Consider the following 60,350-nt stretch of genomic DNA (forward strand, 5'->3'; position numbering starts at 1 on the left):
TGCACGGCGTGGCCAAACAAACAAACAAAATGCCCAGCAGAAATGCCTGCACTACCTTGTGCTCCCACCACCAGGTGTGAGTCCCACTGCCCCACACCCGAGACACACTTTCCTTGTCAGACCCTTTAAGTGTCCTTGTTCTGGCGGGTGTGTCTTGTGGGGGGTTTGATCTGCATCTCCCCAGTAAGTTGGGCATCTTTTCATGTGCTTATCGGCCATTCAGATGTCTTCTTTTATAAACTGTCTGTTTCGATCTTTGGCCTGTCTTTTACTTTTTTTTTTTTTTAAATTATTTATTTATTTATTTATTTTTGGCTGTGTTGGGTCTTCGTTTCTGTGCGAGGGCTTTCTCTAGTTGCGGCAAGCGGGGGCCACTCTTCATCGCGGTGCGCGGGCCTCTCACTATCGCGGCCTCTCTTGTTGCGGAGCACAGGCTCCAGACGCGCAGGCTTAGTAATTGTGGCTCACGGGCCTAGTTGCTCGGCGGCATGTGGGATCTTCCCAGACCAGGGCTTGAATCCGTGTCCCCTGCATTGGCAGGCAGATTCTCAACCACTGCGCCACCAGGGAAGCCCTGGCCTGTCTTTTAAAAACAGCTTTCCTGAGAAAGAATTCCCACACCATGCAACTTACCCACTTAAAGCATACAATTCAATGTTGTTCCTTTAACCTGAATTATCGAACACCAAATGGCTTTGGAATTTAGCTTTTGCTTCTGACCTGATAGTGTTTCTTTTTTTTTATAAATTTATTTATTTATTTATTTATTTGGCTGCGTTGGGTCTTCGTTGCTGCGCACGGGCTTTCTCTAGTTGTGGCAAGCGGGGGCTATTCTTCGTTGTGGTGCACGGGCTTCTCATTGCGGTGGCTTCTCTTGTTGTGGAGCATGGGCTCTAGGTGCGCAGGCTCAGTAGTTGTGGCGCACAAGTTTAGTTGCTCCGCGGCGTGTGGGATCTTCCCGGACCAGGGATCAAACCTGTGTGCCCTGCATTGGCAGGCAGATTCTTAGCCACTGTACCACCAGGGAGGTCCCCTGATAGTGTTTCTTAACGAAGGCAACCTAAAATTACAAGGGAAAACAGAGCTTACACACAAAACACGTACTGCGTGACCATCATTTTAACAACAAAAGTAACGTGTTTCATACGCCTCCTGTGCCATCAAAGTTAAAACAGGAAGCGAACTGTCCATTCCCACCCACACTGCAGCCGCTGTGTCTTTTGGCCTCAAACTGCAGTTCCTGCAAGTGGGCACAGAGGAACCTACCATCCACATCTCAAAATTCATTTAACTGTGCAATTGGGGGGCCCCACCTAATCCTCAGTTGGAAGTGATTAATCTTGTTAAGTCCATCTAGTGAATTTTTAAATTCCAGATTTTGTATTTTTCATTTCTAAAATTTCCTATTTGGTTCTTTTAAAAATATTTTCATTTTTTTCCTACCTCTGCATTCATGAGAACCCATTTTTCCATGACCTCGTTGTCTGGTAATTCTAATACTGTCTTACCATGGCCTCAGCAGATTCTTTTCCCTGGAGAATGGGTCACAGTCTCCCAGCTCTCCCTGTGCCGAGCGGTTTTTGATTTTATCATGAACATTGTGACTGTTTTCGCTGTGTAGACACTGCATTCTGTTATATTCCTACAAAGACTGTTGCTGCTTCTGTTTGGGCAGGCAGTGAACTTGGTCATACTTGAACTGTGACCTCTGCCACTCTCGAAGAGTGCAGAGCTCAGTCTCGGCCAGTTTGTCATTTGAGCTGTCTGCCTTGCACACACATGATTCAGGGGTCAGCAAGAGGCCTGGGTAGAGTTGGTACACAGAATTTGGGGTCCCCTCCTCTGGCTCTCTCCTTTTCAGAGTTCTCCACATGCTCTCTGCTGTCTGGTTATTCTGGGCTCCTTCCTTTGGCTCTTTCGGCCAGAAAGATGGTGGGATTTCTGCTGGTGTCTGAGCACCCCACACCACAAAGCCACACCCACAAAGGGAAATCCACGCTGGCATCTTCCCTCAAGTATCAATTCCCATCCAAAATCTGGCTTCTTTCCTTCACTCCCCAGAGCCCTCAGGGAACTGTTTTTTTAATATTTTGTCCAGAATTTTTCAGTTGTTATCTATGGAAAGGACTTTTTTTTTTTTTTTTAAAGGCACTTACTCTTTCTGTGAGTTGGTTCTTGTACCTGGCAGCCTTCCTGAATTCTGTACTAATTAGCATTTGGCTCGACTGTACATAATAGAAAACCCAGCCCATGGAGAGAGGTCAGAGACCGGATAGATTCCACACAGGGAACTCCTATTCACAAAAGTATAGGAGGGTAGGGGGGCGGGGTGGGGGAGATCAAGGGAGCCACCAGGGACTCTGGCTCCAGGGGCGCACACAAAGGCTGTGGTGCCAGGATCCGCTTGCGGACACTGGCGTCTGGCCAGCACAAAGGTGGCCTCCACCTCCCATCCGTGAGACGGCCAGTGCCTGGGCAGGTGAGCTCCCGCAGCCCCCCACCTGACCACTGCACCACCACGCCGACCTGAGCCTGGAACTCACTCCCGGGAGTCAGGGAGTCACATCCTGGCCAGGCGGCCACCACCCAGAACCTGCTGACTGGGGTGGAGACCCTCAGGGCACCAGCCGTGGGTGGGGGGGGATGGGGACCATGCCCTTGCCTTGCCCTGCAATTGTGGCCTCTCTGCGGCACTGAACCTCTGTTGTACCACCTGAGAAATGGGAGAGTAAGACCCCACGAGGTGAGGCCTTGGCTCCGCACACATGCCTGGTACCTGACAGTCAGCCCGCCCGGAGCTCCCATGACCGCCCAGGGAGGGAGAGGCAGAGGTGGCTCCCCCCACCCCCTGCAGCCCCTCCCCAGGTCTCCACCCACGCATTCCTATGGCCTGAGTACTGCCGCTCCCAGCCGAGCCTTGTTTGTCTCCCTTGACAGACCCCAGAGGCTCCCACCTCTTGCCCTCCTGCTTCCCAGTTGAGGAAACCGAGTCAGAAGATGCGCAGAACTGGCTGGTAATCCTGGAACATCAGAGTCACCATGGGCAGGGCCCCCCTGGACCCTGGGGAGGTGACTGGGGTCTGCCGGCACCCAGCCTAGGCTCCAGGCTCATGAGGGGCTGACCTTGGCCTCATCTGTGTGGGGTGGGGTCATGATGGAGGGCATGCTGGGGGAGGTGAGGGAGGGGACACCTCCTTCAGTACCTCCAGCCAAGCAGGCTCTGGGTGGGAGCAGGGATTAGGCGGAGGCTGGTACTGGGACCCAAACAAGCAGGCTGGGGGAGGTAGGGCAGCCCCCACCCCTGCCCACCATGGATGCCTCCACCCTAGTCCTCACTGCACTTGGGGAACAGCGAGGACAACCTCCCCTGGCCTCAGAGGGCTGTGTCCTCGGTCAGCTCTACCCTTGCCCCAGCTGCTCCTGACATGCTGTGTGACCCCAGGCTAGCCACACAGCATGTCTGTCCTTGGGGAAGACTAAATGACCCTGCATCAAAGACACTACACCTGTGATCCGTGCCCCTTCCCGCTCTCACCAGACAGGCCTGAGGCTGGCAGGGAATGTGGTCTGACTTCATTTGCCACCACTTGAGGGCCAGACCTTGGGGACCGAGGTTGGGCTGGGGTGGGTGAGACAGGTGGGGCAGGAGAGAGCTTCAGCCAGTGTCCTGCAGCTGCACACCTGCTGGAGGCTGTGAGCTCATGGTTCTTAGGCTCAGGGTCGGAGCTGGCCATTCCTCTGTCACTGACACAGCTGCCTCTACCTCACACGCCACTCTGATGAGCTTGTGGTCCACTCAGACCCCAGACCCCACATGCTAGCAGGCAGGCCCACCCCCAGGTCCTGGGCAGGGCCCGAATCACCTGCTCCAGCATGTGCCAGCATCTCTGCAGGGCCCAGCATGCAGTAGGCACTCAGGGAGTGTGCAGGTGGTTAATGAGTGACAGATGACCAGGTGGACATTGGTCTTGAAGGACTCAGGGTCGGAGATGGGACCATTCCAGGTACCAGAAAGGGAAGCATCCGAGCAGCCTTGTATAGGGAGACAAAGCGTGGTGAGGGGACTGTTTCCTTGTCACACAAATATGCGTGCCCTGGACTGCCTGAAACAGACGTGACTCTGGCAGGTCACACTTGGGCCACTCTGGAAGCTGCAGCCCTAAGACAGCTGAGGTGCCTCTGTGGCCCCAACCTGGCCTATCTGGGGGTAGGAGGTGTGAAGGTTGCAGATTCTAGGGCCCACGGTGGGCTGCAGGGGTTCTGAGGGAGCCCCTACCTGGGGTGCAAGGGGTCCCCCCTGGTTACACGGGGCTGGGGTGGGGGCTGAGGGGAGACAGCAGGCAGAGGCACAGCTCCTGCCTGGCCTCACCCACCCCAGGGGCAGGGGCCCCACTCAACCGCCTCTTTTCTGTTCTGGGGGCCTGGTAGGGGAGGGGAGCTCCCCAGGACTCTCCCCGCAGGCTGGGCTCTTTGCCCTGCCGAAAGGGGTTGCTGAAGCATAAGCGTGCCCCCCCCCACCCCCGCCAATTTCTGAGCCAGGGGTGGGGCCAACACAGGCCTGGGTGGAGGTTTGGGGGAGGGAATGGTTCCATTCCACCAGCCCTAGGTGGCCTCCGGCTCCGGGTCTCCCTGGGAGGGGCAGGTGTGGAAGGCAGTTTGGTCTCCTGCAGGCCCCTACCTACTCCGGGACAATATTCTGTGGGGAGTGGCTCCCCACCCACCTACCACCCACACTGGTCCACAGGCCCCAAACCCCACTTCAGAGAGCACACGGGGGTCTCCCCAGAATGCCCACCCACTGCCCCACCCTAAGGGCTGGCAGGTGGGAAGGGGTGTCACCCTTTGTTGTTGTTTTTTTTTGGCCATGCCACACGGCACATGGGATCTCAGTTCCCTGACCAGGGATTGAATCCGGGTCACGGTAGTGAGAGCCCGCAGTCCTAACCGCTAGGCTACCAGGGAACTCCCTCTGGTACTGCCCAGGCCTCTGCTTTGGGAGCAACCTCAGAAGGGAAAGCAGTGGGCTGGTGGGCCCTGCCGGCCTTGTCCACCTGGCAGGGCCCTGGGTTTGCACAAAGCCCAGCACCTGCGGCTGTGGGTGGGAGGGGAGGATGGCCACGCTGCAGGGTGAGGGGTCGCTCAGCCTGACCCCCAGCCCTGAACTGCTCAGCTCCCCTGTTTTGAGTGGGGGAAACCGAGGCCAGCCAGAGCCAGAGGCGGCCCTGCCTCCTCGCACGAAACTCTCCTGCCCTGTCCTGCCCGGCCCTGCCCTGCAGGGAGAGAGGACAGGCGCCAGCTGCTGGCTGCCCGCTGGGGCCCTCACAGCTGGGGACCAGGCTGACTCAGACCTGACACCCCTGGCTGAAGGGGCCAGTTTCCCGGAGGGGGTGGGGCAGGCGTGCTGGTTGGTTCTGAGAGAAGGGCCGGCGGCAGCACAGACACTGCTGTGGAGGCCTGTGAAGGTTCGACCCGGGAGCCCTCCGGGGCCTGAGGCCCCTGCAGCCCCCCAAGGCCCCGCACTGGCCCGGGGCAGTGTCATGGGTAGGGGGACATGGTGGGGGCAGGGAAGCAGGGGGGACATCAGAGTGGCTGTCCTCCACAGACTATGGCCTTGCAGACTGCTCAACCCCGCCTGGGGTCCTGTGGGACTCCCACCCACGGCAGCCTCTTGCTCCTTCTCAGCTTCGGTGAGTCATGAGGGCGGGTTGCCGCAAAACGCTGGTGTGCAGAGAGCACAGAGGGCAGCCGAGGGTCCTCAGGGGTTCGGGGCCTTAGGAAAGGCTCTACCTGCTCTACACGTCCTCTCCGGCTGTGGGCAGTGCCCCCCAGCCCCTTCCCGGGCAGGTGTCCCGAGTCCTGGGCAGGTGCCCCTGATTCCAGAGAAGTGTCCTGAACCTCCGCGGGTGCCTTGAGTCCCAGGCAGGCTGTTAGCCTTGTCTCTGCCCCCAGAGGTGACTGTGTCTGGCACCCCCGCTGCACCACAGTGCCCTGTGGGGTTGGAGGCAGAGGCAGGGTGGTGATGGGGGCACAGGCCAAACTGAGGGTGCCCATGGGACAGGTTTCTGCCTGCCCTGAGCAGAGGGGCCCCAGGAGGAGGATGTGGGAGGCCTGTGCTCCCTGGTTCGGTGTCGTGGGCTGTGACATCATAGGGTGAGGGGCCTAACCCTCTGCTTCCACACCCATGGAGTGTGCACGGGGCTGGGAGGGGCTGGCTTTGCCTCCTTCCTCCCCTGGGTGGAGCCCCTGCCATCCCCTCGAGCCTGGTGTCCCTTCCCCTGCAGGGTGGGTGCTACCTTCCAGGGCCCAGGCTGCAGACACGGAACTGGTAAGGCCCCTCTGGGGAATCAGGGGAGGGTTTTCTGGCCCTGGGTGGGGATCCTTGGAAGCCAGGACACTCGCGGCTCAGTCCCAGCCCTGCTCTGTTCTCAGGGTGTCATGACCCCATGGCTGCAACGGGACCTGTCCTGGCAGCGGCCTGAGGTGACCGTCATCCTTCCGAGGGCCCAGCAGGGCACAGAGAGTGAGCACGGTGCCCGGCTGCGTTGGGAGACTGTGAGGTCTCACCTGTCCACACCTGCAGTCCTTCCTAGCCACTTAGCTCATTCAATCATGACAATGCAGGAGAGTGAACAAAATTGCTCCATTTTGCTGATGGGTAAACTGAGGCCTGGAGAGTCATGTGGTGCCCAGGGTCCCAGCGCAGGTGCGGAAGGAAGAGGAGGTTGACAGGAGATGTCCAGCCCCCAACCCACTGCCTGCCTCTGCAGAGAAGGCCTGCCCCCCGGGGCGGAAGGCCCAAGTGGTGGATGAAAACCTTGTCTTCTACGAGGAGTGGCAGCTGGAGGCTTGTGTGGACGGAGCCCTGCTGGCCGCTCAGATGGACCAGGTGAACCTGGTGCCCTTCACCTACCAGCAGCTGCACATTTTCAAGCGCAAATTGGATGAGGTAGTTCAGGACTCCTGCCTGCCTGCTGTAGCGCAGTCTTCCCAGCTGCCCGGGGAGTGGCGGCGGCCCTCATAGTCCCTTCCCCCGGAAGGTCTACCCACAGGGGTACCCTGAGTCCCTGATCCAGCACCTGAGGTACTTCTTCCTTTGGGTGACCCCCGAGGACATCCACAAGTGGAATGTGACTTCCCTGGAGACCGTGAAATCTCTGCTCAAAGTTAGCAAAGGGCATGGGATGGATGCTCAGGTGACTGGCTGCGGAGGTGGGGAGGGGCAGGCACAGGGTGTGAGGTTGTGCAGGCCTGTGGGGCACAGAGTGTGAGGTGGTACAGGCCTGGGGGTTGCACAGGGTGTGAGGTTGTGTAGGCCCCAGGGGATATGTCTCTCCCTGCTCCAAGCCACTGAGTGGCCTCCTCCCACAGGTGGCCGCCCTCATTGCCCGCTATGTAGGGGGAGGGGGCCAGCTGGACAAGGCCACACTGGACACCCTGGCCACCTTCCCTGCTACCTACCTGTGCCTCCTCAGCCCTGAGCAGCTGGGCTTCATGCAGCTCAACGTTGTTTGGTGAGTCCTGGGGTCTGTCAGGTGTGGTGGGTGTGCTGTGCTCCGAGCTCACTGCCCGGCCCTATGCTGCCTCCTCAGGGCGACCAGGCCCCAGGACCTGGACACATGCAGCCCATGGCAGATGGCTGTCCTCTGCCCCAAGGCCCGCATCACCTTCCAGAACATGAGCGGGTCTGAATACTTCACAAGGATCAAGCCCTACCTGGGTGAGCCCGGGAGGACATGGGGGGCGTGATCCCTGAGGCTCCCCCTCTCATTGGGCAGCCCGCTGGTGGTGTGACCGGTGTTCAATGTGCCCTCCATCCCTCCAAGTGTGTGTAGGCTGAGACCCTGTGAGTTCTGGGCACCCCCAGCCTATCTTCCAACCCAGAGGGTCAGGTGGTCACCAGGCAAACCAGGGGCCCAGGAATTTCTTAGGAAAAGGGACTCTTGGTAAAGGAAGTGGCTTCTGGTAGCCTGTTGTCAGAGGGTGAGACTGGGGGTTGCTGCAAGGTCTCACACTTGGGGGCCCCTCTCCCCGTGGGCAGGTGGGGCCCCCACGGAGGACCTGCGGGCTCTCAGTCAGCAGAACATAAACATGGACGTGGCCACATTCAAGAAGCTGCGGAGAAAGGCTGTGCTGGTAGGGCCACGGAGAAGGGCAGGGCCTCTGGTGGGGCGGGGTCTCAGGAGAGGCAGCCAAACCCCCCTCCAAAGTCTGGAAGTGCCAAGGCAGGGTCTGTGGGTGGGGCAGCATGGGATGGTTTGGACAGTAGAGGACAGCAGCCTTCTGGGGAAAGGCAGGCAGACCCTGAGCCCTGTCTGGGGGCTTTGGCAGCCGCTGACAATTGCTGAGGTGCAGAAACTTCTGGGTGCAAACCTGGTAGGCCTGAAGGCTGAGGAGGGGAACAGCCCGCTGCGGGACTGGATCTCCCGGCAGTCGCAGGAGGACCTGGACATTCTGGGGCTGGGGCTCCACGGCAGCACCCCCAACGGCTACCTGGTCCTGGACTTCAACGTCCGAGGTGGGCTGGGGTGGCCAGCCGGGTGGTGTCGGGCAGAGTGAGGGGCAGGGTCTGAGTCACCTCTTCTCTGCGCAGAGGCCTCCTCGGGAGGCCCTCACCTCCTCAGACTAGGACCTGGACCTGTGCTCACTGTGACCCCAAGTCTGCTCCTGGCCTTGATCCTGAACTGAGCCCACTGCTGTGCTCTGGGAACTGGGCCCTGCCATGGAAACACCACCTGGCTGGGAGTAGGCCTGGGTTGTCTCTGTCCGACCCCGAGGGCACCAGAGCTCAATAAAAGAAGCCCTATCCCCCCTTGAAGAGGTGCCCTGTGGTGTTTTGAGAACTGGGTGGGAGGGCCCTGATGGCTGTGGCCCAGTTGACAGGGTTCCCTGGGTTTCAACCCCTCTTCTTTGCACTTGGAAAGGGGAGGGACTCCAGGCAGGGGGGCCCTCAGGGCCTTCCTGATGCTGTTTCCATTGTTGGGTCTCCCCCCAGGCCAAGCCAACACTCAGGGTGGCTTCTGGTGACACTGCTGCCCCAGGAGATGGCAGGCTGGAGTCCTGATCCTAGCTAAGAGGGTCTCTGTCCCCCCTCGGGCCCAGAGCAAAGGGACACAGGCAGGAAGATCACCTCGTCCTTTACTCAAATCAATTGGCGAAGTCAGTCCGCGGAAACCCCTCCCCAGCCCCAGTTCTTCATCTGGAAGAAGCCAGATGGCAGGGGCAGCATCTCCCTCACTGGCTGTGGCAGTGACCCTGGGCCCAGGTCCTGGGAGCTGGGTGTGGGCAGGCACTGGCCCTGCAGGCCCCTAGGATGTGGGACATGGCCAGGTCCCCTGGGCATGGGGCATGCATCTCGGTCTAGGCAGGCATCCAGCTCCACCTACCAGCCCCGGTTTTCCTGCAAGTGGTGCTGGGGCAGCGCTGTCTTTGGAGGCCACGGGGCAGGTGCCCTGTGAGTGGTTCCAGCTGGGCCCCGGGGTGCTCCAATACAGCAGCCACAGGAGGCCAGACGGCAGGGCCACAGAAAGTGGCAGATACCCCAGGTGGGCTGGTGGGCTGCCTGTAGGTGGAACATGGAAGGAGCACCCTTCAGTCCAGCTGGGAGCCCCCAGGCTGTCCTGCATCCCCCAGGCCTGGGCGGCCCCTGCGCCGGGCTCAGGGCTCACACCATCTCTGTGGGTGGGGAAGAGCAGTGAGGACCCCCATGTACAGTTGCTCTTCTGGGCCCCGACAGGGACCTCAAAGCTTCCCCACTCTCCACTTTCTGCTGCTCAGCAGATTTTGGAGGAAGTGTCCTTCACTAACTCAGCAGGCAATGCAGGGTGAAGCCGGTGTCACCCAGATGTCACCCGAGGAGGCAGATGGAAAGAGTAGGCCATTGCTGAATGAGATTGGGTGCAAGACAAGAAGCTAGTAGCAGTCGGGGGAGGTGGGGCACACAGGGCAGAGGGGGGATGGCCCGCTGGAGTGGGGAGGGTGGGTGCAGGCATACCTGAGCTGGGGTCAGTGCTCCAAGGCCAGTGTGAGGTGGGGACTAGATGGGGTGTCCAGGGTGTGGTGTTGGGGGTCCCAGTGGTCGAGTGGGTGAGGCCGGTGGGACCGGTTGGGTCCGTGTCCAGGCCCAGCTCGCCCAGGGCTGACTGATTGAGGCTGCGGAGCCAGGAGCTGATGGTGGGGTGGCTGTGAGCCTTCTGCAGGTCCCCCACGTTCTGGCCCAGCAGCGTCGTCACGTTGCCCACGCTCAGGCTCTGCGAGGGGAGCGAGGGGTCGTGGGCGGGGTCAATGCTTGGCCGGAGCGCAGGGGTGAGACCCGGCAGAACGCACCTGGAGAAGGGACCTGGGGCCCACACTGCCTGCACACCTCCGACTTTGGGGTGGGTGTTGGGGCCTGCAGACCGTAACCTAGGCATCCTCGGCTAGGCCAGCCCTGCCCCACCCCATGACGGGTAGCCCCCGGGCCCACCTGCAGCACTCGGGGGTTCAGATTGGTGAAAGTGTCAATGTCCACGGAGACGTTAGCCTGGGCCAGGTGCCGCAGCTCCTCCACGGGGGCACCGCCTAGGGGCGGGGCAGCGGCGAGGGGCGGGGCTTCCGGGGCGGGGCTTCCGGGAGGCGTGCCCTACGCAGGGCGAGGTCTCACCGAGGTGGGGGGGTGCGTGAAGCTGTAGTAGGCGTGTGGGGTTCTGGCGCTGCCGAAGGCTTCTCGGGCCTTGTCGTAGAACATATTCTTGCGGCTCTGAGGGCAGGAGGAGATGTCCAGGGCTCCGGCCAGACTGGGTGGGGGGTGAGGCTGATGGGCAGGCCAGAGGCCCCTCCTCCTCTGGACGCTGGGCCTGGCTTCCTCTTTCTGAACCACAGCTTTCCTCTTGCTCTCCGTGCTAGGTTCAGTAGTGTCTCCTCCAAGTTAACGTCCACTCAGAACCTAAGAATGTGAGCTTATCTGGAAATAGGGTCTTTCCTAATTGTAGCTGTAATCAAATTAAGATGTGGTCATACTGATTTAGGGTAGGCCTTAAATCTAATGACTGGTGTCATAAGAAGAAGGAAACTTGGACACAGACATAGTGGGAAGCCAGCTGTGACAGAGGCAGAGATGGGGGTGATGCAGCCCCGACGCTAGAAGAGGCAGGAAGGAGCCTCCCCTACAGGTTTCAGAGGGAGCCCAGCCCTGCTGACACCTTAATTTCAGACTTCTGGCCTCCAGACTGTGAGAGGACACATTTCTGTTGTTTTTAGCCACTCTGTTTGTAATCCTTTGTTACGGAGGCCATAGGAAAGAAGCTAATCACCTACGATGGCCTGGCCTGGGCCCCCACCGGATCCTTCCTTGGCCAAGGAGTGGAGGTGGCTCCGAGGCGTGGGGGGTGGGTTGCTGGGTGGGCTCACCAAAACTCCAAGGGCCGGATGGCCTGGATCTGGCGGGGGCTCATCCAACAGAGGTGGGAGCCCCCGATGGCCAGAAGCAGGGCACTGGTGATGGTGCCGTTGTGGTCCAGGAACTTCTGCAGGATGGCCTGCGGGCAGGGTTGGGGTCTGCAAGGCCAGGGTCAGTGGGGTTCCCCGCCCACCCCTACCCCCGCCCTCACCTCTGTCTGGTTCTCCAGGGCCCCGTCTGGGGCCAGCAGGGCCACGACCGTGTCCTTGGACGTGATGTGCCACTGGCCAATCTCCGCGCGGGAGTAGAGGTAGGCCAGCGAGGGGATGAGCCGCAGCTGCTCCTCGGGGACGCCGCCTGGGTAGACCTGCAGTGGGAGGCAGGTGGTGGTCAGGCCACACGGCCGGCCCGCCACCCGCCTCCCACTGCCAGTCGCTGGCGCACCTGAGCCAGCTTGGCCTTGACGACTTGCTGGCATTGGGCGGGCAGTGGGTGCTGCAGCAGGGGGTCCAGTTTGGCCCTGAGCACAAGGCTGCCCAGGCAGGACTCGAGCTGCACGCAGTCGTAGCGCACCAGGAAGAGGTCGTCGTGCAGCGTGGCCGCAGTGATGTCGCCACGGATGAAGGGTCTCTCTGTGGCAAGGTGGAGTGCGGGTGTTGAGGACCCAGCTGGTCAGCACTGCTGCTGACTTTGGGCCCCACCTCACTCCTAACCTTGACCCTTCCCAAGCTTGACTCCTAGCCAAAAACTTGGCCTGGACCAGACTGACTCAACCCTGACCTTGGTCTCAACTCCCAGTCCAGCCCCACCAGACTCTGACCACTCCCTACAACCTGGACAGAGACCCTGGGCCAAGCTCAGGAGGTCCAGGCAGAGGATGCCATGCCTCTGGTGACCCCACTCTGGGATGAGGAGCCCGAGCAGGGGGAGATGCGAAATCCCCAGGCCATGGTGGCCACGCTGACCTGTGTCCCACTTGGGCCGTGAGGGTACCAACTTGGCCTTGACCTCGAGGAAGCCAGTGCCGAAGCGCCTGGTATCACGCTGGCTGAGCTGCCCTGCCCAGCACGTGGCCACTATGCTGCCAAAGAAGTCCAGGCCCACGGCCTGGCGGGCGGGCCTGGAGAGTCCACACCCTGGGGAGGGCCACCAGGGCTACCTGTTCCCTCCTTCCTCCCCACAGACAGAAACTCTGTGATGAGGAGCGACTGGGGACAGCACTTGGGCATCAGAGTGGCTGCCGGCCGACCATCAGGCCTGGGCAGGCTGGTGGAAGGTTGGCTGGATCCCCACCTGCCTCGGGGCGCTGCCCTACCTCCTGCACCTGCATCCACAGGCTGGGGCTGATGTAGGTGGCTAGGGGTCCCAGAGCCTGCAGCCCCTCCAGGTTCCAGGAGCCAGGGGGCCTGGTGAGCGAAGGGGGCTCTGTGTCGGGCCCTGAGCAGCACCCAGACCCATCAGACCACCTGCCCTCCCTGAGTGCCGTTCCCAGGGCCTGTCCAGCAGACACTCTCCCACCCCAGGTCTCTGGGCACCCCAAACCCATACCCCATAGGCTGCAGGGTCAGAATGGGGTGGGAGCTGGGTCAGAGGTTAGAGGTCAGTGGGGCTGTGGACATTGATCCCCAGGCTGCCTCCTCTATCAGCTGGAGGAGGGGAGGCCTGGGCAGAAGGCATGGGCCCCCACTCACCCGAGCCTGGTCCTGCCGCTGGCCAGCAGCCTGTTGAGGGCGGCCTGCTGGGTGGCCATCAGCTGGGGACAGCGCTGCAGGTTCTGCAGCACATGGGGGTCTGCAGCCATGATGCTGGACGCATCCATGTCACACACCAGGACCCCGAGGAGCAGCAGGTCGGAGGTGCTGAGGCTCGGGCGGGGCCCTCCCTGCAGGACAGCAGGGTAGCATGAGCCTGGTCCCACTGCCCATCACCCGTCCTGTCCTGGCCTGGCTGGCCCACGGTGCCTACCAGGCAGGCCAGGGCCCTGTGCCGCAGGGTGGCCCTCTGGTCGGGCAGGTTGGCCAGCATCCCTGTGTTGCCCTGGGCGGCGCGGCGGACTAAGGCCTGGCAGTCGGCTTCCCTCACCTGTGTCAGGCTGTGGGAAGGTTGGGGGGCTGTCAGGAGGGGGGCCAACTGGGGGGCCTCTGAGTGACTGAGGTGTCCCTGGGGAGCACGCTCAGGCCATGCGGCTGGGCGCTGGGCGGGGAGGGGCACTCGCTCGTAGAAGAGCAGCAGGTTGGTGGGGTGGAGCTCAAAGTCGCCCTGCAGGCCTTGCTGTGTGGCCAGGTTGGCCAGGTTGGCCAGGCAGCTGAGCTGGGGAGGGCAGGCAGCGTGTCACTTCCTTGCCCGGCCGGGGTCTCGCCCAGCCCCTTTCCCTCTGCCCGTCTTAGGGTCCCCCACCTACCTCTCAGCCCCCGTCCCCACGTCCACCCGTCCCCTCCTTCTGCCTGCTGGCTCTCTGTCCCTGGACTTCATGTTTTCCTCTTCCTGCCTCAACCTCCACACGAGAACTGGCCTCAGAACGGGTCAAACCCAGCGTGAGAGCCCCCTCCCCTCTGGCATCAGGCCCTTGCCCACCCCAGCCCCCACTGCACCACATTGGCTCACTGAGGGTCTGCTTATCCAATGCACCCCTGCCTGGACGTCTTGTCCCACTTACTTGGCCTACTTTCGGGTTGTTTCAGATTTATTACTAATTTTATATTAATTTTATAATAAGACAAAATAATAGCTTTCCTTCCTTCCTTCCTTTTATTAAACTCAGGGACTGGTGACGCTTGGGTCAGCTGTGGGTCCAGGTGGGCTCAGCTGGCCCCTCTCACAGCCCAGGTGGAGGAGATGCCAGCAGGCTGGAAGACCCCTCGCCCTCGGGGAGCCCGGAGGACCTGCCACAGGTGCCAGATGGAGGCCAGGTAGGCAAGCCCTCACCAAACCAAGAACAAGAGGCAGGGGTCTGTGGGTGATTGGTGAGAAGTCCTGGAAACAGTCCAAAGTGGGCCACACTGGAACATCACCCAGGGGAGGGAGAAGCCCACCTCAGAGGCCGGCTTCCTGTCCGTCGGGTGACCTGAGAGGCGCATCTTGTGTCGGTTTAGAGACAATCAGTGCAGCTCTCCAGCACAGGGCTCTTGTGCTCAGGAGAGCTACTCCGTGTCCTGGCACCACATTCCTGGCCCTTGCTGCCTGGGTCCTCTGCCAGGGATGCCTCCCTTCCTGCCCGTCCCCGGGGCCCTTCTCCAGGGAGTCTGCCCTTGCCCTCGACACCCAGGCAGTCTCGGCAGGGGCCGCCGCTGACCTGCCAGGCTCCGAGGAGGACATGCTGCGTCTCCATCTTCCTGATCAGAGCGGCAAGCTGGTCCCGGGACAGCTGACTGGCCGGCTGGCACCAGAAGCCTTGCAGGAGGGAGGTGTTGGCACTGGGCAGAAAGGAGACAGACAGTGAGGGGCAGAGGGAGTAGGGGCCCCAGACTGCAGCATTTGGGGTGGAGGTCAGACTCCTCAACACAGGGTGGGGGTGAGAGACACAGGAGGTGTGGACAGCAAGGCTCTGGCTGCCAGCATATGCACACCACACATTTACCCCGAGGGCGCCCTGTTGGTGCTGGGCTCTGAGCTATGAGCCGGGCTTAAAAGTGGCCCCTCTCCAGACTCAGGGTCTGGTTGAGGCCCAGTTCCAGAGCTTGGGGCTCTGAGGTCCCAGCGATGGCTGAGGTTTTGAAGGGCACCTGTTGGGTGACTGCAGCCAGGCCTTCCTTGTGATGTGAATCTAGTAAGATCTGTGCACAGGAAAGGGTCAGGCCTCATGAGACCTTAGCCTGGGCCCAGCTGGTCCAGCTTGGCCTCCAGCCCTGCCTGATCAGTCAACTGATTGATCAATTGATTGATGGCAGATCAGTGGCCTCCAACCCCCACCAGGACAGAGTCTCAGTTTGGGACCTGAGAGGGCAGCAAAGCTTGGGGTGGAAAGAAGAAAGCTGAGAGGCCTCAGGACAAGAAGTGATTGTTGGGAGTTCCCTGGAAGTCCAGTGGTTAAGACTCCGTGCTTCCAATGCAAGGGGTGTGGGTTTGATCCCTGGTCGGGAAACTAAGATCCCACATGCCGCATGATGCGGCACCCCCAGAAAAAAAAAAAAGTGATTGTCTGCCGGGCCGAGGAGGGGGGACCCGGGCCCCAGCCAGCCACGATGGCCTGGGGTCCTGTCCCAGCCATGTGGGTGTGACTCTGATGAAGGACACCAGCTGCCCTGAGCCATCTCCAGTGAGTGACCTGGGCAGGCAGGGCCAGGCCCCCCATATCGGAGCCGGGAATCAGAGTCTTGCCCCGGCCATGCCTGGGCCGTCAAATGCAGACCCTGGGGATGGTCCCTCCTCACCCCCACCCAGGCCTGCCAAGGAATCTGCTGCGGAAACTTCATTGTGACTCTGAACCTGCACTCACCTGGCCCACAGGTTGGCCCTGCTGACATCCAGCCCTCCCTGGGTGGCACCCTCGGCCTGGGGATGAGAGCAGTGGGCAGTGAGTGACACCAGGAAGGCGAGGCCCGGGCTCACCAGGGCACCTGGAACAGAACAGGCCATAAGCATCTGTGTGGGAGCGTCCAGTGTGGGTCTCCCCAGGGCTCCCTGTGTCCCGGGTGGGCCTGTGACAGCCCCAATACAGAGTCCTTGGGAGCTCCACGGTGCTGGTCACCTGTGTGCCAGCCTGGGTCTGAGCGTGCTGTGTGATCAGGTGAACATGTGTGGCAGTGTGTCTACCTGTATACACAACTGTCTGATGCTGTATGCCTGTGCCCCTAATGGTATGTACAGGGGTGGTGGTGTATATATAAGTGTAGTGGGGTGTACATGTGTGGGATGGCATGCATGACTACACAGTAGAGCTGTGTGCCTGCTGGTGTGGCAGTGTATACACTCATGTGACGACGTGTTCGCATGTGTAGCTGGTGGCCTGTGACTGTGTGTCTGGAAGCATGTGCACACCTATGTGATGGTCTGTATGCATGCCTACCAGTGTCCACATGTGTGTACCTTCTCCCTCCACCCCCTGTGGCTCTGTCTTCACAGTCTGAGCCCTGAAACCCCTGAGCAGAGGGACAGGGGTCAGCTACCACCTTCTCCTGCTCCTCGGTTGCTCAGTCCCTTCTAGCCATGGCCCCCCTTGTCCCTGCCTTGTCCCCAACAGGACCCCCACCCACAGTGCCCCATCTGTGCCACCCCCCTTCCCTTCCCAGACCCCCAGTAGAGGCTCAGGAGGAAAGAGGGTGATCCTGCCACCCCGAGGAGCCGGCCATGGGAGCTGCCCCCCAAGAGGGGGAGGGAGAGTCATCTCACCTGCTCTGGGGCCCATGGCTGTGCGGTGCCCACTGGTCATCCTGGCAGGAAGGCACCGGGGTCACAGGCAGCGGGTTCGGGTCAAGCTGGAGAGGAGACAGGAGGTGGTGAGGCCGGGGCAGGGTACACAGGGGAGGTCACCACCCAGGGTCACACAGGACAGGTGCCATGCAGGGCAGGTGACCCCAAACCTTGGGCTGCAGCCGTGTCTCTTCGTCTTTCAGGAGGGCACAACCCACAAGCAATGTGTCTCTGGAACAAAAGGGAGCGGCAGAGGGGGAGCCAGGCCAAATCCCGGCTTTCTTATCGCAGGTCAGGGCTCAGGGGATCTGCAGCTGGGCTGCCGTGTCTCCAGTGGACAGCTCTCTCAACAGCTCGGGGGTGGGGGTGGGCGGCGGTCCCAGTGAGCCCCTGCAGCAGCTGGGGTGAGAGGCCTGCTGGCCCCCAACCTGCCCTGGTGCAGCCCTAGCTTCACCCCCACACCAGGCGGCCCAGGCAGCCCCCTTCCCTTCTCAGGGCCTCGGATGCCCAGTGAGACCTGGCCCTGGGCACAACCCATGCTGCAGCCTGCCAGCAGCCCTGGCCATGGTGGAGACCGAAACTGAGGCCTGGGGAGGGGGTTGCGCCAGGGAGCCTGGTCCACACTGCTGGCTCCTGGACCACGGCCTTGCACGGGCTGCTGGCTTGGGGCACCTGTGGGCCTCTGGACTCTGCATGGCCCAGGAGGAAGATGGGGGGTAACCGCCCCAAGTGGGGGCCAAGACGGAGGCTCAGAGGGGCTCAGCTACCTGCCCAGGGCCGCACAGAGGCCAGACTCACAGCTGGGGCCCTGTGCGTCCAGTTGGTCGTGGCTCACGTCCCACCCCCGCCCCTCACCTGAGCACCAAGAACTCTGTCTGTCCTAGAAGGAGGCTGCTCCAGGTGACGTGGTGCCAGGAGCTCCAGACACCAGTGGTCCCACCCTGGTCTGTGTCAGCCCCTGCAACTGAGCTTCGGGGCGCAGGGGTGGTGCAGGGTGGGGGCACCACGGTCTCCACTCACCTCCATGCCTCGCTCAGCACCCTGCCCTGCCGGCCACCCACTCCTGCAGTGACACCTGCCAGGCAGACGCGTAGGGGAGGGGCTGGGGCTATACCAGGTGATGCTGCCTTGTCAGCCCCTGGGGGCCCCAAGAGCAGCGGGCACCTGCTCCCCAGCCTCACAGGAGCGGGAGGCTTAGCTCACAGTTGGCAGCTGCCCAGCAAACACACCTCCCCTGGGGGGGCCTGGCTCAGCCATGACCTTGCCCTGAGGGTCGCACCTGCGTTTGTACACGTGCACACCTGCACTTGCCATGTGTGCTGGCATCCGTGTGTGAGCACACATGCACGTCCGTGTGCACCCGGGAGCACACACATCTATGTGCACACGTGCATGTGGTTCATGTGTCCCCTGCAGGGATCTTAGGCACACGTGGCCCCACTGTGGGGCCTGGGTTGAGTGACGTGTGGCGTGTTTCTGTACTGTGGATACTGGAGCAGAGCCGGCCATGTATGTCCACACGTGTGTGCACTGTGGGGCGGGGAGGGTGTGCAGGCAGCCTCAATGGGAGAGCTGTGCCTGCCACACATGTGGGCTGGTGCCCAGCACCCTGGGGCCCAGGACGGGGATGGCTCCACAGGGCAGGTCTCCAAGGCAGAGCAGGAGGTGTGGCTGCGGGAGGGTTGGGAATGAAGGTGCCCACAGACACTTCTTCCCCAGCTGAGGTGGGGTGGGCTGGGTGCCCCAGGCTGGCCCTTGGCCCCAGCTTTCACCACATCTGCCCTTGCTTGGCAGGGCCAAGAGGACTCTGGGGCCTTGAGCCCCCATGACATGGGTTCAGCCACTGAACAACTACCACCTGCATCAAGGACCACACGTGCCCATCGAGCCAGCCCCGCAGACAAGCAGAGGTGCTGACCCTGGGGGACCGATAGCTGGAGGGACCAGCCGAGGATCGCTCCCCGGCCCCGCAGACAAGCAGAGGTGCTGACCCTGGGGGACCGATAGCTGGAGGGACCAGCCGAGGATCGCTCCCCGGCCCCTGGATAGGCCCCCATGGGAGTCCAGCCGCAGCATCTAGAGCTGGAGGGCACCCAGAACTTGTGGTGACAGCCCCTCTGCCCTGAAAACTGTCCAGTGACTCCCCGTCCAGCTGGCCCAGGATGGGCTTCCAAGGGCCCCTTGGCCACCAGGAGGGCCAGCTCAGCTCCATCTGGCAGGGTGTGTGGCAGTGAGGCCAGTGACCCCCAGGGTCTGGAGGGCGGGCGGGGTCCAGGGGGCGGGTCCCATTGGAGGGGGGCAGGCTCACCCTGGGCTCTAGCACTGACCCCCTGAGGCTGGCTGGTCAGCTCTGGAGCGCTCGGTTTTGGCTGAGGGCTTGCTGGAGCTCTGGATGCTGAGGGGTCTGTGGGGGTGGGATGTCACTTGGTGGTGGGGTCTCCACCCACCCCAGGGTCCAGGCCTGGCTGGAGGACACTCCCCATAGGCCAGTGAGTGCAGGAGGCCAGATGCTGGCTGCCCCATTTGGGTTTGGCCTCTAGGGAAGCCCCAGGCCCCGGGTGGACAAATGACCACAGCAACAGAGCAAGTGCTGGGCTGTAGAGAGTCACACCCGTCCCCACCTCTGTCCCGTACTGCTCGTGGAATCCGGCCCCCGCCAGCAGCACAGCACAATGCTCGCTGTACACACGAGGAGACTGAGGCCCATGCTGGCTGACGGCTTGTCCCTGTCCACACAGAGTGAGCAGGGGCAGGATTGGGCCCTGCGGCTGGGTTGGGCACTTGGGTGTGCTCCTGACCTGCCGACATTGTGCCCCCTGGAGCGTCACCACTCATGGGCTGCCCCACAGTAGGCTGTGGGGGGCAGATGGACTGGGGGGACCCCATGTCCTGGGGCCAACAGGAGAGGCGGCATACCTGTAGGGAGCAAGGTCGGGATCTGTGGCCCTGGGGGTTCTCAGAGGGGCTGACAGGGCTCTTCAGGGGGAGGAGCCAGGCTGTGGGGAGAGGGGAAATATACGTGGAACATCCCCGGGGCAGCTCCTACCCATGGGCCTCCGTCGCCCTTTCATCCTGCCTTCCCTCCTTCCGTGGCTGCCTGTCTGTCTGTCCAGTCTACCTGTCTTCCTGTCTGTCTTGTCGCTTGCTCTGCAGGCTCAGCCCATGGGCCCTGAGCCAGGCTGTCATGCCCAGGTCAGTGCTCTGCGGCGGGTCACGCCTGCTCTCCGCTCTACCCCAGGCCCCTCCTCAGCCAACTGGTCCTACCCTGCAGACCGTCAGTCAGGGTCGTCCCAAGGCCCCAACCTGGCTCACCTCCTCAGGCCATTTGGCAGTAAGCAGGGGCTGGAGCCCCAGGGCCACGTGGTGGCGGTGGCTGTGTGCTCCCGTCCCTGTGGCCGGGGTCGGGGGTGGGGGCCCTGGAGGCTGGGTCCTGGCCCAGCCGAGACCTCTGGCTACAGAAGGGTGGGGATGGGGGTGACCCTTGGCCCCCTGGCCTCACCAGCAGCTTCCTGGGACCTGAGTGGGGGGGACAGCAGTGATGCCAGCCAGCCGAAGAAAAACAATTCTCTCTGTCCTGGCATGAGAAGTGCCCTCTCAAGTTCAGGACCTGTGCCCCAGGGAGGGCCCCAACATGTGGCCAGTCGCTGGGGCACAGGGAGGAAGACCTGGCCACCCTTTGGGGTGTTGTGGGGTAGCCCTGCCTGAGCTGGGTGGGGAGGGGCCCCTGGGGGCACCTGGAAGGAAGGGCTGTCAGGATGGTCCTGGCTTGGCCACAGCCCCTGTAGGTCCAGACCCTCTGGCAGGTGCCAGCAGTTGGGAAGCAACTGGGTGTGTCCATGGGAAATGGAACTTCCAAAGGTCACCGCAGTCTCAAGAGGACAGGGCTATGAGGGGCCGGGGTCAGCAGTGACCCCGTGTGGCAACAGCAGGCATGACGGCGGCTGAGCACCGCCCAGAGGCGTAGGGGGTGGGGCCATGAGGAGGGGGCGTGGGGAGAGGCGGGAAGCCTGCACAAGGTGGGCTCACGGCCCTGAGTCCTTTGGGGACCATTCCTTCATTCTCTACACACACTCACTGAGCAAGGTCTGTGGGCCGGGCCGCGCTGCGCTGGGGGTGAGGGGCTGATGCTCCGCAGGGACCTAAGGAGGAGACAGTGGTGAAATGCTGAGAAGGGGGCGAAACAGGTAAGAGTCGATGGCAGAGGAGGGCATTAGGGTGGAGGGGGGCTAGATGGTGGCGGAGAGAGGAGGGCAGAGGGTGAAGGTAGTGGGAAGGAGGTGGAGCGGAGGGTGGTGGGGGGAGAGGTGGGGCAGTCCTCAGCAAGGAGGTGAGGTGCTGGGAGTGCCAGGAAGGCGATGCTCTCCCACCCCGCCCCCGTCTGACGAGAAAGGGTCATGCTGGGCACATCACAGTAGCCATCTATCTGTCCGGGCTGCTGCCCCGTGGGCCCCTCCGATCCTGTTACAGATGAGGAGATGGGGGAGCAGAAGCTGGGACCTGGGTCTCTGCAGAGGCCCCATGCGGGGTGGGGGTGGGGTGGGGGGGCTGCCTCTGGCTCCACCCAGGCTGACAGCTTGCTGTGGTTACAGGTGGGGCGAGCCCAGGAGCCCCACAATAGGGCCTGTCTGCTTTGGCCGGCCGAGAGGAGGGGCCTGGCCTAGTTGGGCACAGGGACATGGTGTGTGACCTCAAACTGGCTGCAGACCTAGGCGCCAGCCCTCCCGTGGCATTCTGAGGTGTTGGAGGGCCCCAAGGTTTGCACTGTGAGGGCAGCAGCTCTACGGAGAACCCTGGTGGGATCAGGTGGATGCTCTGATGTTTTTGGCTGGGGGTCTGAGGGTCTTCCAGGGATGCAGCTGACCCAGCTCTGTCCCCTACTCAGAGCCCAGCCCCCACACCAGGGCTGCAGGGTGTTCACTGAATGGGGGGCGGGCAGGTCAGCAGCTAGGATTATAAGGTCCGTCCTGGCTCCTGTTGGGGGCTAGGGCAAAGGTCTGTCCAGTGAAGGGATGGGGTGGGGGTGTGAGCCCCCCTGAAATCCCCACATCAGGCACATTCATGGTCACTTGCAAGGTCAGTCATTGAGCGTTTATTCCCAGTTCTCAGAGCTCAGCTATGGCTGGGGAGGCGTGGCCGTGTTGTGGGCATGGAGGAGGCGGGGGCTGGTGGGCTGCCCTTGCTCCCAGGCTGAGGTCCTGCCTGGAAACTGCCAGGCAGGTGATGGAGGCAGCAGCCGCAAATAGGGGCCCGGAAGACCCCATGGAGCAGCGCTCAGGGCAGGCCTGGAGGGATGGCACGTGAGGTGGGGGCTGAGGAGTGTGGCCCACACCCACCTCCATGTGAGACACTCAGGATGCGGCTGGAGGGGGCAGAGTATAGCAGAAGCAAAGGCACAAGGTCGGACGGGCCTAGCAAGGAGGGTTGAGGTCTGCAGATGGAGAACCCAGCCAGGCTGGGGTGATGGGCACAGAGGGTCCAAGCAAAGCAGCGTGGAGCAGGGTGCTCTAGGGTGTTGGCTGGGGGCCCAGGAGGAGCCCACCTCGAGGGTGGCCCAGGTCCTGGCTCTGCCTCTTCCAGGGTGACCCCGATCAAGTCCACAAATAAGCTCCTGGGGTTGAGGCTCTAGAACCAGGGAGGCGCTCTGGGGCAGTTTGTGGGGGTTGGGGTGTTGGGAGGGAGGCCCATGTGGGTCCCACAGCCCAAGAGCTTCATCCTCTGGAATCACAGCTGCCTGGCTCCCCCTGCTGGCCCTGCCAGCCCCGCTCCAGGCCTGGCCATTGCAGGGATGGGTCCAGGACTCTGACCCGCAGCCCCCAACCCTTGGAGTCCCAGCCTGCCATCCCCACCCCAGCACGATGCTCTCAGTTGTCCGGCTCCAGCGTCCACTCCGACAGCCACTTCAGGCAGGAGGCCCGCTGTGCTTCTGTCTCAGGGAGCTTGGCAGGGGGCGGTGGGGGCCGGCCCGGCCCGGGCAGGGGCATGGAGGGGCTGCAGGGCCTGGGGCCCCCTTCTGTGGGGTCAGGGTCTGGGGCAGCCCGCAGGACTTGGACGAGCTCGTCCAGTGGCTGCACCAGGGTGTGGGGACTCCAGCAGGCATCGAGGGTGGGCACGAAGGGGTCGGGCGTGCAGGCCTCCACGCACTCGGTGCACGTGGGGATGCGCAGGTAGAAGGCGTGGAGCATCATGCGGAAGGGCTGGTCCTCCTGGCTCGAGGCCTGGCCATAGGTCTGGTCCCCCACGATGGGGTGGCCCAGGGAGCTGCAGTGCACGCGCAGCTGGTGCGTCCGTCCTTTGGGGAGGAGAGGGGGCCAGTCAGGCAGGGGCGCCACCCCATGCCCACCCCCTACCCATTCACGTCATGCCCAGCACCGTCCTTGAAGCCTCACGCAACCCCTGGGGGCAGACCTCCCTGTTTCATGCCACAAAGACGTCAGAACTCAGAACAAAAGCGACTTCTGGGGTTGCCCCTGGTGAGGCCAGGGCGGTGCTCGATCAACTAGAGAACCCAGGCCAGAGCGACCTCGTACGGGGCAAGAGGCTGCAGGCTGTGAGGCTGAGTGTGGGGGAGGAGTCAGCCTGGCCAGCGATGCTGGGAGACCCCGGGCAGGTTCCTTTCCTGCGTGATGGGGACACTTCGGTGCTTTGTGCCAGGAGATGCCCGAGGCAGGACACCATCAGCAGACAGCAAGGAGATCTGGGCACGCGCCCTGGACACACCCGTGAGAGGCTGCAACAGCACTTTGGAGACAGGATCACCTGCATACAGTCCGTGTTCCAGGACCATCAGCTCAGTGAGGCTTGGTTTTGGGTTCTCACAGCCTGAGGGGAGCGAGGAAAGCCCAGAGAGTTGGCTGGGCCAGCTCCATGGCCGAGTCCACCCCAGCCCAGGTTGCCTGCTCGGGTTGCTCCAGCCTACCCAGGGTCCCCACTGGACGACTGTGCCCCTGGCCCCCACCCCCTGCTCTCCGTACCCTGTGTGCCCTCAATGCACATGGTGTGGGTCCGGCCTTCTGTGCTGTTCTTGCCAATAGCATAGCTGATGGTCATTCGGCTCTCCTGGACGTGCCCCCGCACCTGCCAGGAAGGGGGTCACATGCCACTCATGGGGTCACCCACCACTGCTGGGAAACCCACTTGACAGCCAGAGGCTACCAAAGTGGATTGAGAGTTGGAGTCTCCTGCTTCAAGGACCAGCCAGGCCTTACCAGAGCCAGATAAGCCTTGGTGACTTTCCGGTCCTTGAAGCACCTGTAGGCACTGCCTGCGGCTGCCTTGTTCAGGGCCACACAGAGTGCCCCGCTGGTGGAGAAGTCCAGTTGGTGGCAGAACCTGGCGTGGGGCAGAGGATCAGTGGTGGCTGGGCTGTGGGCCGCTTCCCACCGACGGAGGCTGCTGTGGGTACCTGAACCCGTAGCAGGTGTCAGGGTCGGCCAGCTCTGGGAAGCGGTGCTGCAGCTGCTTCTGGAGGGTCAGCGTCTCCCACCAGGCCTTGCTGTCGATGCGCACATCCCAGTGCTTGTTCACCACCAGGAAGTCACGGCTCCGGTACACGACACACAGGTTCTCCACGCTGCCTGGCTCCATGGTGGCTGCAATGCAGGGCAAGTGCATGGAGCGGGGTCATGGGGTGCCCAGCCCACATCAGGGTCCTGCCCACCTGGCGTGGACACCCCTGTTCCCCAGGGCCCTGGGTCTGAAGCCACCGAGGCTGTGTCAGGCAAGCTTGCAGACCTACTGTGTGCCTGCACTCCCACCTCTGAGTCAAGTAGCAGGGTGTCAAGTAGCAGGGATCTGGCCAATATCAGGGGAGCTAGTGTTGCCCTAGGCTCTGGCTGTGGGGCAGTCCTGCCAGACCCAGGACTGGGGAGAAGCAGTCTTGCTCTCCAGCCCGCTCCCACGGACCCTTCCCGGACGAGCCACGGACGCGCGATAGGGGCCTTTTCCTGAGTGGAGTGGGGTGGGGTGCAGGGCAGGGGATGGGGCTCTCCCTCTCCCACGTAGACGTCCCCTGCCCTGCCTCCCCTCCGAGGAACCCTCGCCTCCCGCGTCTGACGGGCACAGGCGGAGAGGTGCCCGGCGGACTCCACTGCGAACACTTCCCGCGCCCCTGCCCACTCCGAGATCGACCTGCAGCTGAGATGCGCCGTCTGGGCCCCCGATGCTGCTGCCCGGCCCTGGCTCCTGCCCTCGCGTCTCCCTGCCTCGTGGCCCAGCGGCCCCGGAGCCGCCACTCGAACCACAGAGGTGCGCCTCACCCGGTCCGGCCCGGGCGCTCAGTCCCGCCCACGTCCCGCCCACGGCGCGGACGGGCGGCCGTGCTGACCAATGGAGAGCGCCCGGGTCCCGCCGCTCCAGCTCCAACGTACGGACTCGGCCCCGCCCAGCCTGCGCGCGCAGCCACGCCCACGCCCCGCCCCTCCCGCTGACCAATGGCGAGCGCCCGGGTACGCCGGCCGTTGATTGGCGGCGTCGGGTCGCTTTGGGCTGGAGCTGCGCGCGGGAGGTTCGTAGCCGGCGGCGGGCGGCCATGGAGGACTACGAGCGGGAGCTGTACGGCGTCGAGGACGACTTCCACAGCCAGTTCGCGGCCGAGCTCGAGGTGCTGGCCGAGCTGGAAGGTAGGCGTGGGCACTGCCGTGGCCTCGTCCCCCGTAGCTCGACAGGGGTCTGGCCCACCCGGGGATTCCAGGAGGGCTGCTCGGAGGGGAGGCGCGAAGGCCGGGAGGCAGCAAACCACCTTAGAGAGAGCAGGGCCCTGCAGCGCCGCCGACCTCGGGGGCTGTGACTGTGTGTGCAGACGAGCTGCTCTGGACGACTGCTGTGAGTTTTCTCTCCGCAGGGACAACCGCCATGTCACCTTCCAGGGACCCCTGGCCCACCGTGGGCCGGCCCCGCCTGACCTTCGAGGAGACCATTGCTGGAGGGAACGCTGCCACTCACTGCTCTCCAGCCGGACCTCCAAGGAACAGCAAGGGCGGTGCCAGGAAGAGGCAGCTGGCCGCTGACATCCACGGGGACAGACCCCTGCCCCCTAGTATGTTTTCCGGGGGCCCAGAGCATAGGGGTGGGGTTCGAGGCTGGGGAAGGACCTCTGTTCCTTTCATGTGTCTCTTCAGCCCCCAAAGTCAAACGGTCCAGGCTGGAAGCTGCCAGGAGACTGAACTTCAGGTCCGATGAGATGGAAGAGCCGCTGCCTCCTGATTCCCCCACTCAGGACATCACCCCCCCAACGAGTCCTGAGGTCCCTGCTGAGCTGTGGGGCAAGGGGTGTGTAGCTTGGGGTACAGGTACCTCAGTATCTTGGAAGGATCCAGTTTCTTTGACAAGGTCTTGAGGCCTGGGGACTTGTGGGCCTGTGGGAGGGCTGGGTAGCCAGTGGTGGATCCAGGTCCCTTCCCCAAGAATCCCCAAGATGGTCATGGTCCCTTCCCAGGCCCTTGGACACCGGAGCTGATGTGGGTCTCACTAGGGCCTCGCCAGCCGCCCGCAATCCTGTCCTGAGGCGGCCCCCTGTCTTGGAGGACTACATCAATGTGACCTCCACGGGCGGCGACCGGGCCTTTCTGGTGCTTCGGGCTGACCCAGTGGGCACTGGGGTCCAGGTGGGTGCTGTGCAGACACGAGCAGGGGCCTGGACATCACATCCCCCACCCTGACCCTGGGAACCCCTCTAGAGGTCCATCTGGCCTCTAGTCTTCCACTCGGGAGAGCCATCTTTCTCCTTCACTTTCCTTCTTTTTCTCTTTTTTTTTCTTCTTCTTCTCCCTTTTTTTACTTTTTTTCACTTTTTCTCCTTTTTTCTACCTTAGATCTGCTGCCATTCCAATGATCCCTTGGGGTCCCTGGTGAGAAGGGGCTCCTCGTGGCCCATTGATGCTAGGGAATGCCACCTAGATCCCTGAGCATGTTGGGAGGCGGGCTGTAGAAATCCCATAACCGAGAGGAGGATGACTGATGCTCTCCCTTACCTGCAGAGCCCTCTTCTTGATATCCGGTGGCGTGGCCGTGGCCAGCTGGACCTGCTGGGCGTGTCCTTTGCCTCCCTGAAGGAGAAGATTGACAGCGAGGTAGGGTCTGCTGGGGTTTTCTGGGAAGGGAGAGGTAGCTCTGGGGTGACTGGCTGGCTGAGCCATCCTGATTCCAACCCCATTGTCTGCACAGCGGCGGCAGCGACTGCTGGAAGAGGCCCAGCGGCTCTCGGACACACTGTGCAGGTGACACAGTGGGCCCCTCCACCTCTGAGGTCCTCACCAGTCCTTGGACTGCTGACCACCAGCATGTTCTGGGGGGTGTGATCCCTGTATGGGGTTAAGGCCCAGTGGCTCAGGGCACAATGCTCTCCAGTCTTAGGTCAGAGGAAGTGGAGGAGGGGCCCCAGCCCTTGGGGGCCCCTGAGGAGGAGCCGGCTGACAGCCAAGATGCTTCCCAGCATTGCCTCTGGGTGGATGAGTTCGCACCCCAACGCTATACGGAGCTGCTCAGTGACGATGTGAGGTTCTGTTTTCGCTTAAGTGAAGTGTGACTGGCTTCTTTGTTGTCAAGAGAAAAGAACTTAGAGCCTAGCAGCTCTTCATTTTGCCAGCCCACAGCGGTGTCAGGATTTAGAGGAGGAATTTGAACTGAGACCAGTATAGAGCCTTTCACTGGTCATCACTTGTCATTCAGCCTCAGCATCCCTGTGTGTGTCTTTGGGCTCATGACAGTAGGGTAACATGAGGGGCAGGCACTAGGAGTCCTTGGTGCTGGTGGCCGCCCCCCCAGGCCGGGCCTCTCTTCCTGCAGTTCACCAACCGCTGCCTCCTCAAGTGGCTGAAGCTGTGGGACTTGGTGGTGTTTGGCCGAGAGCGACCCACCCGGAAGCCCAGACCCAGTGTGGAACTGGCCCGTGGTGGCAAGGAGGCCACAGCCTCCAGCAAGTGGAAAAGCCACGGACAGGTGCTAGAGGAGATGCTGGAGGCTGAGCTGGATCCAAGCGGGCGGCCCCGGCAGAAGGTGAGCCCACCTGGCTGTGGGCTGTTCTCTGGATGGCTGGCACCTTTGCAGCCTCTGGGGGCCATGAGGCACATCTGCCCCCGAGGCTGTAGGTGGGATGATGTCAGGGTCTTGGTGAGGAGTGTCAGCAGTGTGAGCTGGGATTTGAGTTCTTTTTTCTAATGACTTAGATAAGACTAACACTCCTTGCAGGGCCCTGCACCTCCCTACAGTGAGTATGCTGGACTGTGAGTGGGTTCTGGGTGTTAGTCACATCAGTAACAGCTGTGTATTTGTCAGGTCCAAACGTCACTTGCTTCATGCAAGGCTCTATTCTCGCTCTGCACGACCAGCAGGCAGGGGCTTGTTCTCCTTTGGTGACTGGGACAGGGCAGGAGAACATCTCTTAGCACCGAGCTTCATGGGATAGGATTTTCAGTCTCTGGCGGTTGGGCCAGGGTCTCCCAGAGTCTGTGAGGTGGTGTGGGTTACAGCGCGTTTTCTCCTGCCTCGGCTGCAGGTGGCGCTGCTGTGTGGGCCCCCAGGGCTGGGCAAGACCACTCTGGCCCACGTGATTGCGCGGCATGCCGGGTACTCTGTGGTGGAGATGAACGCGAGGTGAGTTGGGGGAGGGCCAGGTCTCCCTTTGTCCTGATGTGTCTGGTCGAGCCTGGGATACAACCCTGAAAGTCTGGGGGTGGTGGGCTGTGGAATTGTTCATCCTCAGGGATCACTGGGATTTGGCCGCAGTGTCATGGGGTGGCTTTGTGTAGTATCCGTGAGTTGTACACGTGGTGGCTCTGCCCTGGGAGATTGTCCTGCTGGGGACGCTGGCTGCTGCCCTGGCTGAGGCCGTGGCTGCCCTGACAGCCCCTCCCTGGCCTCTTGGTTCCAGTGATGACCGCAGCCCTGAGGCCTTCCGAACGCGCATCGAGGCAGCCACGCAGATGGAGTCGGTGTTGGGCACTGGTGGGAGGCCCAACTGCTTGGTTATCGATGAGATCGACGGGGCCCCCACGGTGGGCCTCCTGGGTGTGCTGCAGCCGGGTGGGCAGGCAGTGGGGGCTGTGACTCACCGCCGTCTGCATGTCCCCCCAGGCCGCCATCAATGTTCTTCTGAGCGTCTTGGACCGCCAGGGCCCACAGGAGGCAGAGCCAGGGGGCCCCGCTGTGCCCACGGGCGGGGGGCGGCGGCGCCGGGCGGAAGGGGGGATCCTGATGAGGCCCATCATCTGCATCTGCAATGACCAGTGAGTGGGGCGGGGCGGGGTCTCCGCTGGGTGGGCGTGCCCCACGCCTGCTGGGCTGTGGCACGCACCCTGGCTCCCCTGGCCAGGTGGGCTCGCTGTGCAAACCGCTCATCCCACAGGTTCGCGCCCTCCCTTCGGCAGCTGAAGCAGCAGGCGCTCCTGCTCCACTTTCCGCCCACGCTGCCCTCCAGGCTCACGCAGCGGCTCCAGGAGGTCCGTGAGGGCTGCCTTCCCTCTGCTGTCAGGCCCCTGGCCTCCCAGCTGGTCCCAGGATATGGGGTGGAGGTGCTGGGACAGTTTGGTCTTTGGTGGTGGGTGGTTCCAAGCAGCGACTGAGGTCCTTCCTCAGGGGTTTTCGGCCTTTGCTTCCCATAGGACAGGAGCTGACCCCTGTTTGTAGGGAGGAGGTGGCTTCAGGGTGGGGGTCGGGGGGACACTCACACTCTCACTTCCCTGCAGATCTCCCTGCGGCGGGGCATGCGGGCTGACCCTGGCGCGCTGGCGGCCCTCTGCGAGAAGACAGACAACGACATCCGCGCCTGCATCAATGCCCTGCAGGTGGGCAGGTGGCCGTGGAGGGGTTGGGGCAGGGGCAGCCAGCACTCCCCCCTCTCCGCACCACCGCCGTGTCCAGTTTCTACACGGGTGGGGGTCAGCCACCCTCACCGCCCCACCCCCCACCCCATGTCCAGTTCCTGCATGGGCGGGGCCAGCGGGAGCTGAGCGTTCAGGCCGTGCAGACCACACGCATTGGCCTCAAGGACCAGCGCAAGGGGCTCTTCTCCGTGTGGCAGGAGGTCTTCCAGCTGCCCCAGGCCCAGAGGTAGGTAGGCCAGCCCCGGTCTGGATGTCCACAGTACCCTAGCCCTGGGATGCCAGCCAGCTCTGCCTTTGCTGATGGGGTGTGAGGCTGCCCGGTCCTGGGGGCTGCTTGGTTCTGCCTTGGCCTCCCTCACTGTCCCTTCTCGGGGACCTCAGGGTATCGTAAACGTACACAAGCTGGTGCCAACGGGAGGGATAGGGTGGGCAGGGCTGGGTCCAGGGTGATGGGGCGGGGGCTCCACTCCAGCCTCAGGGCCCTCTCTGCAGGCGCCGCGTGGGTCAGGACCCGACTCTGCCCACCCACACACTCCTGCTCGGTGATGGGCACATGGGCTCAGGGCCCCTCGCTGCCAAGGTGCCCCTGACCGCGGCCTCTCAGCGGTTCTACCACATCTTGCATGTGGCTGCTTCTGCGGGTGAGCACGAAAAGGTGGTCCAGGTAACCATGCTCTACCTCAAACCTTTGCAGGGGGCTGGGGGGCAGGAGGCCAGCATCTGGCAGTGTTTCTCATCCCCAGACAGTGAGTGGGACACGCTGCGGGTGGGAGGGCGGGGAGTGGACACGGGGCATTGGGAGGCTTCTGAGAAGGGGTGGGAGCAGGGACAGGCTGGGAGGAAGGACTGACCCTGGCAGGAGGGGGATGGCCAGCATGGGGTCGTATGATGGGGTCACTCTGGTTGCTCTTGGGGAACTATCTGAAGGGCCCCGGCAGTAGCCAGGAGGGGCTGGATTCTGGATGTGAGCTGTGGGAACAGGGACGTGGGTGCACGTGGGGTAGAGAGCAGGTGGCGGATGCCCCCCATCCCCTGGGAAGCCTGGTGTAAGTTGCCTCCCTGGCTAAGCAGCTTTGGATTAGCAGCTGGGGATCCTTGCAAATCTGGAAATCCACTGTGTGGAGGGCAGTGTGGTGGCTGGAGGGGAAGGATTCCCACATGGAACAAGAGTGGGGGCTCTGTGCCCTTGATTCTGGTGAACAGAACTTCCTTTAGGGAGGAGTTGGGGGCTTCTTTCTCACATGTCTCAGGGTCTTGGTCAAACCAGAGTTGGGGTGGCAGGGTGGGCCTTTCTGGCCACCGCCACCCCCATCCCCAGGGCCCTGTGGCTACTTGCTGGTGTTTGCAGCTGTGCCTGAGACCCTGGGCCTTGCAGGCAGGTGGGAGGGGAAGGGTCCCACTGGGTGGTGCTTGTGCTGTGGGTTGGAGGGGCATGAGGCTGGAGGGGCTCAGGGAACTGGCCTGCCTACCTGCCCGCAGGGCCTGTTCGACAACTTCTTGCGTCTGAGGCTGCGGGACTCCAGCTTGGCGGCCGTGTGCATAGCCCTTGACTGGCTGGCCTTTGACGACCTGCTGGGCCGGGCCGCCCACCACGGCCAGAGCTTCCAGCTACTGCGCTACCTGCCCTTCCTGCCCCCGGCCTTCCACCTGCTCTTTGCCTCCAGCCACGTGCCGAGGATCACCTTTCCCAGCAGCCAGCAGGAGGTGCGCCCCACGCCCTGCCCATACCCAGGGTCTAACCCCGGGGCCCTGGGTGACTTGGTCCTCGTCCGCCCTCCACCCCAGGCCCAGAATCGGATGAGCCGGACACACAACCTGATCCAGACGCTGGTGTCGGGCATCACGCCAGCCACCCGCAGCCGGGCTGCACCGCAGGCGCTCATCCTGGACACCCTCTGCCTGCTCCTGGACATCCTCGCACCCAAGCTGCGCCCCGTGAGTGCCTCGCCTGGAAGGGCTGTGGCTCCTGGTTGGGGCAGGCCCCTGGCCATGCTTAGCACCCCTGCCTGCTGCCCACCGGCCCACAGGTGAGCACACAGCTGTACAGCGCCCGAGAGAAACAGCAGCTGGCCAGCCTCGTGGGCACCATGCTCGCCTATAGCCTCACTTACTGCCAGGAGCGCACGCCCGATGGGCAGTATGTCTACAGGCTGGAGCCGTGAGTCTGTGCAGCACCTGGGGTGGGGATGCCTGGGGGCAGGAGGCTGGGGGGCTGGGCTCCAAGTGCCATGGTGATTGCTCGGCGCGAGTCTAAATGCATGGCTTTGGAAGTGTGAGTCTGTTTCCCCATTGGAGGGTGGGGAAGTCAGTTCTAGCTCATTCCTTGCCCAGATGTGACTGTGGGGTGGGCACAGCCCTGGGATCTGAGGTTTACTGCAGAGTCTCTCAGTGCCCCCGGGAGCTACCCCCAGAGGGCCCTTGAGCTCCCCAGGGCCCCGTTTTTCTGTCCTGAGAGGGTCGTGGGGATGGAGGACCGGCAGCAGTGGTGTCCACATGCAGATCCTTGAGGCAGTAATGATGCTGGTTCCCAAGCACTCAGCCCCAGGCCTGAATCCAGGCCATGCCACGTTGTGTCAGTTCCTCCCTTGCAGCCCTCTTCAAGCCCGCATACAGTTGGGGAAACAGGCTCAGAGTGGGTAACACCCCTGCTGCCACAGAGCTGGGTGCGGCAGGGACAGGACTGGACCCCGTCCTGCATTGTTGCATTCTGGCAGTTGGGGTCGGTGCTGGTAAGTAGCTCCTGCTCCGTCTCTGCTGACTGAGTGCCCTGGTGTCCTGCCCTGCCCTGCTCACCCCGAAAGCAGGAACGTGGAGGATGTCTGCCGCTTTCCCGAGCTGCCCACCCGCAAGCCCCTCACCTACCAGGCCAAGCAGCTCATTGCCCGCGAGATTGAAGTGGAGAAGATGCGGCGGGTGGAGGCCTTGGCCCGGGCTAGGGTTGGCCCCCAGGTGAGCCCACCCCGGGCTCTGGGCAGAGCAGGGCCCTCAGAGTGGACACCGTCCCTGGTATGGTCCTGACCAGTCAGCTCTCACTGTATGTGATTTCCTGTAGGTGGACGGGGGTCCCCTGGGGGGCACTGGGGAGAAAGGGGCGCAGCCATCTTCCCCGTGCAGCCACGAGCAGCGGCTGGAGTGCATCCTGAAGAGAGCTGCCCTGGAGGAGCAGGTGTGGTAACCCTAACCCTAATGGGGGGGTGGGGCTAGGTGGCCAGAGGGTGGGGCCAGGTGGGCCTGGGTGGGCGACCTTGGAGTGCTATGGTTCTAAGTCCTGGAGGTCCAGCTCCCTGCTGTTCAGCATGATGGTTCCACCTGGCTTCGGTTTCTCATCTGGGCAGGATGCTGGCACCTCCCGCCCTGGACCTGACCTTGGCAGGGAGCAGGTGACTGGGAGGGTGGTGAAGGGTGAAGGGAACACTTGCAGAGAGGGTCAGCGTTGGGGTGAGGGTAGGGGGCCATTGCCCAGAGGTGCCACGAGACCTCTCCTCCCTGGGAGATGGCCTCTGGGCCCTCCCCCCAGGTAGGGGACTGTCCGCTGTGGGTCAGCCCCTGTGAACCTGACCAGCCTATCTCCTTTAGCCCGAGAGGGACTTTTTCGGTCGTGTTGTTGTCAAGAGAGCGGCAGCCCCGAGCACAGGTGTGTGGGGAGGTGGGGGCGGTTGAGGGACTGGGGTCAGGGTCGGGTGGAGGAACGACCGTGTGGCCCCTGCAGAGCACGCAGCCCCTGAGACTGACACGGCTGAGCAGCGCATGGGCACCGCGGTGGGCAGGAGCGACGTCTGGTTCCGCTTCAAGGAGGGCGTCTCCAACGCCGTGCGGCGCAGCCTGTACATCAGAGACCTGCTGTAGCCTGGGCCACGCCAAGCCCCCAGGATCCATGCTGCCACCCTGGGCTGTGCTAGATACTCTGACCCACACTTGACGTCCCCAGGATCTATGCTGGACACCGTGGGGGCCGTGCTGGACCCCCCCCGTCCATGCCGGACACTCTGGGGTTGTGCCAGACACCCTGGATCCACACCGGACACCTGGGAGCCACACCGGACACCCTGGAGCCACACCAGACATCCCCAGATACACACTGGGTGCCTGGGTGTTGCTTTCTCTCTCCTAGAAAATGTACAAAAGCATGTACATCCTTGAAAACTCTTTATAAAAGTCACACTTTTACAGAGTCGTCCTCTTCACAGGGAGGCGTGAGTCGGGGGTGTGGGGGCCTCACAGGATGGCACACTTGCCCTTCTCCACCCACGGGTTGTTCTTCATCAGGTCGGGGTTCAGGAAGGGGTCCTTGGGGATCCCGTCCTCGATCCACTTGAGGAGCCTGTGGGTGGGGAGGGTGGGGTGAGCACGAGGGCACCTGCCCTCCCTCAGAAGTGCTGCCTGATGGCAGTGTGTGGGGGTGTGGTCTTGGCTCATACAAATGAGCACAGAGCAGGGAAATGAGATGCAAATCATGGCTGGCCTTGGGTGGGGTGTGGCCGGGGCTCCATGGGGTCCTGGGGACTCACTCAGGGATAGTCTTGGATGACATCTCCCTCTTGAAGGCCAGCTGGTACTTGAGGCTCTCGACCTCTTTCTTCATCTGGGGCACGTCCCACTCCTCCATGGCATCTGGGGCTTCGGAAGTGGCCAGCCTGGGGCTAGAAGGTATGGGAGGAATCAACAGAGCCAGGGGGCTGCCAGCCTACGATCACCCTCCAGATGCTCCCTCCCCACTGCTGAGCCCCCTCCCACCCCCCCAACAAAGGGAGGGAGGGAGCCCCGCCCTATCACACTGACACCAGCTCACTGCCTGGGGAGGTCCCCACAGCCCATGCCATTCACTAGGGTACAGGGCTGGAGCTGAGGCCCCACTGATGAGGCCCCACGTACCTGCCCCCCACCTCCCATGGGGCTAATTAACTGCAGAGAAAACTTTCCACCCCTACCCACCAGCAAAGCCTCACCAAGGCTGGGCCTCTGGGTTGGAGAAGGTGGGGTAATGTCCCCGTGCTGGGGGGTAGCAGAACAGGACAGGTCCCCTGACCCTCCACCTGCAAGACCCACTTTCCACTCCCGGTAGCAGAAGCCTATCGTGTCAGGGGTGGGACCCTGACACACACACCCATACCCATACCCACACGTGCCTCCCCCTGCTTTGCATGGGCAAAGCCCACCCCGAGGGCAGGTTAATCCAGGGGCCAGGAGGGTGAGGCTGCTATTTGCATCTGTGGCCAGGGGTCTGGGGGCAAGTGCTGGGGATTTTGGGGTCCCAGGCTGAGCAGCTGGTCCAGGACTTGGAACCCCTGCAGCCTCCCACAGCCCAGTGTCTCCTCTGACCTGCCAACAAGCCCCTGGCCCCGTCTCTGAGGGTGGGCCCGCCTGTCACAGCCACAGTTTCAGACCTCTCAGGAGACCCGGTCAGCTGCGGTCAAGTGAGGGCAGGTCGCTCCTTGTCTCCCCTGCTGCAGCCCACTCAAGGGGTCCAGGGAGCCCCTTGCTGTCCCCCATCCCCTGCCCTCATCACTGAGGCTGGGAGCCAGAGAACTGACTTCCTTGACCCGGGAAGTGTGGGCAGGTCCTGCCAGGAGTGTGACCTCGCCTGCCTCAGGCCTTGGAGGGAGCTCCTGGGAGGGTCGGCCAGGAGCGAGGGTGAGAGCCGGGGGAGTAGGGGGGCTTCTCAGGGGCAGCCAGGGGGGTGAGCAGGGGCTCCCTCCTAGAGACCCCGAGTTCCAGCACCCCACCCGGCGGCTCAGGTTCTCAGAGAGTCACGTGGGCGGGGGCCTCCCAGGCTGGGGGCGGTGGCAGCCCGGTCCGCAGCCCCCTCCCCCGCCTCTGCCAGCCCTACCTGCGCGCAGCCGCCGCAGCCGCAGCCGCCGCCGCCCGCCCTGCGCGCCCCCGGCCTCGGCGCACGGCGCTGGCTCGGCGGGCACTGCGGGCGGCGCGCACGGCGCACGGACGCAGCTCCCCATGCAGCCAGCCCACGGACGGAGGGGTCCTCTCCACCGGTCAGGCCAGCCCGGTGAGACACGCAGGGCGGCTGCCCTCGCCCGAAGACGGACAGGCAAGGGCGCCTCGGGGGTTAGGGTGGTCCAGGTCAGCCCAATGGGACCTGGGCAAGCCCCAGAGCCCCAGGCCTCAGTTTCCTGCTCAGCACAAGGGGCCAGTTCACCAGACCTACCTTGGACGGTGACCGCTAGGGCAAAGATGACAAGGGCCAAGTGATGGTGAGGGCGAAGTGATGGACGAGTGAGCCGGGCACACAGGCGGGCAGAGCCCAGGCAGGTGCCCCGCCCACTCCTGCCACCTGGGCGAGGCCCTGGCACCGCCCCCACTCTCTGCCCTCCCTCCTCAGGGCTGGGTTGACCCCGGGGATCTGACTTCATCAGGCACACTCTGCCAGCCCCTGGGGGTGGCAGATGCATCTGGGAGCAGTGTGGGGTCAGTTCTGGCCCTGGGTGACGTGTCCTCCCACTGGGCTGGATGGGCTCCTGGGCTGTCACGTTGTGCAGCACCAAAGACCATCAGCTGTTAGGTTGTACCCCAGCCCCTGCTGCCTCTCATGGGCTGGAGTCACCAGGCCAGGTAGGAATAGCAAGGATGGGGTCAAGATGCTACACCCCCCTGGGGCTTCAGCAGTGTCCACTGATAGGCCCAGAGCTGACCCACCACAGTGTGAGCCTGTTCTGGCCAGGCCACCTGGGCCTGGGTGGAGTTGCTTCCTGCTCCGGCCCCTGCCCTGCATTCCCAGGCCAGAGGCAGGCAGACTGGGCAGCTATGGTGGGTGGCAGGGCCCAGCTCACCAACCAATCTCCTCGGAGGCCAGACCCCATAGCTCCCTGGGGCAGCTGGGGCCAGACCCTCGGCAGGTGCTCCTGCAGCCTCCCCTGGCTGACTCTGCGCCCACTCAGAAGGCAGGACAGGGTAGGGGGTGTTCCCTGCCTGCCTTGGGCTCCTGGGCCCTCCCTGTTGTGATCGCATAAAACAAGGTCAGCTGCGCCTCCCTGGCCCCTCTGGCACATCAGTGTGATGACGGATCAGGAGGCACTTCGGGAACTGGGGCATGTTAGGAAAAGTAGGGATTATTTTTATTATGGATTTATGGGGGCTGGGGGGCTTAGAGCCAAGGGTGCCAGCGTCCTCCTCAGGGCAGATGGCTGGCAATGCTGGCCTCACTCCACCCCCCTGCCTGGCCCTTTGGGTGCCCTGTGACTGGGTGTGCACTGTGTTGCTTGGGCTACCTGGGGCTCTCCTGTGGCTGGGGTCCCAGCTCACAAGGGGTGGGGGCTCGGGGCAGGGTGTTGAGTCAGCCCCCAGAACTGGCTCAAGATTTAGACTGAGACCCAGGCCAGCCAGGGCCTGCCACCACCCACTCCTTTCCCTTGAGGGTGTGGGCAGAACAGGGAACCCAGGACCAGGTTCTGGCCAAACAATGTCCCGAGAGTCCTCTGGGAGATGCCCTGGTGTGACTCGGCAGGGCATGGCCCCTGTGGTCTGCTCCGGGGCCTGCATTGCGGGCGCTGTTTGATCTCTCCTCCGTGGATCAGAGAGCTCCACTGTGACCACAGGTGAAATCAGCCTTAGAGCTGCACACAGGCCTTAGTGATGACACTGGAACATACCGGGGCATCGTCATGTCATCAGGATGGCAGGAGCTTGGCCTGCAGGAGGGAGCTGTGTGGGGCGCAGGGTCTGCACTCCTGCTGAGGTGCTGTTTCCTGTCTATGAGTGCTGGTCACACCCGCTGCCCTGTGGACCCTCAGGGTTCAGAAGTGGTCCCTGTGCTGACCCTGGTGGCCCCATGTGGCAGAGGCCAAAACTCCACGCGGTGGTCGAGCTGACGCATGCCTGCTCATGTGAGCCTGTGAAGCTCCCGTCCTTGGTGAGAGTTGGGGGACCCAGCAACTCCTATTTCTCAGTTTCCTAGGAGGCTGGACTTGTGAACCGTAGACACCCCAGGGGTACCGGGTGGGTCTGGAATGAGAAAAGGCCCAGTGATTTGTGGTGGGAGGAGGACGCTCCAGAAGCAGTGACGGCTTGTGCTCCAGCTGACGCCACCTTGCAGTTGCCCAGAGCAGATCCAGGGAGACCAGCAGCCTTTCTGAAATTATCTCCACTAACTGGGCTGCTAGTGAGAACCAACAGGGCTCCTGACTGGCCTAGAAACGGCTGCTCCAGGCCCCACACCTGCAGGGCTCCTGACTGGGGCGGGGGTGTGGGCTGGGCTCCTGGGGACAGGGGGGGCATGGGGGGAGGTGCAGTGAGACCCTGAGGCAGGGTCCCCCTTGTGCTAGGTTTAGTGCTCAGGAAGAATCAGACAGTGGTGTGTATGGGGTGCTCTGACCCATTCTGGGCAGGGTCCCCAAGGAGGGCTCAGGGAGCAGGGGCAGGAAGCGTCCCCACCAGATGGGACCTGCAGCCTGGTGCTGTCCCAATGCCACTCCAACCCGTGGCCTTGCTGGGCAGGGGCCAGAGCTGAGGCCGGCCTCTCACCTGGTCCCTTCTGGGCATGCTGGCGACCCAGCGCCACCCAGGCTGCTGTCAGCTCCCTGCTCAGGGTCCTCCTGAGACCAGGGCTCTCTTCCACATGGTGCCCCAGCAATGGAGTGCCCTGCCCGGGCAGATCCGGCCCCACGTGCAGGCGTGATGAGGCCTGAGTGAGACCACCTCCCCCGTGTCTGCAGCTTCGCTTCAGACCTTGGGGAGGTCAGACCCTACATACAACTGGCCTGGCCTCCAGTGAGGAAACTAAAAGACAAGTGTTCCACGCTGCAGGACCCAGGCCTGGCGGGGGCCTGGCCTGCCAGCACTCCGTCCCAGGGTGGGCATGGGACCCTTGAGGTTACAACAGGCTGACCTCCTCCTGAGGCACAGAGACAGTGGCCCCGGGGGACGTGCCTACTTGTTTCCTGTCCCTGGAAACAAAACCAGCAGAGGCGAACACGGGGACTGGAAGATACCAAAGAAGCTTTATTTCACCCAGTTAAACAGAGCTCACAAAAAACTAGGTAGTTCTTGGATAATCTTTGAATGTTTGAAAATGATTTTCAAAATTTAAGCTGTTAGACTCAATATGCAAAATATACAACAAATGATTCCAGGGAATCATGGGCTCTAGTTGGCACAAGCTCTGAGTCATAAAGTCTCAGGGAAGTGACTCTGGTTAAGTGGTTTATTCTAATGGCTCTGCGGTCCACAGGTGACTCCATCTCCGTCCCCGCCTGCTCCAGTCCTCCTGTGATGCTGGCTTCTGCCAGCATGTGGAACAGGAAGACGCACATGGTCTGTATCTCGGGACTCCGAGGCTCAGGAACAGGCCCAGGGCCTGTACCCGCCTAAGCACTGAACACTTCAGTGCCCACAGGCCATGGGGGTCCCCTCCTGATGAGGCCGATGCCACTCAGTGGTCCTGTGCATTGCTGGTGAGTCTACCGGTCTGCACCCCCAAAGGGCCATGCACCATGAAGGTGGGTGAGTGGGGCAGACGCACACATTGGGCCACCAGTGTGTCCTCACAAAGGCCTGGGCGTGGCTCTCAGCCTTCCCTCTTGACTTGCACCCCCCAGGTCTGTGCAGCACTGCAGAGAATTCTACCTGAGCATGGGGCAGCGGCAGCGTGCAGCTACGCGAGTGGGGCTGGGGGCGTGTGGAGGGCCCCCCCGCACTCTGTCTCACAGCTGACCCCACACACGCACCCCCTGACGAGGTGGAGCAAGGCTGGCCCAGCGCAGTGGGCCAGTTGCAGGAGCAGTTCACCTCTGCTGCCTCACAGAGGAAACAGGTGCAGACCAGCCTATCAGCCACCCCCCCCCTCCCGCCCCCCCGCTGCCCTTGGGCCAGTGGCCAAGCGCAGTGGGACTTGCACCTTCAGCACGTGTGCTTCTAGTCCCAAGCAATACGACCACCACGTGGGGGTGGATGAAAGAGGCCTCCTAGAAACAATTTCAGTGCCCAGAGGTTTTCCACAAAAGCAAAGGGAGGAGACACCTCTGTCAGGCAGGGGCCGCCTCCCAAGACAAGGACAGTGTCCAGCAGTACTCGCCGTCTAGGGTAGGTCTGATGAACTGACCCCTGTGCTGAGCAGGAAACTGAGGCTCTGGGGCTTGCCCAGGTCCCACCCTCTTCTGTGGGTGTTGTGTCCTTCATTTAGTGACTTCCCTCAAACACCTGGAATCCCTGGCCATCTGCTCATTTCATCAGAAGCTGCAGAAGCTCTGGTGACTGCACAGTGCAGGTGACTGAATGGGCACCCTCAACTATCACAAAGCTCTCGTCCCAGAAAGGAACCCCGTCCTGTGCCAGGGGGTGAAGTCTCCATGGGGACTGTGGACGTTCACCCCTCCCAGGTCCAGCGTGGGGCTCCCTCCCCTGGGCCGTGTCTGCCACCTCGGGATGCAGTCTGTGCAGACTGCTCTGGCCAGATGAGGTGCAGAACTTGAAGCCTCAGAGGCAGACACTAGAGTTACAGGAATCTAGACACCCCTCCCACCCCCGGAATGAAATCTCCCGGGGAGTGGGGGGGGGAGCGTCTGTCATGTGGCACGGGAGAGGACGAAGCCAACGGGAGTCCACGCAAGGAGCTCCTTGGGAGCGCGCCCTGGACAGCGGAGCTCGCGGGGTGGAGACGGGCGGGAGCGGCGCCGAGGTCACACCCGCCGGGCCCTCCCCACGCTCACGGCCCCAGGGTGTGCCAGGCTCGCTGCTCGGGTTCACCCAGGACGAATCTGCTCTTGGGACTCGGCTTCGGGAGGAGCCCACGCACCGCGGGGCCCTGGCCGCTCGGCCGCCGGGACCGCAGAGCAGTGTCAGTGGGCTTCCCCTCACGGCCGGGATTTCGGCAGGAAACCCCGCGCGACAGATGTCGTTATCAAAAGTCCTTACTGGACGAGGACTCCTAGCACGGAGGCTGACGGCCCATTTATCTAGAAAGCTTGAGCCAAACAAAGGTTTCCGGCGCTCTTACTGGTGTTAACGTGGGGGTGTTTATCATGAAGAAAGTACTGTACGGCTCCGCGAGGGAAGGCCCTGCAGGAGGTTCCGGGCCGCCAAACCCTGGGCGGGTCCGCGATCCCCGCCGCTGCCCTTTCTTCAACTGCCTGCGGCACTGGAAGCTCGCAGCCGCCTTGGGAGATCCCTTCCGGGTCGAAGCGCGGAGGGGGCGGGGCGCTCAGAGGGCCCGCCCTTCGGCTGAGGGGCGGGGCCTCTTGTTACGACGTCGTGCGTGGCGCAGCCATCTTGGAGCCGGGCGATGGCGTCATCAGGGCGGAAGTGTGGCGTGGAGGGAAGCGGTGTTGTCACGTCTGTGACTCTCAGGTGTTCCCTTGATCTGGCTTCCCAGGCTCCTGTCAAGTTATGGCAGGTGACCTTTGAGGGGGCCGGACACCCCCACGGCGGCATTGGTGAGCGTGACCGGCCGCGGGACCCCGTGAAAAAAGGGGCGATGTTAGAGTCAGGCGACAGAGCCGGCAGGGTGCCTCTGCCTGACCCATGTCCCCCCTCTCAGGTTCCCCTGTCTCAGGTCCCTCCTCTCAGGTCCTCCCTCTCAGGTCCCCCCACCCATGTCCCCCCAACCATGTCCCCCCTCGCAGGTCCCCCCGTCTCAGGACCATTCCTCAGGTCCTCCCTCTCAAGTCTCCCCTCCCCACGTTGCCCCTCTTGAGGGACACCCTCCCTCCCTCCTAAAGGGCTGTTCTGGAAACCTGAGCTAGCCACTTTATTATTGTTCCAGGTGCGTTCTGAGGTGTGTCATGGAGTGGACACCAGGCAGTTTTGTGTAAAACTTACAGGCTGGGAAGACAGGTGACAGTGGACAAAGCTTGTATTCCAGCATGAGTCAGTTAAGGACTTCGGGCGCTGTCCCGGTGGCCTGTGGCTTGGACAGCAAGTAGGGCAGGCTTGCAGGGAGGGGGAGGGGCGTGTTGGAGACAAAATTTGGTGAATCAAGGCACAGCAAAGGAGCTGTGACCTTTTGCACACCTGTGAAGCTGGTCTCCTGGGATCCACATCCAATCTTGCCCCACCACCGTCTGCTAGGGTGTAGATGGCGGTTCCCACTGGGAGTAGTTGTGGCGTCTGGGGGGTGGAGGCTAGGGTTGCTGCCCAACATCCACGGGGGGCCCCACTGCCACCCTACGTTGGTGAGTCCCTGAGTTCTAACTTGGAGGCCGCCTTTCCTTGTTTCTCCACAGCCCCTCCCTCTTTGAACCCACTGGCCTGGTCCTGGGCAGGGCCTGGGTTGTGCAGGTAGCGAAGTCCCACCTTCTGGGGGGTCCATCTCTAACGGGCACATGCGTCAATGGCATGGTGAGAGTGCTCCCCGTGGTGTCTGGAGGCTCTGAGCCGGTCTTGTGCCGAGGTCTGTGGAGCTGCATCTCGGAGGAGGGTCCCAGCAGCCCTGCCAGGACAGAGTTTCATATTACATTCACCCAAATCCCAAAAAGACACTTCCTGAATCTCCACGACTTTGTGTGGTGGTGTCAGGCGGCTCCATCCTCGGTTAGCTGGCTGGCCCACCCATGTCCCCTGCCTGGCACTAGGTGGAGCCACAGGCCCATGCAATCACCTCCCTACGTTGCAGACGCTGGACCTAGCTTTCAAATTCGGTCTCAGGACCCCTTAACTCTCCTTAATAAATCCACTACATGTAAACATCACGTTTTAAAGAAAAACAGCATTATTTTCCCATCGTTTTACGTTTGTGCAGATCTCTTTTTTTAAAATAATTAATTAATTAATTAATTAATTTTTATTATTTTTGGCTGTGTTGGGTCTTCGTTTCTGTGCGAGGGCTTTCTCTAGTTGCGGTGAGTGGGGGTCACTCTTCATCACGGTGCGTGGGCCTCTCACTGTCGCGGCCTCTCTCATTGCGGAGCACAGGCTCCAGACGCGCAGGCTCAGTAGTTGTGGCTCATGGGCCTAGTTGCTCCGCGGCATGTGGGATCTTCCCAGACCAGGGCTCGAACCCATGTCCCCTGCATTGCCAGGCAGATTCTCAACCACTGTGCCACCAGGAAAGCCCCAGATCTCTTAAAGGAGCTGCATTCTTGGCTCTGCTTCTGCTGAGTCGGTTCCGACTTTGCCTGTCAGGTACATAGCCTCTGGAATATCCCACTGTACCCTTTCATGAGGTCAGGGGTGAGAACATATAGTTCTTCGCAGCCCTATGACCCTGGACCCACCTCGCGAACCACGTATGGTTGACTCACGCCCTTTCTGGTGTTCTGTCCCCATTGATTTGCTGCTTTTTGATTCCTTTTGTTGAAGATAAGGAGGGTCAGTCATAAAATATTTAGTATAATTTTATGAGGAGAAATGAGCTTGTGGAAATCTGATTTGTAATCAAGGTTACTCTGCCTGTCAGTCTTGCTGAGGCCCAGATATATGGGATTCCCAGAGGACACCATCTGTGTCAGAGACTGGGTGATCATGAGGGTCCTGGTCCTTTCACCTTTTGGGGTCTATGGAGAGACTGGGCTGCTGTGATTGTGGGGACATCTTGCTACTTAAAAAAAATTAATTATAGATTTAATTAAAACTTTTTTAGAGCAGATTTAGGTTTACAGAAAAACTGAGCAGAAAGGACAGAGTCCCTGTGTGTCCCCTGCCCTGCGCACCCCCCGTCACTAACCTCTGTGCTCATGAGGTGCGCTCATCACAGTTATGAACCAACACCAACACGGTGTTAAGTAGCATCCTCTTCCTGTGCCAGGCCCCCGTGATGTGTGGTCCTCACATCTCCTGGGCTCCTCTGGGATAGGGTCTCTGGCTTAGTTTTGATGGCCTTGACCATTCTGAGGTGTGCTGGTCAGGGATTTCGTAGGGTGCCCCTCAACTGGGGTTTGTCAGATGTTTTTCTCATGGTCAGGCAGAGAGATGGTGACTGCTCCTCGGACCACAACCTTTCTGTATGTCCTGCTTCCCTCCCCTAAGATTGAGAGGGGCTGGAGGCACTGAACAGGGTCCTTCCTGTCCTCCTCAAAGGCAGAAAGAGAGAGGGAAGGGGCGAGAGCCTGAGGGGATGGCAGCCCGGGGCCAGGAGAGCATGTGGTGTCATAGAAGCAGCAACAGCAAAGCAGGGCTGAGGGAGATGGAGGCCCAATACCCTTGAGCATCTGGTGGAGCATCTGGTGGGAGCACCTGGTGAGGAGCCCTGCAGCCCCTCCGGTCTGAGGCCTCATCTCAGGGGGAGCCGAGGCTCTGCTTTGGTGAGGGACTCCTTGGTCCTGGTGGCTGAGCTCTGTCCGGGGAGCACATGTCCTCCCAGCTCAGCCCACGTTCCCTGGATCCAGTGGGCAACCAGCCTGCTGTCTCCCCGCTGGGCTTGCTCTCAGGTGAGCTAATGGGATTGTGAGTTCAGGCTGTCGTCTCCTCAGACTCCCCCTTTGGCTTTTCTGGGAGGCCTCACTCTGGCCTCGGGGCCTTGAGCCACTGCTTTCACCTGCTTTGCCCCTCAGGATCCCCGTGAGGCTCTGAGGCCCCCGATGGTGCTAGTCATGGGTGACCAGCTCCTGCTGAGGGCCAGGCTCCCCAGGGAGCAGGCAGGAGGGGTGATGGGGAGCATGGGTGTGTGCCCTGACGAGGTGGTGACTGTAGGGGCTGGCGGATACTCTGGGCTGAGTGGATTGGGCTGGATTGGGAGGTGGGGGGCCCACTCCAGGCTGTGCCTGTCACCTTCCCAGCACTTGGGGTGGGAGCAGCCTGGAACCGTATGGCAGTCTGGGCCTTACCCCTCATTGTCCTGGTGGCAACTGGTTTGTGGAAAAGCCTGTTTCCTTCCTAGAAAAAGAATGTTTGGCTCCACTCTCCGCTGACGTGTCCTTAATGAGTGAGGATGCTGAGTGAGGATCGAGGCTCCTGGCTTTTCATAAATGTTCTTAACGAGCCTCTGTTTCTTGTTGTCCCTCAGGCACAGCTGATGGGCAGTCTTCCCACCTGCAGGACCCGCCGAGGCAGCCCCACCCTGGGCAGCAGGATGTGGTTGCAGAGGTTCTTGCTGCCTTTGAGAGACGGTCTCCTGACCCTTCTTTTCTGTTGGCTCACGGCTTCTTCCAGACCCTCCACCTGTGTGCACCTCTTCGCCCCGTGGCCTCCCCAGCCGAGGAATCTGCTTAGCATTTAAAGCAGAAACAGAACCAGCCCTGCCCCCCAGAAATTGAACTTTTTGTTGTTTGTCTTCAGAAAAGCAAACCAGGTGTTGAGTTGGGCTCATCTGGATTGCTTCAGCCATGGGTGAACAGCCAGACCTTCCCATTTCAATATCCACACGCCTCATTTCTCCCTCCCTAGTGAGGGTCAGAGGTGCTTTGGTTGTGCATGACACAGGCTACCCCATTTCACTGTTGGAGAACTCAGAGCTCGCTGTGTCAGAAACAGAGGGAGGTAAGAGAAAGGAAAGCAGGATGGCCCCCTGCTGACCATGCTCCCAGGAGCCTTCTGTGCCCTGGGAGTTGGGCTCACGAATGGTCTGGTGTTTCAGGGATGGACCTTATTTTGGAGCCAGACTGCTGGGGTTCACATTCTGGTGTTGTTCCCTCCTGGCTGTGTGGCTTCAACTTCTCTGTGCCCTCGTTTCCTCACTTGTGAACTGGGGTTAACCCCACAGGGTGTGAGGATTAGATAAATTAAATCATGGAAGGGGCTAATGGTCAGTGCTGTGTAAGTGTCACCCCAAGGTGATTCTGATGATGGTGGTGATGACGATGATGATGGTGGTGTTGATGATGGTGATGATGGTGGTGATGACGGTGGTGATGATCATGGTGGTGTTGGTGATGACGGTGGTGATGATAGTGATGATGGTGATGATGGTGGTGATGATGATCATGATGGTGATGATGATGATGATGGTGCTGATAGTGGTGATGATGATATTGGTGATGATGATGGTGATAATGATTTTGATGATGGTGATGATGATGTTGGTGATGATGATGATGATGATGGACCTTTCAGCCTTGACTGAACCAGGTCCTGGAGCTACTGCTAACTGCCGGGACTCATCTAGAGGATGCCAGACCGCCATCCCATAGAACCAGTTCTAGCTCCATTCTTTCCAACCATCTGACTTTGACTGTGGAAACATGTGGGACTGTAATGTAATAACATTCCATTTCATCTCCTTAGTTTTTCTCGTATTAGAAAAGAAACACATATGAAGGAATATAGTGGGTCCCATGTAAAAACAAACAAGATGTGTGTAAACTCAAAAGTCAAAAAATAATTTAGAGGATCATAAAAGGACTCGCTGCTTGGTCTTTTTTGGTGCCCCAGTACATACTGAATTGACAAAATATTTGGGTCTCAGGCATTTCCAAGCACATGTCTTGTGTAGGAATTTAAGAATGCTTGTGTCTTTAATTTTTTTTTGGAAGGGGAGGGGAATTTATTCATCTTATTCCAAGTGGAAGAATATCTGATGTATCAGGACAGAAATATTGTCTTTTGTTATTGTCGCAAAACTTTATCAGAGGCTCTAAACACAACCATGGTTTCACTGGAAGAGTAAACCCTGGAGAGACGGGATGCTGGAGGTGACGGGGAGGCAGCGCATGTGAGCAGGATGCTTATCCAAGCCGCTCAGCAGCATCGGTATAGCCAGGGTTCCAGGAAGCAGCCAGCTGAAGGGTCTCTGTCAGAGGGTGTTCTTGTGACCTGTACTTAGGGTATCGTGGACCGTGGGCCACTGGCTTGGCCTGGGTTGGGGGAGGCTCTGGCATGTCCAGCCACCCGCTTCCTCACCTCTGTCACCGGCTTCCTGGAGTGAGGACCCGACACGGTTCCTCTCCTCTGCTCCACAGTGGGCTCCCAGGCTGCCGTGGGGGCCACACTCCCTTCTTGGTTCCTTCTTCACTGGGTGTTTTAATCACCCTCATGTGGGAGATTGAGTGGCCCTTAAAAGATCTGCTGGGCCTCGTCTTGGAGGAAAGAGCAGATGGAGCCTGTGCAGCAACGAGTCCTGCTGCGCCCGGGGACTTGGTCAGCGCTGGGTGACAGGGCAAACGTGTGGTTAAGGGCCGTGAAGGGGATCAGGATATGCCACGCCAAAATATAGCACCTTGGCGTGAGGTTTATTTTGAGCTGAAGGCATTTGAGAATCAATAGATACAGAAAGAGGCCTTTTTGGTGCGTCCCTCATCTGAATAAGAGCAACTTCTGGGAAATAAGGCTGCCGTAAATTCCTTCTGTCGGGCCTGTCTGCTCCCAGGGGGGATACTGTGAATAAATCCTATCCCAAGTTCCTTCTCGGGGACATTATCACATACCTTCTTATGTTTCGATTGTTCTCTTAAAACCCGTTGGTCTTTCCTAAAGAGACTTGTTTTTCCTGTAGGAAGGCTTTTCTCCCGGCTCCCTTTCCCCTATTAAATTAGGTATATAAGCATCTAATTGAAACCATTTACTGAGCCAGCTACTTTTCTTGGCTCCCATGTGCATACGAATGAACTTTTTTCTTCTGTTAAATCTGTTGTCAGTTTAGTCCACACACCTCAGTTACTGAATGTGAGAGGGTAAAGGAAAAGGTATTTCCTACCCTACAGCCTCCTTCACCACAGAGGCTCCGTAACTTGGCCAGACATGGAGGTGGGGTGAGGCAATGGGGGTGGAGGGGGCATGGGGATGTGAGGGCAGGAGCTGGGACTGCCCCTCCTCCCCTTATGTGTGACATCACCCTCAAAAACTCACCAGAATGAGTGGGAAGATGGAGATTGATCCCCTAGGCAGACAAATGATGGCTTTTCATCAGAAACAAAACATTGTCAGGCAGGAAGGTGAGTGAGAAGAGAGGTCCCAGCAAAGACAGGCAAAGGTTGTAGAGAAGGGAGGGGCATGCCTTCTACAGGGCGGGCGATGCGTCATTGTCTTGGGGGCTACACGTGTCAGAAAACTGAAAAAAATTTTAGCTTTTTCCTGTGTTTGGTTTAAATTCGGTTCAAAATGTCCCACATAGGAAACAAAAGGGGGATTTGCTGTGTGCTACCACCGTACCCTGAACTTGTCATCTCCTTGGCGCTCAGAGCGAACCACGAGTCCATTGGCTCCATCACCTGAGCCAACAGGAGCCACTGGGCCTCAGCCAGCTCTGGTGACCTCTGCCTTCAGGAGGAGCTGGGAGCAACCTGCGTGCAGGACGTCTGCCCCTCCTTCTGGAAGCCACACCCTAACCAGGTGCAGATGTGCCGGGTGGAGGTTTGCTGAGATGATTTAGAATGTTTATCATTGGAAACCTAATGTTCAGGTTGCAAGTGTGAGAGGTCATACCCGTATTTTCATGTAGATACAGAAGAACATATTTTCTGAATTTCGGGGAGCTTCCTTAAATCATGCTGGTTTTTCAGGGCGAGACACTCCAGAACGTAAGAGAGTTAAGATGCAAAATGCTTTAACACAGCTCTCTAGCATCGCGTGTGCTTGGAGTACATCTGTTGAGAATTATGTGGGCCCTGCTTTTGTGGAAACAAATCCGAATTGCCTGTTTATCAAAGGCAGAAAATTAAGGGGATACTGAGCTCGTGGTGCAGGGAATGGACGTGGTGACACAACTTTGAAGTGGTAGAAAAATTATTTGTCACTATTGTAAGCTTAATGGTGACATCTGGTATCGCTACGTGTTTTCTGGCTTTTTCAGTTGAATTTTGGTTCTTCAAACCCTCTCCGGGATTGAAGGTGGCAGTGGGCTTGGGTTTCAATGGTGTGGAAGCCCTGGCTGCTGTCTTATGTTACGTGGCTTGAGGTGTCAACCTGACCTCTGGGTCATTCCTTATGCTCTGGGATAACTGGGATCCATTTCTTCCCAGGAGAAAATAAAATATAAAATATACTGGATGATAATGTCCTTTGATCAAAGATCCTTAACAAGGGAACACCCAGGAGATCATTAAAAGGTTGAGATCACCCCTCCCCCTGTTTCCAAACATTGACCAAAGGTCACAGCCTGTGTACTGGAGGGCATGCTGGACGACCCTGCGAACCTCACGTGAGCACCGGGACCCTGCACGCCCAAGCCTCCTACATACAGGGCTACAGAAAGGCGAGTGGAAACAGGAGAAAGACAACCCCGTTCAAAAATGCACAAACACTTCCCCAGAGAAGATAGGTAGATGGCCAACAAGCACCTGAAAAGATACTTGGCAAAATGCAAATCAGAACCACCACGAGATACCATTTGCCCCCTCTCTGGTGGTTATAATAAAAATGCAAAATGACAAGTGCTGGTATAGATGTGGAGAAATTGGAAGCCTTGTGCATGGCTGGTGGGGATGTAAAACAGTGTAGCCGCTGTTGGAAACAGTCTGGAGGTTCCTCAGAAGCGTAAGCACAGAGTTACCAGGTGACCCAGCAACTCCACTCCTGGGTGCACACCCAAGAGAATTGAAAACAGGCACCTGAGCAGATACCTGCATGCCCACGGTCGTTCCTGCACAGTCACTGCAGCCGTAAGGTGGAAACAGCCTGTGTCCATCGACGAATGATGGATAAACAGAATGTGGTCATCCGTACAAGGGGGCATCATCCAGCCGTAAAAAGGAATGAAGTGCTGACCCACTACAATGTGGATGAACCTTGAAACCATTATTCTAAGTGAAAGAGCCCAGACAGAAAGGGCCACATACATGACATGAGTTCACTTGTGTGTGAAACATCCAGAACAGGTAAATCGAGAGACAGAAACAGATCAGCGGGTGCCAGGGGCTGGGGGAGGGGGTGGGGAGTGACTGCTAATGGGTGTGGGGTTTCATTTTTGGGTGATGGAAAAGTCTGGAACTAGACAGGTGTGATGGTTGCACGAGGGAGACCAGCGAGACTCCTTCCCCGTCCGTCCGAGTGAGGACAGTCGGGGATGGTGTCAAGGGTGCAAGTGTGTGGTGCTGAGAGGCCGCCTCTCTCCATCCGGCCCTTCCCACAGGGTTTCACGAGCTGAGAGCTGTAAACTGGGGTCTTGGAGGAGCTACCCCCTCCTCCCCGGCAGGAGGAGGATGTTTCCTGTGGTGGCGAGGGGCACGGAGGTCCGGGAGCCACGTTACAGCCCCACGGCTTCCCACGTGGTCTGTTCTCTTGGCAGGTTTGGCTGCGGTGAGTTTTGTGTGGCTGTTAGACATCTTCCCAGAAGAATCCCCGGAGAATTCTAAATTTCAGTTGCACTCTCTAAATTTTCATTAAGAGCTTTCACCCAGAGAAAATGATGGATTAGATTTTACCGTTGGAAAGAAGCCAGATAAAATTAGATGACTTTTAGTCCCCATGGCCTGCGCCTCACTCCCCGCTTTTTTCTAAAGTCTTTGCTCTTCTCTCTTGGTTCCCAGCAAACAGGTGCCTGCGGATGTTTATTCGTTGAAAATACTGATGTGTGCAGCTCCCTTTGAGCCTCTCTGCTTTTGTTTCACGAGTGATTTTGCTTTTGCTCCAATCTTTTCAAATCTAAGACAGCTTTGGACCTTGGGCTCCATGTTGGCCAGCGTGTGGTTTCTTTCTTCTCTTCAGTAAAGCTTGTTAGTTGTTAGAACTTTATAGCCGTAAGCTGATAGAATATTTTGCTGCACAAAAGAAATTAATCTGATTCCTTGTCTGTCTCTTCTTTTCTCTTCCAAACTCTCCTTCTTGGCAAAGTTAACCCACTGTCCCGTCCAAGGACAATTAGGAGTTTGCCTCCCAACCAGCCACTTTTGGCAAAGCTGTGTTCTGATAGGCGACTGTCTTCTGTTACCGTGTATGGATGGTGAATTGTGAAAACAACTATTATTTCTTCCCGCATCAATACAAGGAAGAAAGATTATTCTGCACAAAAACTAAGACTTAGATCAGTCTGGAGGAGCTGATGAAACACCATTGGGGAAGCCCCCTAAGGCGGTTGTTGGTTACAGGGGGCGCGGACATTGGCGTTATTCATGCCAGTGTCGCTTTCTTTAAATTCCACATGGTGTTGGCTTCAGCACCACATGCACTAAAACTGGAACGATACAGAGGTTAGCACGGCCCCTGCGCAAGGATGACACGCAAGTGCGTGAAGCAGTCCATATCTTTTCAAGATCATTAAGTCAGTTTTTCCAGAAGAGTGATTTTCAGATGGGTACCCTGCCCCCACCTCTAGGAGGCTCTGTCAGGATTTTGAGACAATATGACCTGAAAGAAAAATCGCATTAAATTTTATGTTATGGTTTGCATTTGGAAAATTTTCTAAAAATAAAACTTATTTTTATTTCACACTACTAACTGTGGATCAGAAAGTATGACAAAGTCTTCCTGGCTGATAAGGCTGCGTGGAATATACATTCTAAAAGAGTGATCTTCAGGGCAGGGAGAGACAAGTACAGGTGGGAATTTTGTGATGAGCACAAGACTGCTTCTAAAGCTGCCAGATTCTCCTTTTCACCTGTGTTCCTGCAGTTCTGTTACTTGCCACTAGATGTGTGTGAGTGCTGTTAAGGACTGCAGTCGTTAGTATGATAGATCTATTCCTGGCAATCAGTAGATACGCATAAATTCCACGTGGAATTCAGCAGAGATCTTGAGCAGGTTTCAGATGCCTCGCCCCCATGTGTCCCAGCATCTTAAATTAATCGTGTGGGAAAGCTCTCCACTTGCAGGAAGGGAGATTTTTGTGCTGTATTCAGACGTGGGCGGATCCTAGTATGTGTTACCTGGAGCCTGGGAGGAACCTGTGGTCCGGGACGCGGTCAGAAGGACCCGGTCATAAACGACAGGCTTTCCAGGTGAAAACCTCCCGATTCTCCTTCTGTGGTGCCAGTTTCGGCAGACTAACAGCACCCACCAAAAGTTTTATTGGTTTCTCAAGGCTGTTTCAAGATGATGCCGAAATCCCTTGGAATGTTTCTGGGACCGCGGATTCAGGGAACAACAAATCACCACCAACTGGGGTTCTCTTGCATTCTGGAGCCTGAATCAGAGATTCAGGTGTCTCAGGGCTGCGCTGCCTCTGGAGGCTCTCGGGGGCTGGAAGGGGGAGGATCCTTCTGGGCTTGTCCAGCCTCTGGGGCACCAGGTGTCCCTGGGCTGTGGCCGCGTCACTCCAGCCTCTGCCTCCATCTTCGCGTGGTTTCTCCTCTGTCAGGACTCCAGTCGTTGGATTGAGGGCCACCCTGATCCAGGATAATCTCATCTTAAAGATCCTTCACTTTATTACGTCTGCAAGGACCCAGTTTCCAAATAATGTCGTAACCTGATATTCAGGTTGTATTCATCATGTTTTACAATTTTCTGTATCTTGTGATGTCTTGACATCTTAAGAAACCTTGCTTCCAGACCCCACACCACCTCCTTATCCACCTCTCACACACAGTGCCAACATCCCCCCTTGCCCTTAATCACCCAGGAAGAGGGACCAGACAGCTGGGGACAACCCCAGCACCCCCGGAACTGATAAAGGCTCTCCTAGGCCTCCCCCTGGCTCCTGCTTCCACTCGGGTGCTTCCCCATGGCCCTGCATGTGTGGCCTCATCTCTAGGACCCTTGAGTCTAATAAACTTTTTCTTCCCGAGCTATTCTTCTGTGCCCACACATGACCGACCATCTCATAAGAGAACACAGAACAGTCTGGGCACAGATCAGGGTGGATGTGGATATTTGGGGACATTCTTTAGCCCCCACGTGGACTGCACACACGTGTACATTGGCGTTAGGCCAGCAGGTCTGGCCACTGTCCCCCTCCCGTGATGCACACCGGGACAGGGTGGCCAGTCACCTGCTGGGATGACCCCATCCCAAGGCTGAGGCCCTGGGAACCTCCATCCGGGCTCCGAGGTGCTGCTGACTCTGTGCATTTCAGATAAGCAGGAAGTTCCTGAAAGGAAAACCACAAGCTTTATTTTTATTTAATTCCAGGCCATTCTGTGGTTTTTGGAGATGGTCTTTAAAGATTTGTTTTTGATTTTTATCTCAAAGAGAATGCAGAAAAGCCCATGGGTCGGGCTCCAGAGAAAATACACACAGAGAAGACTAGCAGCGAGCTTGCACCAGGCAGCTGTGCGGAGCAGGCAGGATGGGCCTGGGGGGCACACTCTGGAGGAGGAGCTGCGGCTCCACCAGCAGGCGCTGCTCCTGGAGCCCCAGCCTGGGCCACGCGGGGTGAGTCCCCGCAGGCAGAGGGGCCGAGCGGGCCGTCGGGTTTAGGGGAGGTCTGCTTTCATTGTCACCGGCCCGGAAAGCACACCAGGTTCCTTGTCCCCCCACCACCACCTCGGCCATAGTGAGGGTGACAGTGCCTCAGGGGTCCCATTCGATGCCGCAGGGGACCAGCTAGAGGATGGAGAAATGGCTTCCTAGAAAACACTGTGAGGGGTGCCCATTTGGGGTAGGTCAGATGGATGGGGAGAGAGGAGGGCCTTCTCCCTGAGAGCTGACCCCGGGCCTGGTCGAGAGCTGACCCTGGCCCTGGCCCAGAGCTGTGGCTCTGGCTGCACCCCTGGGAGGGAGGAACTTGCTCCGAAGGCAGACCTCCCGCGCCCGCCCTCTGAGAGCAGAGGTCTTGCCTGGAGCAAAAAGTCCTTGAGGTCTTCCCTCTGGGTCCTGCCCCCTGGATTCTGGGACGGTCTCTGTGCTGAGGGAGGGTCACCAAGTTCTTAGGGAAAAATCAAAGCAAATTCAACATAAAAGCTAATCTGTGCTGTAGGGCCTTTTGGGAAGGGAAGATGCTATGACAAGTCAGCACGCCCCAAGCCCACCTGGGTGGACCCTGTGTCAGTCTTGATGCATGGTGGGCCTGGAGGACAGGCCAGCATGTGAACATCTCCGTCCCCTCTGTCTGGACTTGGTGGCCTTCAGCTTTTGAAGAGCGGGGACCATGGCCTCATGGGGACCTCAATTTGTGTCTGTCTGATGTTGCTTCAGGACAGGGGGTTCACGTGTTTGCACCTATGCAGGATTGGGAGGGCGTGATTTCCATGTGGCTTGTTTCTGGCAGCGTTCACTGTGATGGTCCATCAGCACCGTGTCCGCCATGCCTCTTTCCCCCGCCGTAACCTTAGAACTCCAAAGGTCTTGCTCCTCGTCGGACTCTCCATTCATTCATTCATTCGATGTCCTATTTCATGCTTCTGCCCCAGAGTCTGGGCCTTGGCCGGTGGGAGCCCCTCTTTGTGGGTCAATCCTTACTCTCTGGACTGAAGGTGTTCAGGCTCTGCTGTCCCCGTCCAGCCCTGGACGTGGCCACTCTGCAGAGCCGGGTGCCTTTCAGTGAGAGGTAGGATTTGGAAAGTACTCTAGGTGCTCTTGGACGGAGCTAAGGAACACGTGAACGTGCACACACACGTTTGTGCCCTTTGGTCTGTAGCCACTTGGATTGAAAGTGAGTTCACACTCATATGCCTCCCGATTCCACCCAACTCCACAGCGTCCCTCGAATTTCTGCCTCTGCATGTGAGAGACTCGCTACCTCAACGGCGGAACCCCCGTCCTGCTGCTCAGAGCACTCGTCTCTGTTCTCGGTCCTCCGCGCGTAACCGCTCCCAGCCCTGCGGCCGTGGACGCCTGCTCTGTGGCTCCTGTCCCTGGTGAGGATGCCTGCCTTGTTCCATCCCATCTAGAAAGGGCAAAGCTGGTCTAGGAGTAAGTGAATAAGGAGGCAGAAGGGCTCCTCAAAGCTGGGGTGTGCGTGTGCACATGTGTGTATGTGTGTGAGCATGTCGGCACAGCTAGGACACTAATGTGTGGAACCAGGGTGAGGCGTGTTGGCCGCGGCACCTGCTCCTGCATCTGGCATCTGCATGTGAAGGGGGGCCCTGCCTGGCTCCTCCAGTGAGTGGACGCCCCCAGTGACACCCGGGGCTGACAAAGTCCTCTCTTGGTGGACACAACTCTGCTTAGCAGTGCTGGTCACCTGGGGTCGCCCTGCAAACGTCGGTGCGGCTCAGTTCCTACCTGTGCCGGACACTGCGGTCACTAGACTTTCTGCTGGGCTCTTTGTCGCCGTCCCCCCCGCCCCCCCCCCCCCCCCCGCTCTCTGGTCTGGACCCCACCCCCTCGGGCGGCGCACAGACGCGGCACAGTGTGTGCAGACCCCCTGTCTGCCATGTCCTTGCTTCCTGTCTGCCTCCCGTCCCTTCTCTCCCCTCACAGCTCCTTTAGGGCCCTGCTTTGCCCATTATTTCTTTTCCTTTTGGGGGCCCCCTACGCATCCCAATTAGCATTTGAAAGAGCCCACGTTTGCACTTGACAAGCCGGAGGTGGTTTCTGGCTACAGCCGTGGGGCCAAGTCTACATCCTGTGACAGAGACCGACCAGGGAGGGGGTGTCCTTGCTCCTGGGCCGGAGCTTGCAGGCTGGCTGATGGGCTGATGTTGGCACCTTGGGCTCAGGCCTGTTTGCTTTCAGGGTCTGTGTTACTTTTCCCAGGGCTGCCTAACACACAGGCTTGGGGCTTCAAACCACAGAAGTGCGTCCCCTAACTGCCTGGAGGCCAGAAGTCAGATCAGGCCGCTCCCTCTGAGGCTCCAGGGGAGGCTTCTCCTGCCTCCTCCAGCTTCTAGTGCTGCCTGCAACCCTTGGCGTCCAGGCCTGTGGACGCATCCCCCATCGGTCTCCATCTTCATACGGCTGTCTTGCCTCCTCCTCCTAGAAGGCCACCAGTCTTAGCGGATTAGGGCCGCCCTGCTCCAGTAAGACCTCATCTTAACTAACTACATCTGCAAAGGCCCTGTTTCCAGACAAGGTCCCATACTGAGATGTTGTGGGTCAGGATGTCAACATCTATTTTTGGGGACACAATTCAGCCCATAGCAGGGTTCCGGCTGTACCATCTTGTATTTGACAGTATCAAAATTATTTAAGTTTTAAAATATTTAATTTTTAGGGATATGTACTGAAACATGAATTTTTTCCCCACGCCAGTGCTCCGAGTTCCTCCCCGAGAGATGGCCACCCCGCGTTTCTCGGTGTCCTGGGGACATTCTGTGTGCGCAGAGCCCTCCACACACACACCCTTCTGCACCTTCTGTGGTCTTTGTGTGGGGGGTTGTCTCCATCTGCCCGGCCCTTCTTTGGTGGATGTAAGGAGCCGCCGTGTGGTTGCCGTGTGGACGCACATAATTTAGTGATGTTAGAAGGTAGTAGAAAGTCTGGACATAACAGAGAAGCTCTTCGTAGAAGCTGTGCTCACAGGCACAAGTATGACCCAAGTTCCTGCATGGAAGTGCCAGGTCATAGAGCGTGGCATTTATAATTCAGTTCTTTTTTATTGTGAAATGATCTCACATTTAGAGAAAAGTTGCAAAAATAGGTCAGTGAATCCTGCATTCCTTTCTCCCAGATCACCCAAAAGTCAATGTTTCCTGTGTTTGTCTTCAGAGATTAAGTTGCATAATGGTGCCCCCCTCAACCCTAAATATTCCAGGGGTGTGTTTCCTAAACATGGGGCGTTCATTCTCCTACGAGCAAAGCATAAGTCAAAATCGGGATGTTAACCTCGATACAATACTAGATGTTCTCTAATCTGCAATTTGTACTCACATTTCTTTAATTGTCCCAATAATGACTTTTGCACACTTGTTAGGTTAATTCCAAAGTGTTTCCTCTTCTTGGTGTCTGATGTTGATGGGGGTTTCTGTACCGGTTATTTTGTGTGGACATGAAGCTCTGGATTTCTGTGTGATAATTTCATGCCTTTGTGAACTCGCTTATTGTTTGAGTCTGTTTTCCCCATTGATTCTCTATGGCCAGACCTGCTGTCCAATGTGATAGTCACTTGTAGCTGTTGAATACTGATGCAAAAGCACTAACCAAAACATTGGCCATCAGAATACAACCCTATATAAGGAAAATAAAACACCACAACCAAGGGGGATTTATCCCAAGACTCCGAAGTTGCTTCACTATCAGAAATTCTATACATAAAATTCACTATATAGACAGATTTCAGGAGAAAAATCACATGATTCTCTCCATAGGTGCAAAAAAAGCCCTGACAAAATTTAATGCCCATTGCTGATAAAAATATATGTGCAGGGACTTCCCTGGTGGCACAGTGGTTAAGAATCCGCCTGCCAATGCAGGGGACACGGGTTTGAGCCCTGGTCCGGGAAGATCCCACATGCTGTGGAGCAACTAAGGCCGTGTGCCACAACTACTGAGCCTGCGCTCTAGAGCCCGTGAGCCACAACTATTGAGCCCACATGCCACAACTACTGAAGCCCATGTGCCTAGAGCCCATGCTCCGCAACAAGAGAAACTACTGCAGTGAGAAGCCTTCACACCACAGTGAAGAGTAGCCCCCACTCGCTGCAACTAGAGGAAGCCCGCGAACAACAACCAAGACCCAACGCAACCAAGATAAATAAATAAATTAAAAAAAATATATATGTGTGCACATAAAATAAAATGAAATGAAACCAAATACTCAGTTCCTCAGTCACAGGAGCCCTATTTCAAAGCTCAATAGCTGCATGTGGCTGGTGGGTCCTGTTTTGGACATGGAGGATGTGGAACATTCCATCATCACAAAAAGTTTAATTGCACAGCATTGCTCTAGGGTTTTCCAGGTAGACGATCATAGCCTCTGCAAATAGAGAAAGTTTCATTTCTTTTCCATTTCTTATGATCCTCACTGATTTTTCTTGTCTGATTGCAGTGGCTAATGCCTCTGTACAGTGTTGACAGTAGCATCTCTTGTTCAGGGGGGTGACGGGTTTAGCAAATGGTATATATATTTTGTTATGTGAAGAAAGTATCTATCTATCAATATCTATTTTCCTTACTGTTTATATTTTTATCAGGAACGGGCATTAAATTTTGTCAGGGCTTTTTTTGCACCTATGGAGAGAATCATGATTTTTCTCCTGAAATCTGTCAATATAGTGAATTTTATGTCTGGAATGTCTGATAGTGAAGCAACTTTGGAGTCTTGGGATAAATCCCCCTTGGCTGTGGTGTCTTATTTTCCTTGTATGGGGTTGTATTCTGATGGGCAATGTTTTAGTTAGTGCTTTTGCATCAACATTCATAAGTGATATTGGTTTGTAAATGTCTTCTTTCATACTGTCTTTATTATAGTTAGGTTACCAATGTTCTTCTTGCTTTAGAAAAAGAATATAAAAGTTTCCCCCTCATCTTCAATGCTGTGGGATAATTTGTAAAGCTTTAAGACCATCTGGTCCCTTGCTCTGTGGTGACCTAAATGGGAAGGAAATCCAAAAAAGAGGGGATATATGTATATGTATAGCTGATTCACTTTGCTGTACAGCAGAAACTAACACAACATTGTAAAGCAACTGTACTCCAAAAAAAAAAAAAAGACCATCTGGTCCTTAAAGATTTGGTAGAATTTATCTGTGAAATTACCTGTGCCTATTGCTTTTTTGGGGGGACAGGGGGCTGAGTGTTTCCTGGTAACTTTATTTCTTCCATGGAAATAGGTCTAAGTTTTCCATCTCTAACAGGGCCAGTTTTTTAAAAATTAATTAATTAATTAATTTTAATTTTAATTTTAATTTTTGGCTGTGTTGGGTCTTCATTGCTGTGCGCAGGCTTTCTCTAGTTGTGGTGAGCGGGGGCTACTCTTCGTTGCAGTGTGTGGGCTTCTCATTGCGGTGGCTTCTCTTGCTATGGAGCATGAGCTCTAGGCGCGTGGGCTTCAGTAGTTGTGGCACGTGGGCTCAGTAGTTGTGGCTCACGGGCTCTAGAGTGCAGGCTCAGTAGTTGTGGTGCACGGGCTTAGTTGCTCCACGGCAGGTGGGATCTTCCCGGACCAGGGCTCAAACCCGTGTCCCCTGCATTGGCAGGTGGATTCTTAACCACTGCGCCACCAGGGAAGTCCTCCTCTTATTATTTCTTATCTTTTTTTTGGTTTTCTTCTCTTTTCTCAATTAAGTTAACTAATGGATGACCTATTCTGTTAATTTAAAAATTAGGATTTTGGTTTACTAATCATAATTATGTTTTTTCTGTTTTTTACCCTGTAATACCTCTTCTCATTTTTATTATTTCCTCTCTTATGCTCTCTATTGATTTACTTAGTTCTTTTTCTAAGCTTTTTTTGGGTTGGGAATTTAACTTGTTTTCATCTTTTTAAATAAAAATGTTTAATATTGTGAATTGCTCTATGATTAGTGCTTTAAATGTATTTCATAGATTCTGATGTGTAGTGTTTTCACGTCATTTTTTTTTTTAGAAATTCTATACTTTTGGTTGTATTTCCCTACTCATCCAAGAGTTAATAGTTTTAAAAAATTTTTTCTACATGAAAGTCTTTTTCTGTCTGCTTTTTGACACTGTTAACAACTTGTGGTCTTATTGCATTATGATCAGTTCTATAACATTTCTACTTCATGGAACTCGCTGATGCTTCCTTTGTGACTGAATTAGATTTCTGTGGCTGTGTAACAGATTTCCACAGTTCTGCAGCTTGAGCCACACCTGTTTCCATCATCTCTCAGCTCCGTGGGTGTGAGGCCCCGCCCAGCTAGCCCCACGGGGCAGTAGAGGTGTAGGCTGCAGTCTTTGTGTGTGGGCGTCTCAACCAGGCTCAGGTGGGCGGCGTGAAGCCCTTGGCGAGCGTAATCACAGGAGTCCCAGCACCTTTTTCACATCCTGTGGCAGGCCCCACCCGCACTGAGGGCCCTGGTCACAGTAGGGTCTCGGCCCCAGTTGGGCCTGGGCTGTGGTCAGCGGGTCTCGTCCTCTCTCTGCTGGGACCCCCACCCTGCGCCCCCTCCCCACCTGCGTGCGCCCTGAGCAGAAAGGTGAGAGGTTCGGAGGCGGAGGCCTGAGTATGATTGTTCGCAGGTGCTGGGCTTGCTTCCCTGCTGGTTGTGCACGAGGTCTCCGGCGCCCGTTCAGAGATGAGGGAAGAGAAATCGAGTGAGCTGGTGGGTACGTTCAAGGGACGGGGTCCGGTTGATTCGCTCTGCGCTGATCGGCTGTCGGGCTGGTCCCCCGGGGAGGGCAGCGTATGTGGGGCCATGGGGAGGTGGGGGCTGGTGAGTGGATGAGGGAGGGGCTCAGGCTGGGCAGGTGGAGCTGAGGTGGGGGACGTGCTTTGGGTGGGGTGGCGGCAACGGCGGGGGCGGGGGCTGTGGGGGGAAGGAGTGGGGGTGGGGTGGGGTGGGGTGGGGTGGGGTGGGGGGCGGGGGGCAGGGAAGCAGGTTGAGGGTCAGGTGTAGGACGTGACGTGCGGGGGTCGCCGGCACCTGGATGTGCCCGGGTAGGGGGCCTGGATGTGTCTGGGGTCTCCTCGGTCGTTTGCGTGGGGTCAGGCTGGGGGCAGGTGCAGACTCCGAGCAGGCCCGGTCACCTGCAGGGGCCGAATCCTGACCGCGGGACCGCCAGGGGATTCCCCGCCTTCCTGTTTGGAGGCGTCTCCACAGGACAGAGACCTGGAGACAAGGGTCCCCGTCGCCACGAGCAGCACGCCGGCCCCGCTGCCACATCTGTCAGGAACGGCGTTATCAGGAGAGAAACAGCCAGGAAGGAGGTGGGTTCCTTCTCTCCTGTGTGAGCAAGACCAGGAGACTCACATCTGTGTGCTTTTCGTTATTTGTTATTTTTCCCTTTGCCTTTTCTCACTGTCAGAAGCTAAGACCTGTAAGAAATAGATTAGGTTAGTGGTTTAAAAACCTCCCTGGAGGAACGCCCAGGCCGCTTCACTGCCATTCTACCAAATGTTTACACTACATTGGGCCGTGAGCTGGGAGGCCGGTGTCCCTCGGCCCAGCTCTGTTCTTGAGCGCTGCCCGCGGGCGCTGGACGTCAGTCCAAGTGAGGCCAGGGTCCAAAGCCACAGGCCCGTCAAGGCCCTTCTTGGAGGGTCTGGCTCCGGGGGATGCCCTGTGGCCGATACACAGGCCTTGTCAAGCTCTCACCTCAGGAGGACGAAAATCCCCATGAAG

General features: G+C 58.9%; 5 protein-coding genes and 1 non-coding gene across 12 annotated transcripts; 3 read left to right on the top strand and 3 right to left on the bottom strand.

Moving 5' to 3' along the window:
* Positions 1-5,605: 5,605 nt before the first annotated feature.
* MSLN (mesothelin) lies at positions 5,606-8,774 on the top strand. Its single transcript, XM_061209163.1, has 10 exons — positions 5,606-5,687; positions 6,282-6,325; positions 6,430-6,520; positions 6,768-6,946; positions 7,038-7,193; positions 7,369-7,511; positions 7,590-7,717; positions 8,039-8,133; positions 8,329-8,515; positions 8,591-8,774. Exons 1-10 carry the CDS (start codon positions 5,606-5,608, stop codon positions 8,683-8,685), a joined length of 1,200 nt encoding a protein of 399 aa, XP_061065146.1. The 3' UTR covers positions 8,686-8,774.
* A 343-nt stretch (positions 8,775-9,117) lies between these two features.
* Positions 9,118-16,742, bottom strand: LOC133102814 (mesothelin-like protein). Its single transcript, XM_061207868.1, has 15 exons — positions 16,703-16,742; positions 15,810-15,930; positions 14,667-14,787; positions 13,590-13,684; positions 13,340-13,466; positions 13,066-13,256; positions 12,690-12,780; positions 12,340-12,481; positions 11,819-12,006; positions 11,586-11,741; positions 11,386-11,513; positions 10,653-10,772; positions 10,463-10,568; positions 9,992-10,247; positions 9,118-9,559 (listed from the first exon to the last, which is right to left on the bottom strand). The coding sequence occupies exons 1-15, from the start codon at positions 16,740-16,742 to the stop codon at positions 9,306-9,308; spliced, it is 2,136 nt and encodes a 711-aa protein (XP_061063851.1). The 3' UTR covers positions 9,118-9,305.
* A 5,054-nt stretch (positions 16,743-21,796) lies between these two features.
* RPUSD1 (RNA pseudouridine synthase domain containing 1) lies at positions 21,797-24,997 on the bottom strand. Of its 3 annotated transcripts, XM_061207870.1 has the most exons (6): positions 24,851-24,997; positions 24,126-24,312; positions 23,929-24,052; positions 23,695-23,797; positions 23,441-23,542; positions 21,797-23,012 (listed from the first exon to the last, which is right to left on the bottom strand). In XM_061207870.1, exons 2-6 carry the CDS (start codon positions 24,305-24,307, stop codon positions 22,585-22,587), a joined length of 939 nt encoding a protein of 312 aa, XP_061063853.1. In that variant the 5' UTR covers positions 24,308-24,312; positions 24,851-24,997; the 3' UTR covers positions 21,797-22,584. The 3 variants fall into 3 exon arrangements, with proteins under 3 accessions (XP_061063853.1, XP_061063854.1, XP_061063852.1); XM_061207871.1 differs by lacking the exon at positions 23,441-23,542; XM_061207869.1 differs by lacking the exon at positions 24,851-24,997 and having other exon boundaries at positions 24,126-24,334.
* On the top strand, positions 24,067-33,695 carry CHTF18 (chromosome transmission fidelity factor 18). Of its 5 annotated transcripts, XM_061207865.1 has the most exons (22): positions 24,067-25,341; positions 25,563-25,757; positions 25,840-25,990; positions 26,157-26,325; positions 26,698-26,790; positions 26,885-26,937; positions 27,068-27,212; positions 27,506-27,715; positions 28,215-28,312; positions 28,590-28,713; positions 28,793-28,944; positions 29,064-29,157; positions 29,404-29,502; positions 29,637-29,767; positions 30,034-30,205; positions 31,021-31,245; positions 31,327-31,476; positions 31,569-31,699; positions 32,346-32,490; positions 32,594-32,707; positions 33,118-33,175; positions 33,251-33,695. In XM_061207865.1, exons 1-22 carry the CDS (start codon positions 24,882-24,884, stop codon positions 33,385-33,387), a joined length of 3,306 nt encoding a protein of 1,101 aa, XP_061063848.1. In that variant the 5' UTR covers positions 24,067-24,881; the 3' UTR covers positions 33,388-33,695. The 5 variants fall into 5 exon arrangements, with proteins under 5 accessions (XP_061063848.1, XP_061063846.1, XP_061063847.1 ...); XM_061207863.1 differs by having other exon boundaries at positions 31,021-31,476; XM_061207864.1 differs by lacking the exon at positions 33,118-33,175.
* Positions 33,696-33,737: 42 nt separating this feature from the next.
* Positions 33,738-34,147, bottom strand: GNG13 (G protein subunit gamma 13). Its single transcript, XM_061209633.1, has 2 exons — positions 34,050-34,147; positions 33,738-33,862 (listed from the first exon to the last, which is right to left on the bottom strand). Exons 1-2 carry the CDS (start codon positions 34,145-34,147, stop codon positions 33,757-33,759), a joined length of 204 nt encoding a protein of 67 aa, XP_061065616.1. The 3' UTR covers positions 33,738-33,756.
* A 16,287-nt stretch (positions 34,148-50,434) lies between these two features.
* On the top strand, positions 50,435-50,538 carry LOC133104600 (U6 spliceosomal RNA). The gene has a single exon (XR_009703661.1). It is a non-coding gene; the product is annotated as a U6 spliceosomal RNA (small nuclear RNA).
* The last annotated feature ends 9,812 nt before the right edge of the window (positions 50,539-60,350 follow it).

This window comes from Eubalaena glacialis, chromosome 13, assembly GCF_028564815.1.
Source record: "Eubalaena glacialis isolate mEubGla1 chromosome 13, mEubGla1.1.hap2.+ XY, whole genome shotgun sequence".
In the NCBI taxonomy this organism is placed as follows: Eukaryota; Metazoa; Chordata; class Mammalia; order Artiodactyla; family Balaenidae; genus Eubalaena; species Eubalaena glacialis.

Bases quoted from the DNA above. Each gene is read 5' to 3' on its own strand.
- LOC133102814 (XM_061207868.1), bottom strand. From the start codon at position 16,742: ATGACCAGTGGGCACCGCACAGCCATGGGCCCCAGAGCAG. The intron at 13,257-13,339 runs GTAGGCACCGTG...GCTGTCCTGCAG, and splicing joins ACAGGGCCCTGGCCTGCCTG to GGAGGGCCCCGCCCGAGCCT. The intron at 12,781-13,065 runs GTGAGTGGGGGC...TTCGCTCACCAG, and splicing joins AGCGGCAGGACCAGGCTCGG to GCCCCCTGGCTCCTGGAACC.
- GNG13 (XM_061209633.1), bottom strand. From the start codon at position 34,147: ATGGAGGAGTGGGACGTGCCCCAGATGAAGAAAGAGGTCGAGAGCCTC. The intron at 33,863-34,049 runs GTGAGTCCCCAG...CCCCACCCACAG, and splicing joins TCATCCAAGACTATCCCTGA to GCTCCTCAAGTGGATCGAGG.
- CHTF18 (XM_061207863.1), top strand. From the start codon at position 24,882: ATGCTGCTGCCCGGCCCTGGCTCCTGCCCTCGCGTCTCCCTGCCTCGT. The intron at 29,768-30,033 runs GTAGGTAGGCCA...CCCTCTCTGCAG, and splicing joins CAGCTGCCCCAGGCCCAGAG to GCGCCGCGTGGGTCAGGACC. The intron at 32,708-33,117 runs GTGTGGTAACCC...TATCTCCTTTAG, and splicing joins GAGCTGCCCTGGAGGAGCAG to CCCGAGAGGGACTTTTTCGG.
- RPUSD1 (XM_061207869.1), bottom strand. From the start codon at position 24,334: ATGCACTTGCCCTGCATTGCAGCCACCATGGAGCCAGGCAGCGTGGAG. The intron at 24,053-24,125 runs GTACCCACAGCA...GCCCCACGCCAG, and splicing joins GACACCTGCTACGGGTTCAG to GTTCTGCCACCAACTGGACT. The intron at 23,798-23,928 runs GTAAGGCCTGGC...CCTTCCTGGCAG, and splicing joins CCAAGGCTTATCTGGCTCTG to GTGCGGGGGCACGTCCAGGA.
- MSLN (XM_061209163.1), top strand. From the start codon at position 5,606: ATGGCCTTGCAGACTGCTCAACCCCGCCTGGGGTCCTGTGGGACTCCC. The intron at 7,512-7,589 runs GTGAGTCCTGGG...CTGCCTCCTCAG, and splicing joins ATGCAGCTCAACGTTGTTTG to GGCGACCAGGCCCCAGGACC. The intron at 8,134-8,328 runs GTAGGGCCACGG...GGGCTTTGGCAG, and splicing joins TGCGGAGAAAGGCTGTGCTG to CCGCTGACAATTGCTGAGGT.